The sequence below is a fragment of the Aquila chrysaetos genome, chromosome 11 (assembly GCF_900496995.4).
Source record: "Aquila chrysaetos chrysaetos chromosome 11, bAquChr1.4, whole genome shotgun sequence".
Classification (NCBI taxonomy): domain Eukaryota; kingdom Metazoa; phylum Chordata; class Aves; order Accipitriformes; family Accipitridae; genus Aquila; species Aquila chrysaetos.
Genome location: NC_044014.1, coordinates 23,539,956 through 23,612,044, shown reverse-complemented (window position 1 = coordinate 23,612,044; position 72,089 = coordinate 23,539,956). Strand labels below are relative to the sequence as shown.

General features: G+C 40.7%; 1 long non-coding RNA gene across 2 annotated transcripts; it reads left to right on the top strand.

Moving 5' to 3' along the window:
* Positions 1-19,350: 19,350 nt before the first annotated feature.
* Positions 19,351-71,194, top strand: LOC121233672. Of its 2 annotated transcripts, none has more exons than XR_005933608.1 (3): positions 19,351-19,455; positions 62,783-62,841; positions 71,184-71,194. It is a non-coding gene; the product is annotated as an uncharacterized LOC121233672 (long non-coding RNA). The 2 variants fall into 2 exon arrangements; XR_005933609.1 differs by lacking the exon at positions 71,184-71,194 and adding an exon at positions 64,566-65,058.
* Positions 71,195-72,089: the final 895 nt, after the last annotated feature.

The window sequence follows — 72,089 nt, the reverse complement described above, 5'->3', positions numbered from 1 at the left end:
AGACCAACACAATGATCTGTAACTCACCTCCCACATTAAAAGTGCTGAAGTTAGGGTTGGTCATTAAGTAACAACACCAGATACCTGCTAGTGGAAGAGTCCTTCTTACCAAGTCACTACTGGTTAGGCACTCTTTCTCTTCTTTGATCGAGTTTGTTGTTTGTGTTGAGGGTTTTTTTTAGGTACCAGTGTACCGTGTATATATTTCAAGCACACTGAGCTTGTTTGAAGCTTCTCTTTGAACATTAACACTCCACTCAGGCTCTGAACAGTCACTTTCTGAAGTCAAATACATGACCAGAAGCAGAATCTTTGCAGCAAAGAACGAGCTGGTTCTGTAGATTAGCGTAATACTGAGACAAGTCAATAAGCCAGTGAGTGGCTCCTAAAACTGTAATGTTTTATGCTTGGATACTTGCCTGCAGTACATGGCACTAAGGAAGGTGTGAAATTTCTCTCTGCCTTCCTAGAAATCTAAGGAAATCAATGAATAGGCTTGCGTTTTTTTCCTCCTCTTTCTCTGCTGATATACAAAGAAATTGCGTAATGGTTTGCTAGATCTTCAATAATACTTGAATGGTCTTTGCAAGTGCTCCCTCCTCTTGATCACTCCCAGATGCAAATGGAATGCACGGTCTCTGTCAGGACCTAAACAGGCTGGGATCCAGGCTTGCAAATTTGTCCTAGAATGATGCTTATTTGGAACATCAGATTTAGGCTCCTCAGAGAGCATGACCTTGGGAACAAACTTTTTCAGTGAACAGCTCCTGGCAAGAACAAATTTGATACAGAAGTAAAGTAGTCTGAACATGTCCATGTCTTACCCAAGCCTGTATTATTCTCTATAGTTACGTTACTAGTAAGTTAAATGGCATATTCAAAGGTTTGTGTCAGAGGGTCAGAGAAGGTAAATCTACTGGGAATGATGGAGTGTTTGTGTCAAAGACTTAGGCAGCAGACATCACCAGAAGCTCGTCTGTTTTTTCTCAACTGTATCGGTTAATTTAGGAAGAGATATTACCTTTGCCTACAAAACTTGCCCCAAAGGATTCTACTAGTAACATAACTGCTAGCTAGGATTCGGTGAGAACTACCCAAACATGGTACTAGTGAAAGATACTATCAGTTTAAGCAAGGATATGAAGTATTAAATTCTGTTGTATCAGATTGATTTCCCATGCACCTTGTTTCTTATCGATATACTAAGATACTTGGCCTTTCACCACTCTTCCAGTGAAAGTTCTTACTATTTTCAGAACGTCGCTGTTCATTATTTCTCCAAGTGGAGAAAAACCAACAAGCTTGTTAATGTAGTATAAGCTGGATACTTAAAACCAAACCAAAAATCATGTTTCATTAGAAAAAATACCAGCTTTGGTACTTATAACAAAACCAAAGGAGCAGTTTCTTTTTCATTGCTAAGACTTCATCCACTATTTAATGCAATACCTGATTTCCTGTCCCTCTGCTTTATTCCACCAAGGTTTATCTCCTTATTTGTCTGCCTTTTTCCATGCAGGTACCTTTTCTTGTAAATGGGAGGAAGTCCTCTGCCAAACTTCAGCTACCCCCTAACTGTCCTCCAAAAGCCTCTTCAAGGCCTGTCTTTGCTGCACTGCCTACAAATCACTGTCACCTGGTGGTCTTGAAGCTGGAGGCCATCTGTGACCATGGTGACTGCTCATTTATGTGAGCACACCCATCTTCATTGTTATTCATGCCACCTTCTTTCACACATTTTTCCCTTAGTCACCCAATTTCTTGTCTTGGGAACATGGAGTGCAAAAAGTCTGGGGTGGGAACTGCCTAAAATAATGAATATAAGGTGCAAAATAGATGTAGAGCTTTGTGAAAAATATGTTGAGAAATAATAATATGTTTGGAGTGCATATTTGTCAAAACAAGAGTGTATCAAATATAATTGCAGAGGAGGACATATCTACAAAAATATGTAGGCCAGAATCACTGATCCAGCCAAAGACTGGAAGGACTTTGGTCACTTAAATCACTCACAAACTTCAAAGCTAGACAAGCCTCCATCTAACTTAGGGTAACCTTGAAGCTCGTCTGAATTTTCTTGTCTTTCACAGCTCCCAGGGAGCACCAGAGCTTTGACATTTTTGGGACATATCCTCTTTCATATGGCTAAACCCCCAGCACTGGTGGCTGAGAACGGGGCACGGTGTGGCAAAGACTTTTCTGGTCGATCTCTCCCATGTGGGACTCCTCTGTCCCAGAGACTTCTCAATGGATACATTAGGAAAGCTTTACAGCTGCCATGTATCTCTGGAAAGGGGCCAAACATTTACCCTTTTATAAAACTATATTAGGGCAAGATAGGAGAATATGTAAGTGGGAAGCACATAAATCTGCATAAAGAGAACTTGTTATATGAATTAGAAAATACATTGTTTGGGAAAACCTGTGTCTAGTAAGCATAAAATTAATTTAGTGGTAGTTCAAACATTTTAGAGGAACATGCTGCATTCAACAACAGGGGCCAACTCCTGCCATCACTGAAGCAATAGTAGTGCTGACGTAGTTAGGACAGAATTCCAAAGGTGTTAAGTGAAGATTGTTTCTTTTTCATGGCCACAGATGACACATAATCTCTACATTGCCCCTATCCTGCCTTTCTACATTTTCACATGCCATAGCAGCAATCTGAGATGACTTTGGAAAAAGCTGGCTTATCTATGCAGAGAGCTGTGCTGCAGAATCAGCCTAACCTTTTTGATTTATTTTTCAAAGCTTTTCTGCATGGTTTCTGTCTTGATTTTCTTGTCAACATGATTTAGTGCAAATCTCTGGGGATTCCATGTACATTATATGAAACTGGTTTTATTGTTGTCGGAGCAGACGCAAGCAAAGAGCTTCTGTTCGTGGAACTGTTTTATGTTACACACATTAATAATGTCAAACTTCTGAAGGAAAATCTCCTGGAACAATGTAAAGCTGCCTTTGCAGAGCAATCTCCTCACTCTTCCCTGTAGTCCTAATTTTTCTCCATTTCTTGCTTCCCTTGAACTGTTTTTGGTTTGAGACTTGGCTGATTAATAGCTTTGTGTCAGTGCTCTAATTTGAGCCTGATTTGCTAGCAAGGTGCTGAGCACATTGGTGAGTCAGTGGGAGTGGCTGGTATTCAGCACTTTTGCAAACCGGGACGCTTACTTCAATGCCTCAGTATGGGTTCAGGAGCCTGATTTAGGCTTGTATTTTTATAAACCAGAGTCATGACATCCAAATGTATTAACTGATGTGTTCTTTGACTAATTACAGCTAGTATTTTTAAAGAAGATGGAGTCACTTAGCCAATTTTTAATGGGATTTGGGTGTCCAGTGTCCTGAGCATCTCTGAAAATCCTGTCCTGTCCTTTTGTTCAGCCTAACTCCAGGCCAGGAGGAATATCTTTCTTCTATGTATAACCTTTGCTGAATATGTGTTTGGTTCTTCTGCTTGCTTGAAACTGCCATGCCAGTGTAATTGGGACACGGTGAATGCCTTAAAATGTGGGGACAGTCAAGATGCATAGATTACTGTAACTCTGATTTCAGTACATGAGTGTACTGAATGTGTTCAGGGCTGTAAAGGGCGAACAAGGAGGTAACAATAAAAGTCTCCATGTTAAGCATTTTTCCAAAAGGTCCTGTGAATCTTTGGTCCTACTGAATCTTGTTGCATAAATTGACCCAATGAACATGTCAGATCCTGAAAATTAGCAAGCTTTTGCAGGTGGTGTCTGAAGTGAGCTGCAACACAAGACAGCCTTTGATAGGTGTATGAATTTGTATAAGTGTATGAGGAATTGCTCACATAAATCCCTGTGCTGCCATGGTGATTTATTACATGTGCAAACCTCAGAACATCAAAATGGAACTGTAGCTGTGCTGGCTAACAGCTGGACCTGGAATGAATTAATACTATATCATAATTCACTAAAGGAGCTCTGCTCATGCCACAGAACCAGAGAGCAGAGTATGAGTGCTTTATCACCCTAGCAGTGACCTGAGAGTATATAAACAAGTGTGTAGTATATACTGCTGTTCTATCCATTGTCCTATGCATTAAGACATTATTTCTGTGGCATCACACTCAGGTTTAACTAATAAATGCAATCAAGGTGGTAGTTGGATGAGAGATATCTGGTAGTACTAATTCATGCTTTAATGGGCTAATTCTTTCAAAAAATATGTGAGTTTTTAAAGTTACTCCTCCAGAGCTCTGCACAATGGACAAGTCAGTAAGTAAATACAACTATTTCCACTGGGCTTCAGCTTCTGACAGTGCATTTTGCCTTGTCACCCAGAGCTTCCCACTTTTTTCCTCTGTCACTCAGACCACTCCCTTGTCAAAATTGACCAAACCTGCACCATGCCCCAGAAGCCAACATGTGTCTGTTCTGCTGATAACTAGGGAGACTGATGGGTCTCAGCCTGGGAAGTTGCTTTTCTAAGAATACCCTCTCCCACAATTATATCTGGGCACTGCCCTCCTGAGCCGTTTCAGTTAGTATGAAAGCAGTGTTGTCACACAGGGAAGGAGGTAGTACTTAAACTAATGAAAATGTGACCCCCATGCAGGTCTGTTCTCCATTAGTTACAATTTCAGAGTGGTCTTTCACTAGAGTGTATTTCACTAGAGTGATTGCAGTCTATCCTGGCTGAGAGGCAATGAATAATGTCTAATTGGAAAAGGAACAGGTTTTGGCACTTACCTCAAAAACTGGTAAATGAAATAACATTGACTACCACAACTGTTTGTATATGAAGGAGCCAAAGAACTAAAACCATACTGCTAATTGCAAATGTTAGTAGAAAAAAATTAGAAAGCAGGTATTACTTCTGCTATTTCCTTTGACTGTTTTTTTATAATATCCTATCATCTTCCCTATCTGAATTGACTGATGCACATGGCCAGATGAATCAAAGTCTCTTTCTCAGCTAACCTTTAGGAAAGCTGCACAAGGTGGATGAAATAAACTCTGGAACTGAATGCCTCAAACTCTGGGACTGGAAAGCCTCATCCTTCTTATCACAGCCACTAGCAGAGACAGTGAAGTGGTGTAGGCTGTGATGTATTGAGGAGCTTACCTGTAATATATATTACTCATATATGTTGCTGTGATCTATAGAGATTTTCAGGCAGAAAAAAAGTGGGAACCCGAGTTGTGTGAAAGCTTGCTTGCTTGTTTCAGGTTAGTTGTAGTTTTGCTCTTTAAGAAGGCAGCCTGCTTCAGAAAGGTTTATGATTTCATCTCTCCTGAGACCCATTTGTGCATTGGACAAGATGAGTGACCGAATGGTGCCTTGTGCCCCCATCCCAGAGAAAACTATGAAATCAACAGGAAATTACCCAGTGTTTTGTACTTGGTCCAATCAGACGTAAAAAAGGAGAGATATTTCAAGAATATTTCCTTCTGTTTTGAGGGAGCAGAGAGACTGGTCAGCAGCACTGCTTTCCAGTTCCCATGTTTTTTCTGCATACTGAAGCGTCTGGGTGCGATAGCAGTGCCGTGGGGCTGGGCTGCACTGCACTGCTAGCAGCATGGCAAACAAACTCAGCAGATGTGAAAACTTATCTTTTCCCCAATTCATAAATACAGATAAACATAACACTTGCCAATAAATGGAAAAGGGGCACAGCAGGAGGAAAAAGACCATGGTCAAGGCAACTTGAAGGCTGCTGATCCCCAGCCTTTTGGCTTAGGCTAATATATTCTTTTTTCCTATATTTTGCTCATAAGGCTGCTGGCATCTTGAGCAACTTCAGAGCCCTCTATTCTAACCCTGGAGAAAGGGCTAGTTCTCAAGTATTAACACAAAAGTAAGCCTGGATCCTACTTATCTTGTCAGCTATGACATTCATATCACAGCACATATTTCTGTGCACAGCTCTCTGTTCTTGTCCATATATCACACATACAATTTGTAGATATTTGTAGGTGAAAGATGCAATCTGCAAAGTAACATCACACAACTCCATAGGTTAACATAAGGGATATTATTTTTCTTACTCTCCCCCTATTTCTTTCTTAACTGGTGTTTGAAGCTCTAATAGTCCAGTAGCCCTCCTGCCAATTTGAGAACTGCCAGGAAGCTGATGCTTTTATTATGATCTTTCCAGATAGGATATTCTTCCTTTTTATTGTGTTATAAATCCTGGTCATAATGCGTTTGTCTAATTTGTTTTCTCTTGCTTCTAGGAGTAGGCACTATCTTTTCATTTACTCTTACATTTAGTTGTGAATGCATTATCAAACTCGAGGAATACTTTCTTCTCCCTCATTCTGTGCCCCTTTCAAAGCTCCCCTCACGACTTGGGCAGTTCATTTACTTCTCAGCCCCCATTAATCATTACCATGTGTGCCTCATTTTGCAGCCCATACTCTGGGCCACTCATGGCTGTTGAGCAAATGTGGCAGACACACATCAGTTGCTGGTCATACTTTATGGAGTGAACAGACCACACACAGACACAACCTCCAAAGGCTGAGAAGTCAAAGGCGCCCATTAATTTAAGACAGAGCAGCTTTTTACATTCAGAGACAGAGGGGGGAACACTGACTTTTGTTTTTGCACAGAAACTGATTATGCGGTGATTTATTTTAAAGGGAGATCAGGTCAGATCTCTGTTGATAATATATCCCTAGGAATCTATTTTAATATGTGTCCAGCTTGAGGTTAACCTCATCAGTTTAATTGGAGTTTCACAAGACAGGGATTTGGTCTATTGTTCTTTAAATAAAATATGCTTCACATAGGTGATATAAATCTACCTGCACATTCCAGGAGGTGTATAAATAATGTGTAGCTGCTATGAGCTGTTCAGTTGGTTCCAACATCCAAGCTGCTTAATTGTACGGTTCTTCTAGGTTTGTAATGTGTCTGGCTGCTGCAGCAAAGATGCAACAACAACAAAACACAAAGAAATATGCTGATGTAGTAATAAAGGAAATATTTTTTCACACAGCATGTAATTACGGACTAGAACTTACTGTTGATGAATGTCATTGAGGCCAAGAGTTTAGTGAGATTCAAAGTGATACTGGATTTTTATAGGCCCCTCCTGTAATAACTCTGTCTAAGCACAATAAAGAAAAAAACCCAGAACTTATGAAAAGTTCTGGGTTTCATGATGAAGCCTGAAGTCTGTGACAGTTTTAGGATGTCAGCTAGTAAAGACATTAAAATCTGAAGTTTCTGCTAGACTTTTCCATGGTGCCAGTGGTGGCTCGCCTAAAATCTGAGTCCTAGTGTTGTCCCAGTACTGACTATTTATCCTGTTAACACATTCCAGTTACTTTTTATTTTCATGTGCTCATGTTCCTGTCTAAGGGTTCCTAAAAGCTAAAGCAATGAACTGTAGTGGATTAAGTTTGTGTAAAAATACTAGAATTAACATGTTGTGTGGCATGTCACCAATGCAATTGTTCTATATAATAATAAACTGACTTTTCTTTCTCTTTCCAAATAGTAGTAACCCAGATTGGTGTATGTGTAAGAAGACATGTTGTGTTTCAGGAGTATACACAGCTTTATAAATATTTAGAAATGCTAGAAAAAGAAATTTACAGAAGTGTGCAGCATAAAGTGAATACGGAAGCAATAAAGTCTTTCCCAATGCTTTCCCATGCTTTGCATGCCCTGTTGGGGCCCTTGGGGAAGTGCAATTCAGTGTTGCCAAACACTTACTTTTGGCCTTTCTCAGTGTGCTTTCAATCTGTCCATGTTCTGAGGGTGAAGGAAACTCAGGTGCCAGTATCATGTGCATAAACCCATCTGGGCCCTGTTCAGCACAGAGCTTGTGTAACTTTTTGGGCCAGAGCTATTGCTAGCTTGGTGCTAGAGGTTTGGAAAACCTTTTCACTCCCTCTCCCTTCCTGCTTCTACTCTGAGCCTTGAGACTTTCAGCAGCAGAAGCAGCTCAGCCTAGAATCCTGCTGCTGTGACTCAAAGGTATGACAAAACATTTTGGAGCGTCATCATTAAGTGTGTTGCTAGCATCAGGTTTCAACATGTTCACAAATAGTGCTCCATCAAAAATGCTGACATCAATGGCAGGAGTTGTACCCTGACGTTGAAAGTTGCTCTCCAGAGTAGCCATCAGATCACCATTCCTTTTGCCAAGGTGATCCTTTTACATTGCATTTTCTTCTATGAACCTTTGATGGTTAATCTCATAAAACCCAATGTAGCAGTGTGTGTGTCATTGACAATAGTCCTTTTAAAACATCTTTTCCTAGACCATTACCATCTAGTCTAGTAATTTCTATTTACGTGAAAAGTGCATTCAAATTAAGTTAACATCTGACATTTTCTGCAAACCATATACAATATGACGTCTTTCTGTTTCTACTGCAGTAGTCTATGTTGCACTGTTGTCCTCCTGCCAAAGACTGTATTTGCCTAGTCAGTGAAGGCATGGGATGATTCTGTTGATGTACCCAACTCATGAAGAGATGTGTGTCTTTTTTTTTTTTTTTGAAGCACTAGGAAACTAGTGATAAGTCTTTCTCTGCTATATGCAGTTAATTTTCCACAGCCACCAAGCACCTTTTACTGACTCAAGCTGCAATGAAATAACAGAGAAATGGATTAAATTTCCCAAGACCACATTCATTACAATCTGTTTATCATAACAGCTAACATTCAGGCAAATTAAATGCTCAGTGGAAGGCAGAGCAATTTCTTTAATCTGTGTAGCTTCAAGCATCACCAGAAGATGATGTTCACAAAGTGTAACGATTTTCACATAATGCATTGTGTGGCATGGGAACAAGAATATACATATGTACATACCTACGTACATATGTGGGTTTTCAAACAAGAACATACCTGGCAGGCTTATATTTGTCCATACCTTGGATGGTGACTGTGTCTGATTATCAAAATTGCAAGCGAGTGTGTACTTCTATCAATCACAGTAAAGTTCTTGTTGAAGAAAAAAATGGAGCACACTCCTTGTACACAGCGCAATAAAATGGCACATGGCAATGTCCTTAAAATGGTTGGCACAGCCAGTAAAGCAGGAGTGGTACTGATGCCATATCCAAATACATTTATTAAGTCAAGCTGTATGACTGATGGTTTTAATGCTTGTTACATTTGCACATATTCCCTTAGTTAATATGCAGAAGACAAAAATCTGTCCCCAAGCTTCTGGATAATAATGGCAATCAGATTGACTTTGCACAGGAGATTCATCATTGTAGTCCACCATCTAAATCAGTACCCCCAGGCTTTGCCCAGTAGTCCCAAATGTTGTCATCTTCTCATCACTTCTGGAGTATGCGGGCTAAATGATACTCAGTCTCTTTTCCTTTGTCTGTCCCATCAGGGTCAGTCAAGCAAGGTGCCAGATAAATAAGGAAGCTGCTTATTTGTTAGGAATGGTCTCAAAACAGTCTGAGCACAGAGACAATACTCCAAACACACCACTGAAATACCCCAGTAGTAGCAATCTCTGTCACTATTTAACCCAATGGGGTTTCATATTCATAATCCTTAGGGGTAAGCGCTGTATCTCCCTTCTTCAGCTGCACCATATTATGTGTTTTAAATGTTTATTGATTGATGTGTCATAGATATGGTTTCTATTGATAAACATTCTCAGACAAAGGCTTTTGTACAGATAGGTTTCCTAAAATACTTTGAAATCCCAAAGGAAAGCACTAGTCTAGCAACTAATGGAAGTGGTGGGATTGCAAAATAAAACTGTGATTATTTTAATGGCTTGGAGATAATGAAAGGAGTTTTCAGGGTAATTCATAGGAATGAAAGGACAGATTTCTATTCTGTTCTATTCTATTCAATACAAAAAATGTCTTCATTTGTGTTAAGAGAAATGATTATACCTTGCAGTCAGTGTCCCATGATGGAGCGTTTGGTGCACAGGACCTCAGACTGGGACGCAGAACAGCGGGATTTCTGTCCCAGATCCATGTCTTGGTGTTAGACTATGTGCCAGTCATTTAATTTTCTGAGTCCCAGAAATAATGAGCTTTACTTTCCATCTGAAACTGCTTTGAAAGCTACAGAGGAAAGTTGACTCCCAGCTTGGTCATTAAGGGTATCCCAAATTAAATAGCAGAAGTATTTCTACATGCTTATAAGGTGTATGTCATAAAGATGTGGCTCTTTGATCCTTTGTGTTTACAATATAAAGCACTGACAGTCCCAGAGTAGAGCGGTTTATTCAGCAAACAAATAACAGTGTGTCCTGGTTTCGTCTGGGATAGAGTTAATTTTCTTCCTAGTAGCTGGTATAGTGTTATGTTTTGGATTTAGTATGAGAAGAATGTTGATAACACACTGATGTTTTCAGTTGTTGCTAAGTAGTGTTTTATACTAAGTGAAGGATTTTTCAGCTTCTCACGCCCAGCCAGCAAGAAGGCTGGAGGGGCACGAGAAGTTGGGAGGGGACACAGCCAGGACAGCTGACCCAAACTGGCCAAAGGGATATTCCATACCATGTGATGTCATGTCCAGTATATAAACTGGGGGGAGTTGGCCCGGGGGGTGGCAGATCGCTGCTCAGGGACTAACTGGGCATTGGTCGGTGGGTGGTGAGCAATTGCATTGTGCATTGCTTGTTTTGTATATTCCAGTTCTTTTATTATTATTATTATTATTATTGTTGTTGTTGTTCTTGTTGTTGTTGTTGTAATTTTATTATTATTGTTGTTGTTGTTGTTGTTGTTTTCTTCCTTTCTGTCCTATTAAACTGTCTTTATCTCAACCCATGAGTTTTATTATTTTTTTCCCGATTCTCTACCCCATCCCACTGGGGAGGGTGAGGGATGAGCGAGCAGCTGTGTGGTGCTTAGTTGCTGGCTGGGGTTAAACCACAACACAGTGAAAGCCCAGTGACTCAGGGTATGTCTTTCAGGAATTCTCTGTAATTTGTACGTGTTTATTTCAAACAAATGCTAGCCCAATGACTTGATATTATTTAAGTATTTCAGAACATTAGGGATTCCATATACAGAACTTACTTCTCACTCATCAGTTTTAAACCTGAGACTGAGACAGACACAGACTATGTAGCAGAACACAGCAGGATGTGTGCTCTGTCCTAGGCCTTTAATACTGGTATCTTTGCCTAAGCCCCTTGGTAGATCAGCTGTTGGGAAGCAAGTCTGTGTCTCAGGTTTGTGGGCAGCACTTAATTTACCTCAGTGGGATGGTGGCTACTTAGAAGACTAGAAAGTCCTGATTTTCGGAGTGCAGATTACATTGATAGTTTTGAGAACTGAAAGAGAAAGAGGATGAGTCAACAAGGCATTATGCTTACATCTCCCATGAAGAATACAAAGGCCTACAACTAAACTGGGTACTGAAAGCAGGCTACCCATGGCAGGCTGGGACTCAGCAGGAGTTAACATTCCCAGCTTCAAGTAGATTGGTCAAAGGACAAATACCTGGAGGTACTACTTTACTCTGTCCCTGGCATTATAGACATTCCATGTTAAATGTCCACCCATTAGGATAAGAGGCTGCCTTGGCAGGAAATGGAGTACTTTGGGAGCATGGGAATGGAGAAGGATCCTGCAGCTTTAAACAAGTGCCCTAGAGGATGTTTTGAGTTGGGCTTTTGAGTGAAGCTTTCCAGGTTAGTTTAGCTTAAATTTTAAGGCAGAGAGGGGGAGAACTCACACCGTATTAATTTATTCTTTGATGAAAAAGAAATTTGAAAAAAAATCTGTGTGTGCAATAGCTGGACTGTGAAAATCAGTTCAGTGATGCTCCCAAAATGCCTTTAGAGCCTTTAACGGAAAGCAAGATTATGATGATGATGACTATTATGATTTCTTTGACTGTTAAGTTTATCACTATTTATTATGATTCTTTATGCAATATAGATCTGAAATTAGATCTAATGTTCTGTTAAGTCTCCATGATGAAGGAGAGATAAAGGAATCTGATTTCTGATTTCTCTAATGCTATTTTTTTCTCAACCTTATCTTTGCTTCTAGTTTTGTTTCTCTTTCTTTGTTTCTGTTTAATGTTGCTGTGCTCTGTTCCTTCACACTGCAAATGTTTTAGGCTTGCTGGGGATAGATAAAGATTCCTTCATGGTTGACAGAAATACAGACAGAAAGCAAATTAAATCCCAGCAGAGAATAAGTGCTTTGTTACTCTCCCAAGTTGCTTTCAAGACTTCAGTTTTACAAGTGAAAATACTGAGAAATAAACTTGGCTGCCAGTGGTGCTGAGTAAGAATCCACAGGTCAGAGATTTGGTGATGGGCCTTGGTCTAAAGTATTACAAGCTTAGGTTCTCTTGCTTTATTAATTTCCAAAGATGTTTAGATTTAGCATCTCTTTACCTATCTTTTGGTTAAAAACAAGTATAAAGAAATGCAAAGAAGGCAGAAATCCTAAAAGAAATATCAGAACTTTTCCAGATCTGTTCAGTTTAATTTGCATTTAAAATTAAAAATTAGGTTACAGAAGCTGGATTGGTATTTCATCCAAAGCAATCAGCCTTAAATAGTTCTGAATGAAGGAAAAAAAAAATCTATCATCACCTGCACTTTTGCTCTTCCATTTGTCCATGTAAACAGTTAAATCTGTCTCTAAACCTACATTATTTCAGCAATTTCACTTTTAAAATCTGCCCCCAACAACACAGCTCACCTTCTCCTACAGGTTTTTAAGTTTTTTTCATTTCTTCACTCTCCTTTCCCAGAGTGGATGGGGCAAGAATGAGCAGAAGACGCCTCTCAATTCTTCCATGAGTGGAAGGGAAGAAATTGTCCTGAGCCACAGACTATTTCTGCTCTTTTAAGGTAGGAATAATATCAAATCTTGGAAAGGGGGATCACAGGAAAGGCAGCCAATCTGAGGAAGATATTTTTACAGCTAGTCATGGACATTGCATAGTTTTATTGATTGCTTAGCATTTTCCTCACTATTTACTTTTGTGGTCTGGCACACTTTACGCATTGAGCTGGCTTAAGTTTCCAGCTAGATGAAGATATTTTGCTACCTGTAGAGATAGACGGGAAGTCTCCTTACTGATGAAGCTTGTTGTTCCCTAGGTCAGATCTGATCCCTCTTTAAGATGGGATGTCCCTATGGATTCTGATTAGAGATGAGAACATATCAGTGAAAGAAAAAATATGTTTAGAATTGCTCAAACCAAAACCTGAAATGCACTTGGACTTGTTCAGACCCCTTTAATGTTGTTGTTGTTGTTATTATTTGCTCATAAACATTCCAGTCTGTTGACAGAACTATTCTTCACAACAGAAAGTTGAAGTAGCCATTATAATGCATTTATGGAAAGCATTTCAGGTTCATAAATTATTACTATTTGTATGGAAAACCTTATTCTAAGCATTATCTATATCTTATCAGGGAATAACAACATTACCTGTTAAAATGATGAGCTGTGTTTAACTAACAAAGATGGCTTTATGTTCTCTGTGTGTATATGTGTGGGTATATATTAATAGATATGAATGACCCTGCATAGCCTGCCAAAGAAGAATCAGTTGTTGAAATGGTTTAATGATTAATTAGGCCAGGCAGACACATATGCCCATACACCCTGTCACAACTGCACAGCAAGACACTCCCTTTGAGGAAGCGTGGATTTCTTGCACATATGGTCTGCAATAGACTCAGACAAATAAAAACTTTCTTGACTTTCTGCATTAGGGACAGGGAACATGTCTGTGGACTCTGGTATGTGTGGCAGCCCCTAATTAAATTGAAGGGGCTGGAAATACGGGCAATGTGATGGAGTGGACAAGTGTTTTCTACAGGGCTGCATGCAGTAGTGGCAAAGCTGGAAACAAAGCCAGGTCTCTGAATGATTATGTCTATACATCCTCCTCCATACCACCCTGTCTACCAGATAAAGAGAAGAAATAGGCTGTGATGGTGGAAGACAGAGAACGAAAAGTAAAACTTTATCTCTGCTCAGAAGAAAACTGTCTTGGTTTGCAGAGCCTGCTTGTTCCCTTTACATAGTGCCCAGCAAGAGAAGTGTTAAACCAGCATTCAGAGCCCTCATTCCTCCTGGGATTTGGAATATAACAGATGCCAAGGTTATCTTTGTCCTATCTGTCCAGTGAGGGTCTAGAACAAGCACAAACAGAATGCTGCTTTCTTCCCTTTTTACTATGATTACCAACAAGAATCATAGTTTACAGTGGTTCCATTTATATTATAAAGAATAAAGGTAGTAGGACTCTCCAGAGACTCTAAAACAGTTTAAAAGTAACTCAGAGTCTTTTGAGGACAAATAAAGGCTGCTCATTGAACAAGTGCAAATCTTTTTTTCTAAAGGAAGACAATGCTATCTTGACCCCTCCCATATCAGCTGGGAGCCTGCAGCATTTACCACAGCCAAGGTTGAAAACCCTGACACAAAATCTCTGAGCTGTTCAAGATGACCTCATAGCTGAACCTTTCCACAGTGTAGTTTCTCTGCTTCCCTTGTTTGTCTGTGCAAAGGTGGTATTAATCACCATAATCCTGGTTTAATAATTTGTAATGATTCTGATGCAAAAACAAGGCAGTGCTGCCTAGTGGGTACATGATAAAATTAGGACTAAGAAAGCCTGAGATTTCTTCTCTGCTCTGCCACTGGTTTGTGGGGTGGCCAGGGTCATATTGCCATTCTCTGCCTCAGTTTCTCCGTTTGTAAAGTGGAGGCAATTAGTTCATTTTGCATTTTCTCACCATGGATATGAATGGTGGTCTGTGATGTAAATAAAGTGGAGTCTGGCTTTTAATTTTTTTTCTGTATTTTTGGCCCCGATCCTTGACGGCTTTGTACTTCATGCCATCATTTCCATTCTGCACTTTTCATACAAGACTAAATGGGAGAAGACTCCTTCCTTGATGGTAGCCCATGCACATTAGCCAAGATACAATGTTGGCAGAAAAAGCAGGACAGTGAAGATCCAGGCCGTTCTTCCTGACAGCAGAAACAAATGTGCCTCACTTTTGCCCTACTATTTACTCAAGCAGAAAACAAAACAACAGAGATGGGAAAAGATCTGAAAGAGCTGTCACAGAACAAGTGCACCATGCCAATAATTTGAAGGATTAAGGACCCCAAGCCGTATGTACTGACACAATAGCTGGGGCCATCCTGTTCACGGGGTTCATGGATTAGAGGGATGTTTCATATGATTCTGGTTTTCTTTTCAACTCTGGTTGAACAAACATAGCCTGTGTGCTTGCAAATCCCTTGTTAGCAATGCAAAAAGTCAATACAATTTCCCTTTCACTACACTGTATGATTTTGCCTTTGGAAAATGTTGCAGTTGCTCTGTCTGGATGCCTTCATAGAATCAGCATGACTTTGTGTCTGGTTTAAATGTGTGATGGTGAATGGTGGGAGCCCAGAAGAGGGGCCTGGAGTCAGTATACCTGCATTGAGACTGCGACGCTGAGTTGCAACACTGGATTTTCTTGTCTAAGCTGCTGTCTTATGGAGTGGGGTAGTTCACCCTTGAAGTGCACTTTTGCTCAGACTATGGCAATGGCAGGGTTTGGGATCAGTGATGTCACAGATTTTATTTTAAAAATTTATTTATTTTACAAATAAAAAGATGGTGTTGCTTTAGTGCTGTGGAAAGTTTATATGGGTTTGAGTCAAGCAGGGATTTTTCTTCCTCTCACATCACTGCCAGCATGCTGCTAGCAAGCTCTGTCCCATCCAGTTCCTGTGCCAGCTCATGCAGAGGATCCCCATTCCAGCACTAAATGGCAGCAGTGGGCCTGTTCCTGCAAAGACCTGATGTGTGCCTCCTCCAACATAATCTAGAGGCACAGTTTGGGAATTTCATGGTCAATGTGATAAACTCTCGTAATCATAAAAGATGATCACAGAAGTCCCACAAACTTCAGTAAGTTAGGAGTATTTGTGCCAATGTATTTATTACATATGAACATTTGTCATTAAGAATCTACCAAGCTACATGGTTTGTGGGTGCACAGAAGAATTTCAAGGGAGGTATCACAGCTCCTGGAACCAGCATGTGGACTGAAATGCTGTCTAGTGAAGGATCACTTTTTTTTTTTAAACTCACAGTACAAAATTTCAGTGGAGGGGTGGGGAAAGCAAATGTGTGGTGTAGCCAAAGTCTTCCTAGTAAGAAGGATTCTGATACATTTTTGAATGTTTTTTTGTCTGTGTTGCCCGGTAATCTGTTTATCTCTGTTTTCTCATACCAGTTATTTAGCCATTACATTTATCTTGTTTCAGTGAAGGTATTTAGATTAGCATTAAAATTCCAAAGCACCTGGGTAATGTCTCGGCATTTTAAGTGTGGTGCAGTCTTTGTATTTGCACACAGGACAAACCCTTTAAAGAGAGGGATGCCTGTCAATATTTTACTGTGAAGGCTGTTAGACAGTTGCTCTTACAGGCCTCTACCTGAAGTATCGGCAGTGTTAGCTTCCTCCTTGTACTTGTCCTTGAGAGACACCGTTCAAGAGAAAAATAGAGCTAATTCCTTGCTCTCTGGGGCAGTTTGCTGAAGATGCAATCCCTGTTGGGAATATTAATTCACTCAGCCTGGGCTGCGTCTGCACTGAATTCAAACCAGTAACTTTGTGATGAAATATTTGCTCCTTCTGGTAACATAGCTCCTTGCAGGAAGGGCTGAGTCCACTTCCTAATGAAATGATTGGCCCTGCTACAGACTTGTATTCATGCTCTCATGTTCATATGTCATCTTAGGCTGACTGTTATGTTACTGGCTTGGCTGGTAGTAACATAACAGTCAATTACATGCCTTTTTTAATACAGCAGGGGCACAAGCAGGAAGGCAGGCTTCCTGCTTTTGAGTGGAGCCGGAAGATGGGGCATTTCAGGAGACAAATGTTTGCTATTTACAAAACGCTTAGCAGATGGGCATCTGTAAAGTCACCCGCTGGCAGCAGTAAGGTACAAAGCCCTCTGCTGTTACAGAGGAAATGCTGGCTTCTCCAAGATAGGCTGAGCATGGTTTGATGAGTTTTTTATCTGTATGAGCTAAATGGTGCAGGCTTGGTTTTTTTGGAAGATATCTGCTCTTATTTAGGGGGATGTTCAGAAAAGCTCAACAGGTTTTGAAAATTGGGTCATGTATGTAAGTATGCTTTCACTTAAAATCTTAGTTTCTCCATGGTTTGACTTGCAGTTGCCTGCTGCTGTGGGTGGGACTAGTTTGGTGGCCATGTCAATGCTAAGCTTGTATCGTAGTAGTCCTGGCTCCTCCGTTGCAAGCAGAAAAGACCTTCATTTGTGCATTCCCTGTGATCCCATCCATTCATTTGTAGTGCTGCACAGGGTCCATAAGCAACTGTATAATCTTTCTAAGCATAGCAGGAGTGGTACTTTAACAGTGCAGATAAAAATATGGTCTAGGACTTCTTGCACTGAGAGGTGCTAATGCGGTAGAAGGGCACAGCCAGCTTTGCTTTGTGCTGCTGGTGGATCTGGCTGATAGATGAACCTATCCTGCTAAGCACCTGTCTGCCTTCCCCACGCAAGTGCCTGGAACAGAACAGCTATTCTAGATTGGTGGATTGACATTCCTGGGTCTAGGTACAAACTAGCAAATCCTCAATCTACTTAAGTTAAAGGTACTTGAGCTAGTCCTTAGAAGCACTGTTTCAAGAGCAGAGACAGGCAAACAACCCTTACAGACCCCGAACAGGTCAGGAGAGATCAAGGCTACAATGATTAACTGGCTGTCTACCTACAGCGCATCCTGGGCTCTGCCTCTTTTGCATGGAGATGTATATACACACGCACGCTCGCACACATTTTGCACTTCAGTAAGTCTCTAAATTGAAAATGAGCATTTCAGCTATTAGGTCAAGCCCAGGCCTTGCTTTGAGTTATTCTCAGACTGCTATTGTTATGATGCAGGGAGTCTTTTTTTTTTTTTTTTGGAAGTGTGGGAATATCAGTGAATAAAATCTCAACCTTTTTTTTTTCTCGTTGATGCTATTCAGTCTGGGTAATATGAGGTTTTGTGCCTAACTGGGTTCAATGGTTTTGGCAGGATGCCACAAATTTTGTCACCCTTCTCTCTGTCGGATGAGAGAGAAACAGACATTTATTTTCTGCCCAAGCTGGATTTCAGATTTGAGACTTCCCGGCTGTCCATTCTGCTCTGAGATGATGGTCACGTTCCTCTCTCCTGGGGATTGCAAGAAGCGGAGGACTGCTTGGGATCGTTGCTGCAAACTTCCGGTCCCCATCTGGAAGGCAGCTAGCCTGCCTTTTGTATGTATTCATCTCTCTGAAATGAAGGAGGTTTTTCCAGCTGCCCTTGAGAGGTTAGTGTGTTTTTAGAGGGAGCAAAGTTTGGTGCTAAACTTCCTTTGTGTCTTCTGGCAATTGGAGCCAAAATACATTTGATCTTTTCTCAAACTAATTTATAGATTGAGCTCTAATTCATTTCTTTTGGCAATTGGTTTGAATTATTTGGTGATATTTTTGATTTGTGGGTAGTATTCAAGTACAAACAAATAAACTAGATTCCTATGGCTGTCAGTATATTAAAGACAAAAAGAACTTAGAAGGTGAAAAAGAAAGAAAACAGAACTGTAACCACTGAAGATTAAAAAAGAACACGAGATGTCATGACAGCCCGAGAAGGATGAAATTCCCTCTGTGTCCACTGCGTTTCCTCCTTACACAAAGGCGGCACAGTCAGGCCTTATGTGGGTTGGTACCTTTGTGTGTTTTGTGCATATGCTCTTGAGTATGGACCGGCTTTCCCTCACTTTTGCGGAGCACCAAAGCTGATCCAGGAGTAGTGCCCTAAGCATTAACGAAACCGAAATGGTAATATTACTCCCATGCAATGCAGGATGAATGAGACAGGGATGTGTTAGGGATTTCCCCTCTCCTCTATTTGATCTTTTTTTCCAGATGAAGCGTTCAGTGATTTACCAGTCGGAGCTGTCTCTTGCCCCTTCCTTCATCTTTCTCCTTATTTTTCTGTGATTTGTATTGCATACGATCAATACAACGATGGCTGCATTGAAAATCCCTTCATCTACCGCTTGCTAAGCCTCGTACCTATCCGCCTCGACGAACGGCTTTCCATGCCCTCAATCCTCAGCAAATTTCACCACGCCGGGAGCCAACAGCGACCGACACACGCAACAGGTCAGGCGAGGGGCTGCCGCATCTCCCCGCTCCCGGGCTGCCGGCCGCTCCGCTCACCGCTTCCTCGGCTTTGGGTTTGGTTTATTTTCCCCGACTGGGAAGCGCGGGCCCCTTTTTTCTCTTTTTTTTTCCCTCTGTTGCGCTGGTGGAAAGGGCTCGCTCCGTGCCGGCGCCGAGCGGGTGGTTCCCGCGCCGCTGCCGGGCGGGGGGCGGCGCCCATCGGCGGCCGCCGCCTGCCGGGGGAGCGGCGGCTGCACGGCTCGGGCTAGCGGGGCTGCGGCGTCCCGTCTCGGCGGGCACGGAGGCGGCCGCTGCCTCTCCAAGGTAAGCTCCTCTGCGCGTTTAACTTTTCGGAGCAGCCGGGGCTTTGGCAGCTGGTCAGTCCCACCCCCCTCCACCCCCCTCCCGCGATGAAAATCGCCTTGGCTCCATTTTATTCTTGCGATTATTTATACCCATAAGGACTAGGTGTTCTTTAAAGGGCCATTATGCTGTGGGATATTAGCGCCTCTCTGTTTTTTCCTAGTATCTGGAGAGGCAGTCGGTGTTACACCACAATTTTTGCAAGCCTTTATTCACGCCTTGTTATTTGCAGGTAAAATCGATCGCAGATGCAGAGAAGTAGATTTGGGAATGAGTTTCGCGTGCTTGTAAATAGAAATGTTATTTTCCTGTCAGTGGGAAGGGGGAGCAGAATGCAACATTGCTTTTAAAATGAGAGGGAACGCACACGGGCATTTTCTGTGTGCCTTTGGACTCGGCGAACTGAGTGAATCTGGTATGGGGAGTCTGTATCTCCTTGTCCCGAGAGAGCTAAACCCAGGATGTATGCATTACGGTTGTTCATTCATCAGTGGCTGCAGATAATGCAATTACCAAGTCAGCGGCGCATGGATGCTGCCCTGCGTGTGACACGCTGAGAATACTGTACTTTAGGAAGCCGACACTTGCTGTAGTTCGGATAAAACAGAAGCTGGGAATGGCAGGGTATGAAACCATTGTGTCTTTAAGTGGAGAAGAGGCTACTGGTTAGTCTCACTGTCGTTCCTGAGGATCTGTATTTTGTGTGCTTCTATGCGGAGGTGTAAAAACCTCTTGCAATCTCTTCATAAGAAATTCAGGAGTGAAAAATAATTGGCAGCAGCTTCAGGTATCACCAGTGCCCGATGAATGGTAGATGGTTGCCTGAGAATTCACAGTAGTTTTAATTAAATACTATCACAGAAAGGGCTTAATTTAGGTTTCAGTTTTTTATTTAGAGATCAGATTCTGCAGCCCTGGTATGGCTGCCTCTCTCCTAAGGTGTCTTGGAAAGGAAGGGGAAAAAAAAAATCACCAGCGTGATTACCATGGACACAACTATCTCTTATTTATTTATTAGGCTATTAGGGTAATGAAGAAAAGACATGCCTGCCCTGCTGTGCAGATCTCATTTCAGCAAAACTGCCTGTGCTCCTGCTGCTACCCATGTTTGATTTTTAATCAGTAAGTGCCCTGTGCTCGTGTCAGTGCCATGGTTGCTACACTTCCACGCATGGGTATCCACCGTAGCTCCCAAATCAAGGGGATCAGAGTGGAGGCCAGATGATTGTTAGTGGGATTTGTTCTAAGCAGAATGTGCTCTTGACTCTTCTACCCAAAGATCAGTGTTTGCTTACATGTAATTGCTGCTTCTTTATTCTGCCTGGTACTGCTGTTACTGCTGCTGTTCTGGGGCAATATTTGGTACATTAGTATTTCATTTTTATGGATTATGCTACTGAAAGATTGTTCTCTCTTGTATTTGTTGCTACCATGTCATAATAAGAAACACTATCTGTCCCAGACAGCTTCTCTACCTAAAAGGTATGGGAAAGCAAGGGGAGGTTTAGCTTGCTCAAGGTTACTAGCACAGTTTGTATCTCCTGACTTTTAAAGGCTGGACCATGTTGGTTCTGCTGCACATATACACATCCAGAAAATACCTATGTGTCACATTAGTGTCCCTAATGACTCCCATTTCTTTTACACTCCCATTTTCTTGTTCAGTAAGTATACTTATTATCTTTAAATAGGAATAGTTATTTTTAAAGATAATCCTGTTCTATAAAGCCAATATTGATGGATAATACCATAAAAAGACATAAGTAGTGATATTCAGGCGGTCAAAACACAGCAAGTGTGCCTTTTTTGGAATACATCAGATTTTTTGTGAACATAAACAGAAACATACACACAAGCTCATGCCTAAGCTGTACAAGAAGAAAGAAACAGTGCCTAATAAATTTCACATGCCCAGAAGGCTAACCTAAAAGTCAGGAAGGTAAGAATTGTGTGCTCCATGTGAATATTATTTTCAGCTTCCTTTTTCTTTACTACGTAAGTGATTCAGAGAGTACAAATGTAAGGATTCCTCCAAAGGAAGGTCATGTGATAAACAGGTCTCTTCTTGTGTTTTCTGTTTGTAGGGGAGGGAAAATATTTGGGGGGGGGGGGGGGGAGGAGAGCTCAGAGAAACTTTGAAGCACTCTGCAAATGTTGAGTTATGAGTTTACTGTTTTTGCAAAGCTTGAATCTGGGGGAAAAACAGGAATGTTAAACCTTCGTGCAAATTACATGTCCTATTTTTAAGAATGTGTTTTGTGTGTGCGTACTTGGGCCCATGCATGTGCATGCAGACACTCGGGTCGCTAATAAGAGATGGCAGCAGATGTTGGTTACAGAATTTATTTATTCTGATGTGTTACTGTATACAGTGTGCTAATTAATTGATGAAACTACTACAGAATGCTTTGTCTTAATGGCAGCAGAGGGCTACACTGGTTAATTATCTGTTCCTCTATGTTTCTTTGGTGTTTTTTCAGTTTTCTGGTTCTTAACTTCACTAAATGCCTCTGTGGTCTGTTGTAGAACAGGGCAGGTGGGGATACCAAAGCAGTGCTGTTGATGTTTTTGTTTGGTTTGTTTTGAGCAAAGGCTATGGTATATATCTCCTAAGATGGATGAACAATCATTGTGTTTTCTCTCTTTGCTGAGTCCTATGCAATGAGCCAGAGAGGTTCTGTTGGTCTGATCCCGAAGTCTTCAATCCCTTCCATAATCCCATTAACTTCTGTGGAGCTATATATGTGAATGAGCATTACGGAATTAGGTTGTACAACGTGTGTTGTTTGTGGTGCAAGTGTTAAGACAGGGACAGCACTTTCATTGCTTAGCGTAATTTATATCAGAGCAGAGGCTACCTATAAGATTATGGAAACTGCTCGCACCTTTAAAAGTGGACAAGAAGTTTTCAGCAGAAAAGCTTTCTTTTTTGTGAGATATTTGCTTTGGATTTATTCAGCATTGGGAAATGCACTGGCAGCATGGATAATGTTCAGTGTTCTTTGAAAATTGTTTTTAATTCAGGCCTTTGAAGTTCTCAGTCATGGGTACCTTGTTTTATTCTTTGTTTTTATTGTGTAAAAGAATATGCTAGGGCTTTTACTTGCTGCTCAAGATTTCTGAAGTAGGAGCCTAACAAAAGCCTGGGTTTTCAACAATGCTCGGTACCCATATGCTTCCCTTCACTTTTTCCTTTTCCTTGGGGGATTGGCACTTAGTCTGTATATCTAAATAGGGATTTATGAATGTGACCTTCGACTTTAGTATGATTTCAGCCTCTGTTCCTGTGGAAACTGTAGTGTGACCCTTCTACATGCCACAATATAAGCAGATTTTGGACTGACTTGGTATTTGGATCAGTTAGAGGAGAGGGTTTGGGAAGTGGTGATGTCGTGTCTTCACACCCAGCTAAGACAGTGCTTATCCAAGCACGGCAGTAAAGGCAAATGTGCTACTGGAGGTGTCTTTCAAAGAAGGTGTCATACTGATGCCATGCATGCTTGGGTTCTTCAGCGCTCGGCAGTTCTTTTTGCATGAAAATTGATCCATGCCAAACTGCAGCTCAGATAGTGACGGTCAGCCACTCCGTAACAGCTCTGCTAAGTAGATATAGTTATGCCTCATTCACGTTGTTGTGTGTGGTTGCTGAGTGTTGCTAAAACAGACACTACATGCCATCCCAGAAAGAAATGCTATTTAAATACTAAAAGGAATAATACATTTTTATATATGCCTTCTCATGGTCTCACTAAGATATCATGAAGCATGATTATGTAATTTTGGATTCCTGCATCATAGATGCTGTTCATTGGAATGTGTTTAGAAAAACAAATAGTATTAGATGAGAATAATTAGGTAGAGAAACTGGTTTGTGATGTGCTTCTCAGATCAGACACTTCATATCAAAATTTGGGTGTGTGAATGCCTTTATGTCAGTCGGTCTTTTATTCTCTCTCTCTTCCTTTACTTTTACACCTGTCTAATGTGTACGATGTAAACCTGGGTGTTTGGGTTTCCTACCCATTCACAGTAAGAGGAGACGATCTGGATTGATTTTTAGGCAAGTTTGTTGCATATCCTGTGTGAACTCTCTCTAGCAGCAGAATTATAGTGTAGCATTAAATCTGTTTCTTATCTACAGGTGCCAGCATAGGCAGGCAACTCTGCCATCACTTTACAGCTGAAGGAAATGAGATGTGGAGAGTTAAAGCAATTTCTACAAGAAATTATCTTTTATATCCATAGCCAATCTTGTAACAGTTTATTGATGTTTGCCCTCTTCATAAACAATAAAAACTTTGAAGTGAGTGGCCTTATCTTAGAAAGCAAACTGTTGCTAAAATTGTTCTTTGTTAGGAAGACTTCTGAAATAATTCCACTTCCTCTTATCCTGAGAACCAAAAGAAGATTATTCAGTACTGTAATGGCTGGGGGTTTTCAATGCCTCCATCAAAAAGGGAAAACAGGAAACAGCAGCATGTATGAAAACGTAGTTTGCCTACAGGTTTGATTTATACCTATTCTGGTCTTTCAAAGAATCAATTATTTACATAATATGAATGAAATACACCCCAAGACCAGACGGCTATTCTGGTTTTGAATAAACACTGCAACACTCATTCACATAAGGAGCAGAAGTTATATTTTTCCTGGAGCAGAATGAACGCAATTAGGATGAAGATGACTGTGTGGGAAGGGAGGCTGATAACAGACTATGAGTCCATTTTTCTTTGTTTCTACGTCTGTATTGATGCTAGCATTTAAAGGTCAAAAGTAGCAGTTGTTCAGTTATTATTATGAGTTTTGTGAGTTTCAGCCCACTTTCCAGTGCTTGCAGCGTTGCCATTACAAGAGGCACCAGTGGTGCCCTGCAGGAAGGCCAAGCCTAATGGTCCTCACAGTCAAATGCCTTTTATAATCATAGGCATGGTTCTTCCGAGTCAAGCAGGCCAGTTAGTCATGTGAGGCCCTAAGAGAGAAAGGCCAGATTTAGGGAGTGCACTTGGTATTTTCCCCAGCTGTGTCAATAGCAGTAATGTCACGTAAGGTAGCATTAGCCCTCACTTAGCTCAAGCCCACGGTTTAGAAGAGCTAAGAAAAAGCAATGAGCCCTGCGTTGGAACAGAATCTTATTTGATATAATGTGGAATTATAGCTGTCATTATCTCAAAAATATTCAGATCAATTAATCTGAAAGCTTATACAGCATTTATGGTAGTTAATGATATATTTGCAAAACTGTCCCAGTCTAGGTGAATTTATAGGTACGTATCCATTTATCATTGGTGTTATTTAAGCAAGGGATAGCACTAGATTGTACTAGGTCTGTGTCCTACTCTCCATGTTCTTTGTGGTGTGCTCTGTCTGAGCTCTCTAAATACCATGGAAAACTATTTGCAAGTGGTTGTTCAAATAAGACGTGTCTTTGCAGTGGTGGTACTTGCAACTCCCCTTTACTGGCTAATTTTGTAGAATTCTATGGAATAAAGTGTTGATTTTACAAATGTTTGTTTTTCTGAAAACTTGGGTGAAATTTATTTGCACATGAAGTACCTCTAATCCTCGTGGAAAAAAACATTCTTGTGTTTTGGGAATAAGCTGGTCACAAAACGTAAGCTGTACTGAGAGAGTAAGTAGCCAGTCATGCAGCACTGAGCTCCACAAACACCTTGTGGATATTGAAGTGTGGTTGGCAGTCTTTTGCTTAATTCAGAGTTGAGATTTGTATGGTTATGATAGGAGGCAGCTGAGCCAGTGCTTGTTAGGGGGTGAAAAAGCCAGGAAGACTAATGTGATCTGTCGGTGTCTACACAGTGCCTTGGAGGATGACCCAGGTCCTAGATGCTGGGTAACACACTGGCACCTGGGGTCTGATATTGTACTGCCCTAGCAAAGAGTCTGAATTGAGTGTGAGTTCAGGCTCCCTAAAAATGCTGCAAGTCCTTGTATCAGGTAATGTGAGACCGTGGGGTATTTTCAAATGATTCCCACCTCATCTTGCCCACCTGAAATCATCACTGCAAGGGTAGATGGCGTGACTAGAGGCTGTACTGTGTAGGGTCTACTCACAGTGCTGGCTGTGTTTAAGCTTTCTCTGGGAATACCAGCAGGGTCACTGAATGCCCATCCTGAGGTTCCTTCCAGGGAGTAAGTGGATTCACTGCTCTAGACAACTTTGAGGATACAACCTCTTGTCTCCAGAAGCCTTAGAGAAGATCTTTGTGTTAATTACAATGGAGTACCCTTCATCATGTAGTGTGAGAGATACTGCTCACAGTATTCTGTATATCAGGTCAAGTCTTGTGTCCTAAAGAAAATTGCAATGAATTACTGCTTAGCACCCCGTACCAGTGTAACATGTGTCTCAAGAAGAAGTCTCAGAAACCTGTTGGGCACAAGTCTGCAAAATTGGGAAAGAACATATCACATACACAAACATGTTCGGCGACAGTTAAGAGCTATATATGCTCCAGAGTTACAGCTTCGGGAAAAAATGATTATGTATTGCAGTTTTTCCTGATGCAGTGTGACATGTGAACGGCTAGAAACAGCACTCTGATAACACATTTTAATAGGTGGCTAGATATTTAGTTTTGTTTCTTCTCTTGAAAGGTCTGGCTGTGCTGTCAGTACAGCTAGACTGAAAGCTCTTAGGCTGATTAATTATTGAAAGAACCTGCTAAATATTTTACACCTTTTTATTTTTTGTCTTTTTATCTTATCTATTGATACTTTTCTTCTCCTAAGAGTTTACAACAGCAGAGGAAAAACTAATCACAATATATGCTAAGAACTTATATAGCTTCCTATAAAAAATTAAAAAAGAACAAAGGTTGTTAAAATATTTGTTTCCTCACTCTATCTTTGCTTCAGTTTCTTCTCACTTTCTCTACAGTGCATCTCTGAATCCGTTTCGTTGGGTAAGTAACCAAATAATTTTAATTTTTTTTTTTTTTTTTTTTTTTTTTTTTTTTTAGATTTGTTGTACATTTAGGTGTCCAGGAAATTTGTGCTCCCCTTATGCAAGAAGTTACATGAATGTAGAATAAATGCAAATCCACGTGGCAGAAAGTTTGCTTTCTAGAAGGTGAGATGTGCCCAGCAAGGGTAGCATGGTGCTGTAAGACTAGGATAGGCACACATTCGTGAAGAATACATGGTTTGTGTCCTACCTCACCATATTATTAGGCACCATCTCTTAGCATATTTGTGACTTAGGAGTCTTTACAGCCAACTATACAAATGTATGAAAAATCATAGAATCTGAGACCGCAAACCTGGAAATTGTGGTTTCCTCAGACAATGGAGGCACTTGGATATGACTTTAGCACCTTGAGCACGTCAACAAAATACTTGTACAGTCTTTCCTTGCTGTTCTAACTTCTAGATGTTTCAAAGGCCTGTACAAATTGTGTTGTGGTTTTCCTAAAAGTGGTGCTTAGTTACACATATGGCAGTGCTATAATACAATGCATTATCCTTCTTGACCTTTTTTTGCAGCAGGTTCAATTTTATTGCATGGATTCAAACAGCACTGGCACCAACTAAGATCAAAGTCCTCATAACAATAGGCCTTGTGCAAATATGCCAGAGACCACATTGACCCAACACACTCTTGGTCTAAGTAAGTGAGAAGACTGGGAGTGGGAGGACTAGGAAGAGGATGGAGAGGCAATGGGGTGTAGTGCTGTTGACGTGGAACCTAGTGTGAGGAATGAGATGAGGCCTGGTGGGCTGCCACCTTTTCCTTTCCTTGGCTTTGTAGCTCGGCTTTGGTCTGTGATCTGGAATCACTGGACAGTTTGCACATTTGGTAGTGAGTCCTCTCCTGCCTCGGATAGGTATGAGACAAAGCTAGCAGTAGAAAACCCACAGACTTTCTAACCTCTCTTTCATAGCAGTCTGCATAGTTTTGTGAGACTTCCTCTGTGAAGACTTCCATAAATAACACAATGCTCATTCAATCATGAAAGACATTATCCATAGAAAAAAATGCCTGAACATACTTAAAAAGAAAAGAAACTTAACATCTTCACAGAGAGGTAGCTGCCTTACTGGCTGTAAGACTGATACTCATGATAGAACAGATCTTCAAGCCTGGGTGTACTTATTAACAGTAAGTTTTTAATAAAAGTGTTCTTAAAATATATATCATTTATTGCTTCAGTTTGCTAGGTGGTCTCTGGAACACTGTTCTAAAAATGGTATCAATATTTTAATCACAAGGCTATGCTTGTTTTCTTAAAAATTATTTATACTTAGAAAACTGAAACAAACCCCCCAAAGACTGTTTCCTATTAAAATTCTGAGGTCATTGTGCCCCATTGTATAACAAATGGGTATGAATAGGGCAAATGACTGGCCATCAGTCTTTGTGCTTATGACACTGAGTCGACTGATTATTAGACTTAAGTCATTGCTCATGTTTCATTTCTAATTAGCTGAGAAATGTGATGCATGTATCTTCATATGATAGTTGCGATCTGTAAAAATGCTAGTCTGTATCTTGGTGCTAAAATCAAACAGTAAGAACTCTAAGAAAAAGGGTTTATCAAGCAAGTAAATTAGCTGGAGATTCTTGGGTTAGAAGCCATGGAGGGACAGAAGGGAATCCTGTTATTTAGCTCTGAAGGGTGGAAAGTGGGATGGACTTAGCAGTCAGACGTTCCACATAAAATCATGCTGTTCAGTGCAGGAAATGAATGAGGCAGAGGTGTTCCTTCTCCCTGCAGCTGGCTTTTAACTAGTGGCACTCCTGCCAGTAAGTCTTTTTCCTCAATCTACATATTTTGTACGTCTGTTTCTCTTTGGGTGGAATTTTGATTAAAAAGAACCCAAGTTTCTTGTTTTGCAGTCAGATTGCTGGCAGGAGTAGAAGCACCTCAACATCTCCCCTTGTCTCCTCCATCTCCTCCCTTGGAGGGGGGGGTTATAGTATTAATGTTCTGTTGGGAGTTGGCCTCTGGGGAATCACCTGCTATGTTGTGAGGCCTCATTAAAGAGAGGACAACAACGCTTTGCCATCTCACAGCCTTCACTTTTGTTCTTTCTTGCCGTCTTGCATTGTTTTTTACTAGAACAAACAAGCTATGACCGCACTCAGATGTGCGTGTTTGTGCCCACCAGGCATGCGCTCATTGTGTTGACCCAAACGAATGTTCTGCTGCTGATACTGCACTCACCAGAGCTCAGACACAGTGTGAGCTGTGGTATTTTGTGACTCATGCTTCATCAGACTATAACTGTTAGCTGTGTTCCAGCCCTTGCCAGCGCAAGGGACCCAAGATCTGATCCGTACTTATTGGAATTGATGGATACAATCTCATTGGCTTCGGTGAACTAAATTAATCCAGAAAGGTTTTGAGCTAAGTTGTCAGGACAGGATGTTAAATAATTTATCCCATTTGGTTTTTAAATTTAAATAAGTTGGCCTGGGATTAATGGAGAGTGAGAGAGAATGTGGAAATACGGCAACGGCATTGTAGTTTGTTGTTACTTTTGAGCAACGCTTTAGACTCAATGGATGGAATAGCCCCTTACTGTGATACAGCAGTTGGCATGATTCACAGCAGATGCCTAAAACTCCTGTTGAACACCACGCTGTTTGCCCTGTGATTCTCCCCACTGCTGCAGAGATTCCCTGCTGTGAAGAGGTGAGGTTGGCAACTTCCAGAGGCCAGCCCACAGGGAAGGTCCAGCCACGAGCGGTTCAGTGTTTCCTGGTGGTCTAGGCCTTGTACAGATTCCTCAAAGAGAGTTGATAGCGGAGCTCTGGAGAGGGCTGAAGATATTACCAGCTCACAGTGCAGTAAGAGAAGACAACGTGGGCATCTCTACCTCTGCGTCCCAAAGCAGAGCTGTTGGAAATTTTCCCAATCTTAACTTGTTTACATCAACATTTTAATGTACTTTTTGGTTGTCACTGGAACTGGGTTGGGTTTTCTTTTTTTATTGAATGTGACATTTCTCCTCAAACGTTGTCCTGCTGCCTTCTTAGGTGAAGTACTGTGTTGTGATTTTTTAAAAAACCAATATAATCTAATTTACTTCATAAAGGCTTGTAGTTCAGCCCTGTGAAATCCTGTGACTAACTCATGATATGCCCTTGTTTGATTATAAAAGCTCATAAGCCCTTGGCCAAGAGATATGATGGATGTTTCTACATAGATAGTTTATTTTCTTTTACAGGAAGACTAAAATTTTATGATAAATGATTTCATGCCTGTCTGTCATAGGTTTTATCCCTCTACTAGTATTTTGCAGTACTATAGCAGCAGTAGGCTACCAGGTCTCCCACCTTTGTGATGAAGGTGGTAGAAGTCTGTGGGAATTTCAGGCTGATTACAGACTTTAGTTAAGACCCATCTGCTTTAGTGCATTCCCTGCTACATGAGCTAAAGCAAAACCACTGTTAGTGGATAGAGGCTCACTGCTCAGCAACTGGATCCCTTCCAGGTTATATACTCATATAAGTCAATTCAGTGAAGTTTTTTCAAGTGAAATCTAGCTGTTGAATTAAAAAAAAAAATCAACCATAATAATTTTATATAGACTCGTGACCTTCAAAAATACCATGCTGCTTCTCTGGCATGTCAGCTAAGACAAGAATTCAGCCACCTGGCAACATAAGTCCTTCATGAGTCCAGAGTACAAGGACACCCCAGAGCCTCTGTTTGCCTTGTAGCAATGAGTGACAAGAAATCCTCACTGCTTGAGCTGCTGGGTGTCACAGACCTCCTTATCTTAGGTGACTCCTTGATGCTGAACTAGCCTCTGGTTGACAATTAGCTTCTCAGACAAAGCTTAATCCTGTGAAAAGTCTGCTTTACTTGGCGTCTTGCCAAACCATGGTCTGTCCTTGTATTAATTCAGAATTAATTAATTAATTCTCTTTCTAATGGCTTAGTAAGCCAAGGCCAAGTCTGAGAATGCAATTGATTTTGTATTTGGGAAGACTCCTACTGAAATGAAGACCATTTTCCTTGAATAAAGAGCCTTGGGGTCACTGCCTTTCATTATTAAGGCTCTATTAGAAGCGAGGCACTATTATGTTGCCTCTTCTTGTCGTCACATAGGTGCAGACTGAACGATAAAAATTCATCTCCTGCAAGCGGGTGACTGCATACAGGGTAGATGCAGGCGAGAGCATTCACCAGCAAGCTTAACTGAGCCTGTCTCAGCACCCGTTCTTGCCTCCCTGTGATGTTATGCCCACGTTCTATTTGACATATGCTTTGGAACAGGGCTCTGTGAAGCACCTGTCATGCCTCTTGATGTGGTGTCTAATAGGGGAGGTTTCTATTTCCAGCTCTGTTACTGATACAGAGCAGGGTGACGGGTAAATTACACAATGTTCGTTTATGCTTCCACTCTCTCGTCTATGATGTGGATGGAGGATTTTTGCCAGCTAGTCAGGGTTGCCTTCTACTGTGCAGTAAGAACCTTGGTTTATTTGTGCTAGTGCTCAAGGTGATTTTTGGGCAGGAGAGGGAAGTTCTGTCCACATCTAATATTTGAATTTACATGAAAACATAAGTGATGCAGGAAGGAATCTTGATGGCTCAGTGCAAGGCAGTCCTGCTAGGTGCATGCTGATTGTGATACCATCCACGGCAAGTAGTTAGTGGACTCATAAGAGAAAGTGTGAACAAGAGGTCTGACCATCTCTGCCTGGCACTTTGCAAGTGTACGGAGACATTAACTCTGGCGATATCTCATTTTGGATATGCCCTAGAAGCACAGTTCCAAGCATCTGTTGTAACCTACCCCAGAAGTGTTTGTGTTCCCTGTAGTGAGTGCAGGAACTTTCACCATGTGTGGTTTATGGAAATGACTTTGAGTCATTATGAGTGGAAAGCACAATAGATATGTGAGATGCTATCTTTGTGGAAAAAAAAAAAAAATCATTGCTGCAATTGACTTAATCATCTTCACTACCATAAGCTTCCACTCTAAATACTGGAGCTCTCTACATTTTCTGTTTGGTCAGTGTTTTGTGCAAGTCTGCTAGTCACAAGATTTTCAGAAGCAGTGTATGTTATCTTTCAATTCTGTTTTGCTTTCCCCTCCATGAAATGTTGCGATAAACACTTTTATAACCACTGAGTGGTTGTGGACCATATGTTCCTGTAAAAGCTATAATTTCCCACTGAGGGCTTCTGTTTCCATTAAGCCATTCTGGATGTCTGCTACATGCTATAATACCGACTGACTTGAAGAGCTGCATTGTAACCCCGGCTGGGTACAGTGCTGATGCCTGATGCTGAGACCTGAATCCAAAGCATAGCTGAAGTATTTGGAGCCTGACCTGAGGCCAGATCTGAGTCTGACTGAAAAAAATTTCTTCTGTAGTTGGATGCAACAGAGAACACATGAAAAAGATGTCCTGGCATGGTCAAGGGTAGAAGACTGTTGTTTATGCTCGGAGAACAATGGTAGCACAGGGGTACTCGGAGGCAGATAACACAGTGTGATAGAGGAGCAGCTATTCAATCACTGATAATTCAGTAATCACACATAATTGAATTCACTGGATACTCTGGACATTAAAAGAACTAAAATGAGACTGTCACTTTCCCCAAGCCATTTTATAGCCCGGACACCTTACATGTCAAATAAAGTTAACACATGCCATAGATCTTCCCAAGGTCCCTAATGGTTCCTATAGAAGAACCACTGTTTCCTGAATTTCAGACTGGGTGATGCTGAGCTCACTCAGTATGCCACAGCATTCACATCCTTGGGTGTGCATTACATGCTTGAGCCCTTCTAAAGTACCCATGTAAGTTTACCCCATTTTTATTAGCATTATTAAAGATGGCCAGCCTGTGACTTAAAAGGTATTTGGTCTATCAGTTTGCATCTGGCTTTTTTTTTTTTTTTTTAACGGCCAACTCAGAATCAAGCAGGGATGTGGATGTGGCAGAATTAACTATTTTTTTTTTGTTGTTGTGGCAGCTGCTGGCATAGCATGTATCACACATGTTGAGAGAAGGGCTGTACACAAAGTTCACTGTGACTGTGAAAATAAGGTGGGCAGTCTCCCTGCTGGGAGTTGGGCTCTCGTGGCTGCGAGTCCCAGGTGTGGACCAGGAGACTCTTGTGCTCTGTGCTGTCCCAACCAGAATAAGAGGACAATCTTAAGAACAGGCCATGGACAAGGAACAGCAGAGTGATAAAATGTGTGGGTTTCTTCTTAATTTGCTGTAGCGTTCTCTGGTTACTGTGAACAATGAATAATCCCAACTCCATTTACTATAGAAGGAATCTACACGACTAGTCCTCGGTTAACTTTTGGATGACCAAATTAGGAAAGCTGGAACCACAAAAGCAAAGGAGCACGAGGAAACAGAAAACAAATACAGTTAGCCAAAGGAACAAGAGATTCAGCACACATACTCTTGTCAGCTGGACTCTTATGGAGCAATTGTTATCCTTCCTTAATCTAAAAAAACCTTTCTAGATTTTAAAGTGTTTTTTAATCCAAAGAAATTTACTTTGTTGTGCAAATCTTGTGGTAATTTCCCTTCCTGACAGTTTAATATTTCATAAGAAAATATAATTTTGAATCTAAAAATTCGATTCAATGATTGCAGAGCAGCTAACTGCCTGCTAGATGGTTGTCCTTAAGCAGAGGGCTGTTAATTTCTGTAACCCCTCCATATTTAGTGGATGAACTAAATGAATGAAATATTTAATGTCCTTCTGAGGACTTTTGCAAGCTATCATTAAGTAATCTCTAAAAGATAAAAAGTACACTTGTGATCTATTGTGTTTTTTTTTTTTTTTTCTCCTGTTATGTATAAAAAAGGCCCAAAGGGTCCCTCTGTTTTCTGCCTGTGGTTTTCTTCTGTATGAGAAAAGCATATCTTGTTTCTTTTTTTTTTTTTTTCTTTTTTAAAATAATTTCTTCCAGAGTATATGCATAATTGATGATCTGGTAGAATTATATCAGGGATATTATAAGAATGAAAGCTGACTAACTGTCCAGGGAAGAGGTATTTTTATTTTGATAGCTTAAAAGTTTAAAACAAACAAACAAAACCCCCAAGCTTTTGAACACCTGAATAAATATTTGGGAGAAAAGTTGTTGTTTGCCAGAATGTAACAGCTTGCTCAGATAGATGTCTAAAGGAGCTTCAAGTCTAGGTCTAGGACATCTAAGGAAACCATAGAATTAGACAACTGATATTTTAAATGAAAAGAACAAGTGGCAAAAAAAGTCCCAAACACCCCTCTCTCTCTTTTTAAACAGTTTTCAGGCCTTTAGGAATTAAAAAAAAAAGAAGGCACAGAACTGGTAAAGTCATCTTTTATGTGTTACTATGGAAGTCAATGTTATATAAATTAGACTGATAAGCAAGATATTATTTATGGTAGTAAATATTAACTAAATATGTTGAACACATCTTTTTGTATGAAATTAGCCAGGCTGCCGCTGTTTGCTATAAGTGAAAAATCTCTTGAGTTGCAGCTTTTTTTCCCTCACCAGCTGTACAGATAGCTTCACAATTTCTGTGCCACTGAACATGGAGGAGTTCAGAAAACATCTCTTTTTTTGTGGCTGTTCATGATTAGCAATTACTCTGGCTTCCGGGAATCATTCCATTTCTTTGTGCAGGAGAGTTTTGTTTTTCATTTTATCAGGTCCTAATCATGCCACTGTGTCTTGCTTTATAAAAGCTGACTTTGATAAAGGGTCACCGTTTATGTAAGTGTGTGACTGGGGGCAAGGGAGATGCACAGGCCTGATGTGGAAGGAAGGGCTGGGAAGGCTGCTAAGCAGAATCTGTCTGGCAGTACAGACCAGGGTTGTTCTCCCTCCCTAGGAAACAAGATAAGTCCTAAAGTCACACCCTGTCCTTCAGTTCCAGACAGAAAACAAACTCTAGACTCCTGCTTCTCTCTTACTTAACTCTATGTATCTTGTTAATACTATGTATGTATGTCTTCTGGGAAATGTTTTTCAATTGCTTGAATGTAGCTAGCCAATTTAATTGATTTGATTCCCTGAGAAGCTTAAGAGAGGTATAAAAATTAGATTTTCTTTTTCTTAAACTAAGTCATATATCTGAAAGCATTTCCCATTAGATGTTGTTTGGGATTATGAAGTATTCTACCAGTGCTTTGTGATGGGCTGTTTTTGTGCGTGATTTGTATGTCTTTATACTTTGTGCAGGATAAATGGTAACTGTTTTAACTGTGTATTGTAAGTCCTCTGCTGCCTTTGGAGTAGCTATTGGGGGGTATTGGAAAGCATTATCTCCCTGCTTTTAGGGATTTGTTCTTTTGGAGCAAGAACTTGTGCTCACTGTCTTCACTGAGGAACTGCAGATGACACGAGTACTGTGTCATCAGTAAAGCCACAGGTAACTCACATGTTGTTTCCATCGTTGAGAAGGTTGCACAGCCTTAGTGCATTAGGGTGCTCCTTCTTTGCAGAAGCTGTTGGTTTATAAATACCACGGGGAACGTATCTCCCAGTGCTTCTCTATGTGAGAGAGCACAACCATGAGAAGACATTGGGGAGAATGCAAAATGCAAGAGGAGAATCTCGAGTCTTTACAGCCTCAGCTCTTCCCCACATTGTTGCTGCTTTCTTTTAAGAAGTGGATGAGGCAGTGATACTTTTTTCTGTACTGCTTTACTTTAAATTCAGCCTTAAGCCAGGCAAGATTAGAAACAGAGTTTTGATCTGGATTTTAGCAAACTGCTGTCACTAGAGCTGCGTTTGATTACTCCGGTGCAACCTTTCAGGTCTGTGATTCTGATGGGCGCTGACACTGAATTGGGTAAGACAAGCTTGCAAAGTTAATGTAAAAGGACAACGATGTTCTGTCTGTGTGAGGTTCATAATGCCAGCATGCCTATCTGTAAAATCGCTATTGCTAAGAGCAAAGGAAAATATTTGAAAAGGGAAAGCAGTGTTCTGAAGCAAGCCCTGCGTTGTGTACCACGTTGCTGGGATGCTGTCAAGGCAGGTAACTAGAAAGACTGTCCTTGCTTATGCCATGCTGTCTTTCTAGGTGCTCCAAGATAGGCAGGAATTCCAGCTCCCTCTTGTCAAGAAGCATAGGAACAGCAGAAGAGTACTGTGGGTTTAGTTCAGTTGGTCCTTCTTGGCCTTAAGGGACATCATCATTGTGAGTTTGGAGTGATCCCTAATGTGTATTTCCCATAGAGTACAGTGGCTATCCATTTTCTCTGAGGGAAAATGCCTTCACTTATTTTTGGGTCCTGCTTCAACCTCAATATTCTACACAGAAATTAAATTCTGTTTGTTCTTTTTCTGGGCCAACTCAGGACGATGAAAGCCCTGTCCTTATACCTGGACAGAGTTCACATTCTGGTCTTTGTCACTGATTTTCTAGTGCAAGTTCAGGTGAGGCTGCATGAGGCTCCCGTGAAAGGCCTGCATAGAGTATGGAGAGGCTCAGTCACAATAATTTCATCCCGGTAGCAGTGCTGCTGTAATTGTAATTGCAAGATGTAATTAAGTTAATATGGAGCTGTATTACTCACATGTGCTGTTTTTTCATTAGAAATGTATGATTGTATTTAAATTCTCAGGTGTCGTAATCCAATGTAGACACTGATGCCTGCAACTGAGGCAAAAATGCCAATGTAATCATAAAGACCTTTACACTTGGTTCACTGAACCTGACATCATTTCACTCTAACTTGTCTTTCAATCTAATCAGTCTGCACTAGAATTTAAATTCAGCATTTTGTTTATATATTGTCATGGTTTCTGTCTGGAACATTAGACACTGCTATTTTATTTCCCCTCCTGAGCAGCATGCTGGTAAGCAGTAAAAAGCTCAGTGGCAGTAAGAGATTGTTGAATGATTGAATAAAGCATCTACAAAAATTCTGTGACTTTCAAATGTGGGTATCTCTACAGCTGATCCCCCCTGCAAACAGTATGTGAGCAATGTGGGTGCTCTCAGAATTCCTTTTTGTCTTCCTCTTCTTTCATCAATGCTTTAAGATTGTATATATGTAGTATTTTAAAACTGAGATAAAAATTGGATGGCTTAGGCTCAGATGGTCAAATTTAAATTAGTTTATTAGTTATTGATGTTTTTAAGGCATTTGAAATGATTTATTAAGTACTTCAGATGATTAAATGTGGTCTTTTTCTCCTTTCCAACCTCCCTCTTAACGTGCTTGGAAAAGGAAAAAGGAAGAATTATTTTTGTGACAGTACTGAGGTGTCCTAGTGCAGGATTATTATTTTTCTGGAAAGCAACAGAAGAAATTTTCAGAGGAAAGCATGAAAATGTGATTTCTAAAAGCTCTGAACCATTGAAGAAAAAATTAAATATAATAAAGATTCAAAAGGTATCATTTATGAGGTTATCTGAAAAAGAAAGCAAAACCTTATGATTAAAAAAAAATAATCTTGTGTTGAGAGAGCCAGCTCTCCTGATTTCTGAATGTTTATCCGTAGCCCTGGTTTCAAGGTGGTCATCTTCTAAGATAGCCAAATTCTGCAATTTGAAGCACAGAATCCCTCATGCCACAAAAATCTCAATTCAGAGCTCATTGTTGTAACTCTTGTAACTCTAATGAGCTATAGTGCAAGTCCTAACAGCAAGTAGTACTCTGAATGGCTGTTATGAGGTGCAAAACCCATCCATTAAGGTTCTCCAATAATGATAAAATGTGTGTCAGACCCAGGCTGGCCAGGAAACCGTGATTGCAGTTTCTGTCTCCAAATGTTCTGCATGAAATTTGTCCGTTAAACCATTACAGTTGTGTTTTCTCATCCACAGACTTAAAGTCAAAATCACCTGCTTCTGTAATTCTTTGCTGGTGGGAATGTTCTTGTGTGTGTTTGCTGTTGTTCTGAAATTTTATCTAAAGTAAATTTAGCAACAATTTCTTGCTGGTTTTTGGTGTTGGCCTGGGTAAACGTAGGCATTCCATTTTTCCTAATGCTTGTCTATCCTGGTTTAACACATAACCATCTGCTTATTTTTCTCTTTTGTCACTCACGTTCTGTTTTCTTTTTCAGACAGGCTTTTCAGTCTCTTAGCCATTATTCTGATACATCTGAGATGCAGGTTATTGATGAACAGATCCTGCTAACCATTGACATGCATGTGGGCTTTGGCATAAAATGTCCCCACACTTCCGATCAGACGTGTTCTGGGGTACTGTGGCATGTGTTGTACAGTGTACTGTTGTGTATTTTGTAGGCGGTAATAAAGAAAGCATGTGGTCTAATGTTTAGAGAAGGGAGCTCTGAATCAGGGTCTGGTTCTGATACCAGCTCTGTCAGAGTCTGACTGCAATGTTGGGCAAATGCCTTCATTCCGCTACCTCATGGTTCGTGAACAAGAACTGCTGTGACAGGCAGGTGATGCAGGCAGTGACAGTCACAGCGAGGCATCGCAGTTGCACACCATTGTTTTGCCTGAATAGCATCTCCCCAGCTTGCCTGGGCTGCCTGGCACCCCTCCCTCACCCATGTTCCTGTTGATGTCTGCCCACAGCTTTACACCTTCATTAATTCACGTGTGAAATGGGGAGGAATGTTATTTATCCCACCAAATCCACCCCTGCACGTGTAACTTGAGTTGAAACATGCTTTGATAAATGTTTGTGGTGTGCTGTGGAGTATTCAGCTACGGGATGCTGTGCCAGGACACCATGAGGAGAGAGATGTGTCTGGGTCCTGGAGAAGGGAGTCAGGTCTAGGGAACAGGCACTACTGAGGGCTGTGTTTCAGGTGGCTTTACTACATTTTCCATTTGTTAATGTTGGTCCTTCAGTTTCTGTGTAAATCTACGCAGTTATTCTAGCAGTTTCATTAGCCTTTATTTTCAGACATTCAGAAAAGCTTGTGAAGAACTAAAAGGCGAAAGCATTATTTACAATCTGTCATGCGCTGTGTGCTGCTGGTCAAACTTTTTCTCTTGTTTCTCCCCTCTGCTCCCAGATAAAATGAGAATTGCTGTACATAGTGCACTAAGAAGTCGTGAGGTTTAATGACTCATCCCACGGTGCTCTGAACATTACAGAGTTCTTGAAAGGGCTTTTATCTTTAAATACGGATTCTGCATTTCTCATATAAGCTGAAGGATGCAAGCAGGTATTTTGAAAAGCATCTGTTTGCATCTAAGTCATGCACTCCCGGAGCTTTATGTGATTATTGTTACAAAGTTTATTGGAAAAGCAGTGGGAGGACTTCTACCACCAGTTAAGTTACTTGAATAGTAGAAGGGGCAAAGCTTGCACTGTTTTCAAATGAGTATGCCCAAAACTCTGCCCACTTTGCTTGGGCCTGCTATTGTTTGCTGAAATCGAAAATAGATTCTGAAAGTGTTTGTAGTGAAAGATACATTTGTAGGATTTGTTGCATTTGATACTTTTCCTTTTTAAGTAAAAACAGTATAAAGACCTTAATTCAGCACAGAATAAATCTCAGTTTTGTTGCACTGATTCTATAAAACTAGGCTGCTCTGCTCTACATTTGCCTTTAAACTGTTTATATTACCTAAAATGTCATTCCAGAGGAGAGTTTGGCTTAGGACTGCGGTGAAAGCCATTTTATTCCATGTATGGACCTGGTCTCCCAAAGCTATTTTAGTGAGTAGCTAGAAAATATTTTTTAGTGAGCCATAATTTCATTTGTGTTTATGTGCATTGGCCAGTTTAACGAAGGAGCTATGCTGTTCTGCAATTTTGTTCTGCATTGTTTCAGGGAAAAGATAGGAATTTATAGGTGCAGGCTGGGGTTGTGGTTTTTTTTAAATGCTTTATTTAAAACCACATCTTGAAATCACTGTGTTCTCAGTTTAGCTACTGAGGAATGAAACCCTTCTGTGCCTAGAAGAGGCTCCGTTAAAAAAATGACATCCCCTGTTGGTGTTAATCAACATTGCCTTTAACAGAACCAAGCCATTTTTAAACCATTGCAGGTGCTGGTTCCAGCTTTCACATCTCAGCCTTCAGAAACTCATTAACTTCTCTTGTTAGAACACAGTGATAGGCAAGTGAAGAAGATCCACTGGTTCAGCAGCGGAATCAAAAGTCTTTGTTTAAGCTTTTATGCTTGGGACAACGTCGTGGCAGTTCTGCAGAAGCCTGATTTAAGGATAAGGTATAGAATCGTGCTGCTCTGGGAGCAGCAGCTGGGTATTTGCTCACAGGACAGCTTCCCTTAGGGTGGATCCCCAAAGGGTGGTAAGGAAAGTATATTTGTTTGACTGTATTTTTAATTTGGCATTATGCCATGCTAAAGAAATGATTTTGAGTCTTTTTATGTTTGAGACACCATTTGGTGCTTGCTCAGAATACTTCCTGGTAATAATTGATATGACGTGATCTTTTAACTTGGAGGAAATGTTATAAAAGTGATGTGTATATATATATAAAATAGTAGATATAATTAGAAATAGTAGTCTTTTATGCCATTGAATACTCCTTAGAAAGTGCAGAACCTGTATCTTCTCCTGCTATAAGTGGCAGTCATTCTAATATGGCTGGCCAGTTTCCTCCATATATATTCCAGAAAGTCCTTTATTCCTCTTCCAGGGGATTTATGTCTGGAATTAAAGGGCAAATTGCACCTTTGACAAGGCATGCAGCCTTTGCATTGAGACTACCAACTGCTGTCATCCATTGTTATAATCTTTATACTTTAAGTGACCTGGAGCCAGATTTTCAAAGGTATTTATTTGCTTAAGAGCCATTAGACTCTAAAAGGGATTGCAGAATTGCCTAAGTAAATTAGACTCCTAATTCACACTGTAGATCTGATTAGGAGGCTTCATGTATCTCTAGGTGCCTAAATACCTTTGTATAGCTGCCTGCTTGGATACTAGGAACTGGCCTGAAAGCATCCCTGAAGGCCATAGAACAATAGTCAGAACACAATAGTTTTTGATAGATTTTTGAAATTAGTATTCAAATTACAGGAGAAGAGGTGAAAGGCTCTGAATTTGTTACTGATCTTTGTCTTTCAAAGTGCATGAGTCACCAGCTTGAGTGAGCCTATACTGTAGGGCTGGTCTGGAGTGGGTGTGGGGCTGATAGGACACATATACAGCCTATGCCACTTGCAGCACCAGCTGGGCTACAGTCTGGGGCCATTTCACGCTTCTTCTATTGATATAAATAAAGACTTAAAAGAGATGTTAGCAACTGTCAGAGAAATCCATGGTAGATATCTCATTGGCTTGAACCTCAATGTCTCCTCAGAATATTGTCATTCCTTGGATTGCTTTCATTCAGGTTTGAGTTCTTGCAAAAGTAAGTTTGTCTTTCAGGAACTTCTGTTTGTTTCCAAAGAAATTTCTTGGAAATGTTTTAAACTTATCCTTTAAAGTTAGTACTCACCTTGATCTTTCTCCTAGCAGAGAAGTGAGAAAACATGCAAAAACTTCAGAATTTGCAGGACTGGGCCCTGTAAATCCTGAATAGGTCTTCAAAAATTCAGTTGTGCAGCAGTCTGATTTTTCGATATTTGGAGTTTATATGATCATTATTGATTTCTTATGTCTCAGAGAATTGTTACTAAGTTCTTACCAGTCAATTGAGAAAGTTCTTGCACAAGAGAGAAGTTTCTTTTCAAGCACGTGGCTAAATTCAGCTAAACTGTGAGCTGATCCAGCTCATCCGTCCTTGACTTTGGTGTTATGCCCACTTATATCAGAGTCAAAACTCACAGAGATTATGTGGGTTGAGAATCTTATGACCTACCTGGGATATCACTCTGGGCTATATTCAAAAGCCAGTGATAGGTGTGCAACATAGATGTTATGTTTACTCTCATCCATTGATGGTGTAAGGAGTCAGGCTTTTCTTGAATTTTAGGTAGTCTGAAGTCTGCAATCACAATAAAAACCTTGTTAAGTCCATTAATATACCCTTTAAGGTTTTCCACTGCAGCTTCTTGAATGCATCTGCCTCCTTTTTTGCTACAATAGGTAGGTTTGCACTGGCTTGCATACCAAGTACAGTTAGTTAATGAATATTTAATTGCCGTTAATGCAGAGACTCTTGTTACATAGGAAAATATATTGTACGAGAAAAGCTTCAGACCCATCCTCACACTAGAAATGGAAGTCTGAATACCTGTTGTAAGTCCACTTTGGAAAGTTTGCTAGCTTATTCTAGTTTAAGTTATCTTTGAAGTGGCTTGGTGTGGAACCTCCATGTTTACTGGGTTTTTATTGTGACTGTTATGGGGCAAAGTGGTGCTAGATTACTGAGCAGGCTAAATGGCCAAGGATCAAATATAATGGAAGGGGTTGTGATGTCTGATTCCTAGGCTGTAAGTCTTTGAGACAGTACATTATGTATTTGCACAGTGGTTTTAGGTGCTGTGATAATACAAACAATGCATAACTCATTCCAGCTTTCATTACTGTCTAGAGACGTGTGGAAGCAGGAGAAGAACCAAGTGTTAAAGGCTTAGAAATAAACATGAGCAGAAATTAAGATTGTGCAGTACCTGAAAGAAGTACAGGTGGATGAAGGGTAAACAAACTCAAACCATTAGAAATACAGATGTGCATCTTTGATGCCTAAATCCTCAAATGAATGTGTCCTTCAAGATGGTCTTTCTCTTCTGTATGCAACAAAAGGTTGTGCTGTGGTCTAACTAGTCTGGTTCACTGCTTAACAGGCATCAAGTTGCCTGTGGGTAGGGATCTCAAATTAGTCCAGAGTCCTCACAAATAGGATATTCAATGCTCAGACAAACACAGTATTTTGGTAAATGACATTGCAGGTTGAGAACAGAGCAACACCTGTGTGTGTCTGCTGGGTGATGTGATCTGTACAGTGTAACAATCTGTCCATTTGATAGCATGCTTCAAGTGTCCTAAATATTATGTTTGTTTGTTTGGCAGGCATTATGCTTTCCTATTGAGAGCTCGAATGGTTCATTGGCAGCAGCAATTAATCTATAATAATCTACCTTGAACAGTTGGGTTTTTTTCATTAAACATGAACTAAAATGATTTGTTGGGGAATCAGAATGAAAAGCCATTTAGATTTAAAACACTTAAAGCAAAATTGCTTTTCACACAAGTTCCTTTGCAATGTCTTTCTCTTTTCAGTGCTTTTTGTAGCACTATTCCCAGAGACATGAACGCACTAAGGAGAGACAGGGACTGTAAGATAAAGAGTCTAAAGCCTGATCAGATACCTCAGTGTGAGCTGTGGGAAATGTGCGTATCATGGAAAAAACAGCTTTTAAAAAAGAACACCACCAACAAAAAAAAGCCCTATTGTTGTGAAGATCTGTGGATATTATTCTTTGTGTAGTGCCAAGAACAAGATCCAGACTCAGGAAGTGGTATTTAACTTTATTTGTTATCTTAAAGTCCATGATCTCTTCTCTGTAGAGACAGAGTCAAAGGAAAAGAGGCTAATTTTCTTATTAGCTTACAGACTTCTCCAAGACCTGTTTTCCCCAGGTCATTTAATTTAACTGCACTTTGACTACTAAAAGCAAAATGATAAACTGTCTTTTACTGCAGCCTGGATGTCTACAAAGGGTGGTAAGGTTGAAAGGATGTTGTATCTCCTATTTCCATATACCTACATTTGATGGATATAGCACCTCATAGTTAGGAAGAAAAACTGGAGCTATGTTTTAACTATTGTACCAAACGAAGATGAAGACCCATTTGCATCACTGGCCTGTCTGTCTGTCAGCCTTTTTGCTAGGTCTGCATAATATATATGGATTTTATATGGCATGGTGAAACATTATAAGGTCAAATTCAGATCTCCTGGTAGAGCTGTTCCTGCAAGTGACCTCCAAGTTCTTGGATCTGATTCCATGGATCTGAAGAAGCAGGCAAGTTTAATTAGGCGAAGTTTTCTGTCATTGTGTCTCCTTGTAAAGAGCACTACCTAGATGCATTTCAGGTTTCCATCGTTAATTCGAGTTTCAGCCAAAGTTAACATTGCCAGAATTTCTTCTGTGGGATGTCAGGAACTGTATCTAATGAACTAGTCAGAGCATCAGTATATTGAGACATTTCTGCCCTCAGCACTCCATCATATTGGATCTCAGCAGTCTGTAGCAAGGTTGCTTCCATTGTACACTGGGCTGAGTGTGTCTATAAGGGATTCTTACTACAAATTAAGTGTAAATAAGCTAAGTGAGCACTAATAAAGACAGTGGGCTGGCATCTCAGAGCAAAATCTACCTAGTGCCGTGTTTGAGGAAGTTCCTATAAAAATACGGGTTTCTCCTTCTTCAATGTAGGTATAGATGCATCAGGCTGCTTTGTACTTTAGTTGGTCGTCTTGTATGTATTGTTCTTCCAGTTTCTCTGGAACCACTTATTCAAGTTTTGATCAGTAACTGTCAATGAGTAGTGTGTTATGTTATGACTTTAGGCAATGAATAACTTATAGTATGTAGCCTAAGAGGTTTTAGTATGTAGGCAGCTGTGACCCAATTGCAACTGAACAGGAGACTATTTTATTATTTGTATTACAGTAGTGCCAGTAGGACACAGTTAGGACTACAGCCTCCATTTCTCAGGCTCTAAACAAAAGTAAATTTAGTTCTTGCCCTAAAAAGCTTACAGTTCAACCAGATGTTGTAGTGCAAACACATTTTATCTGTGGTCAAATGAAAGTATCTTTGTTTATCTGCCTAGCTGAAGAATCGTATAATGAAGTGTAAGCTTGAGAAGAAGGGGAAAGCAATTTTCACTTAACCTAAAACAATACTGTGTAATTCTTCCTTATGACATTATTGAGCGGTTTCTTGCACTCTTAAACTGTAGTAATGGCTGCTACTGAACTTCAGTTTATCCAGTTTTGGCTCAGACCTCTTCCAGTTCATTTATTCTCACTTTATTTGACATCTGCATCCTGAATCTATCTACCTGTCAACCATCAACAACAAAGTTGTTCTTAAAGTAAAATGTTGTATCAGTTCAGCAGTACTAACTCAGCAAGGGAAGCTGGATGTATTGTGGGTTTGAAAAGAAAGAAAAAGAAGAAAATCAGACCCAAAAAACCCTCAGACAACAACTTAATTTGGAAGTCTTTCCTCGTCTTGTTATCTTGGTTCAATTTGCGGTATATTTTGAGTGTACATGTTACAGTGTGTGCAGGGCCACGAGACAGATAAAATTATGGGTTGAACTATGGTTGTGTTATTAGAATCAATTTTGCATGGCATTTTTCGGCATCTCATTATGGGAAGAACATTTAATTACAGTCATGCATCAGATCTGTTTGATTTACACATGCCACAAAATATACATAAGTAAAACAGAACGATGACTTCAGGCATCAGGGCTCTGAGAACTTTCTGAGCAAGTGTAACATTCCAGATACTTGGTGCAACAGTATACACTGAAACAAATATTGTCAGGAGATACACAGGGCAGGTATTTTTTATATATTAAGTTCACGCAGCAAACCACATTAACTTCAGTGGCTTTCTTGGCAAATCACTAAACCTCTGTGATGATTTAAATAAAGAGGAAAAATACGTTGTCAGAATGGCAGAATTGTAATGTCCTAAGGGGTCAGGAAAAGCATATAAATGCTGTTTAATATTGTGGTTTGTTGTACTGTTACAGTAGCTTCTTCATTGTCATTAAAATTTGGTTATCTCTATCTAGCGAAATGCTAAACATTTCTGTAGAGAATATATTGTCTTTCTAACATTGAAGAAGCTTGTTTGGGTTTTTTTGTGTTGATTTCTTTTTTTTTAACGGCATAGCTGAATCAGTTGTGGTTTACATCATGTGAAAGGGCTGAAGACTTTTTATTTGAAATATTGAACAGTAAATGCCTCTTTTATTCAAATCATCCCAAAGCAAAACATGGGAATATTCTAACTCTGATGGACTCCTGCCAAGAAAGAGATAAAATAGCAGTTTAAAAAACCAAAAAACCCAAATGACCCAAATTTTACTCCAGTTTGGGTAAACCCCAAATATCCCTCATCAGAGTGAACATTCTCAGCCAGTGCATGAAACCAAGAAATATTCTGATCATCAGAGCTCTTCATGTTAAACCTGTAAATACTATCTAAAACTAAGATAATGTTGATGCACTTTAAAGCACGTTACAGTTTGATTCCAATGACTACAAGGTGTTGGAAGAATTCCAGTGCAATATTTTTAGCAAGTCAAATTCTCTGAAATTGAAATGTGCTTCAGAGATAGCTCAACTTTGACAAAATGCTGACAGGATCCTAACTGCCAAACACATTTCCTGTTTGGGCGCCTGTCTGGTTCTTTGGTTGTCCGTTCGCTGGAATACCTTGTCGCGGAGTCGCTACCTTGGGGAGATGCTGAGTGAACTGCCTCTGGGCTGCAGGTTCCAGGCTCCCAGAATCCCCAGTTGCCCTGGACAAGTGCTCTGCACCCTTTTGCAAAGAATGGATGAAGATTTGATACCCTTTGATTCTAAAGAAGTGGAAAAAATAATGCAAGATGGAAAAATTCCCCACACTTAAGAATTACCTTTTTGTGCACTGTTCTAGAGCGTGCATTGTGTTGGCAAGTAGATGGACAACTTAAGGTGTTCTGTTGATTTAGATTTAAGTTGCTGTCACTTTGCAGAATCAGGTATTACATTGCTGCAAGGTAGAAGATTAATGCTAACCTTAAATTTTAGATGGGGAGTCACGGTAGGAGATTAAATGACTTGTCCAAGTTATTCAGAAAGCTTCCTTCCAGGGAAGCTGAACTCAGCTCTTCAGCCTTCACCACAGGGTCACCCGGCTTTCCTTTGTGAAACAAAACCAGTATGATCTTCGGCACTGCAACCTTCCACTCTCTTCTCTGCCAGTGGTCTCCGTGTATTTGATGGTCTCTTCAGTTGTAATGGAATTGATCATGTTGCAAAATGGAACCACCTTCTTTACACTTGAAGGCTGATTCCAGGTGCCTGTGTGGGTGTGATGATACGGTTTTGGGTGATGGTATGAACTGTAACTAAATTAGAAGCTCTGTTCCTGTGTTCTTCAGCTATAAAAATAGGGATCTTGTTATATGCTTTGGTTCAGGCACAAAATGCTCAAGAGGAGCATGTGGGTGCAGTTGGGGAAGACTCGTATTTTCTTACACTAAAAAATGGTAAGCTTAAATCACCTTTTTCTTTATTGTTGTATTTCTTATTTAGCTTTAACATAGCATGGCAAAAACAGGAAACATCTATAGAAGTTGCCGGCCTTATCTACAGTAGTGTTTCCCTTCCCTCAGCTCAGTGCTCACAGTGATGATAGCTACTGGGTTTTTAATTGGTGCCTAGTGTCCTCTCGCTGTCACCATGCCTGGATTATTCAGTAGTCCCAGCTGGTGGCTGTGGGCCACTAGGGTTAATAGGAATGCAGGCACAGCTGGTCTGGGTCAACTCCCTGCATGCTTTAGTTTGTGAACATTTCTGATGGCCTCCAGTATGTGGTAGAAAGGATATAGCAGTTAAAAGGTATCTTTCATTATCATAGACTAATTAAGGCTGTCCTAAGTTCCTGAGGGAATATGTAGTAATACCCGGTAGTTACAGAAAGTTGAAACCAGGCAGTAGTTATTAGGCTGCGGAGGAGAAAATGTACTTGTTTCTGCTCCCCTGTCCTTTAGCTCCTTCTTGTATCTTAATAAAATGTAACCTGGATGAAAAACAAAGCTGGGGGAAAAAAAAAAAAGAAAAATCATTCTCCGTTCTTTGGAACCTGTACACTTGGCCCCTAAAGGAGGCTAGAAGTGTTTTTTTTCTCGCTATGGAAGTGCAATTACGTGGCAGCCTTGCTTTTTAAAATTTAGAGATTTTTTTTCCTCCTTTTCTCCTTCCTTTTTGTTTTATTTCTCACTTGCATTGCTGAGGCTGGTGCTATTTTGCCTGCATCTCTAGAGTGAAAACAGGCTTTGCCTTCATGAGCTTCTAATCGGAAGTGATGATAAGCCCTTGAATGGAGCACCGTTGCCCTTGTCCTCATGAAATATTTTATCCTTTCTGATTATCATTGGACATGCAACTGTAATAAAGGCCAGTTTCTGCCACTGGATATGTGTAGAAGTTGATCCCTGTTGTCTTTGTTCAGGAACACCTCATAGTGACATCGGTGGCTGTGCTGAACATGATTTCCTCCATTTCATGGGAATAAGATGATTTTTGTGCATTATTAAAAGGGCCTAATAAGTTTCCTGGGGAGAGACTGTGAAGTGCAGTGTATAACAGTATTTATGTAATTAACTCCTTGGGATTTTAATGAAAAATACTGCTATTTTGCAACCATAATTTTCATCTTCTAGCAGCCTCAGAGTAACAAGGAAACTGTAAATTGCAGAGAGTCCCTAAGCTGTTGTCCCTGCTAGGAAAGGTGGACAATTTTGCTGTCTTGAAGTGATGATTAGCTGGGATCTAATTGTGATATTAGCATATAATCACAAGCGTTCTGTGTAATGTCATCAAACTGTCATTCCAAGGATGAGGTGTAGTAAGAAATTTACTTTTTTTTACTCCTGAATTTTTTATTTGAGAAGACATGAAGGAGATTCAGAAAACAAGCAGCAAGAGGTGGAACAAAGGATGTGTGTTGCCTCTGACTTCCCACTATACCCCCTCCTGTGTGGAGTTAGGTCAGATACCAGGTCAGGTACTAGGCACTCCAAATGGACTGACTTCTTGAGCTTTCACTCTACTTTTCAGCCTGGACTGCTGGCTTTGTCTGAGCTGTCTGTTGTTGTGGCTATGCTGCTATCCATACCTGAGATAGCAAAGCGAATGGTGTCCTACGCTTGACGGTTGCAGTAATGACTGAAGGTTGTATGTACTTACAACTCTCTCTTCTTTGATCTTCAGAAATGTAATCTGCAGGAATGTTGTACCTCCGTACTGTAGCTGCTCCTGAATGCCTGTCCTTTTGTGAGGGACATGATTTGTCCTTTACATAATAGGGTTGAGCTGAACGTGGTGCCCTTGACCTGACTTAGTTTAGCACTATGTAAAACAACTGAACAAAGGTCCATCTGTCCTCGAAACCCAACCCCACCAAAAGTATAAGTTTCTGCGATGCCCAGAGACTGGCAAAATCATCTTCATTCTGTAGCTTGTCTCTGGTGCGGGATCCCCAGCCCTCTCCAGGGACCTGAACACGGTGTGTCTTCCTACTGTGCTGTTCTCATGACAGCAGGGTTTATGTATGGGGAAACTAGCACAAGCTGTAACAGTTTACTTGATAGTAGGTAACAGACAGTTTGCAGTTGTCTCTTAGGAGACCTCTCGCATTTGGCTTCATTACAGAAGAGAGTAAACGAAGATGAGGGGCAGAGCTAGTTGTTGGTGAACGAGGAGGGTAGTCAGGGCTCTCTGGAAATGGGCTGTGTTGATTGCAGGCTGACAGAGCCAGAGCAGCCAGCTTAGGAGAGTTGCAGTCAGGTAGAACATAAATTGTTTCAGTGGAGGTTGGTATAAAGTCCTAAGCAGACCTGACCAGGAAATCTTTACGGGTCTTACGTTATGCCTTGTACACAGTGATTACTTTATCTCATACATTTTTCAAATGCTCTGTGCAGTTCAGTCCAGGATGTTTTTCCTTCAGACCCAAGTTTTCAGGGGGGTCACACACCATATGGTGACAATGGGTAGCCTAGGTCCTTTTGGTCCTAAGAGAATTTCTGGGAGAGTTTCTCAAGTGAATGATTTACTGTCTTTTGCCCTGTTCCTTCTCCAACAGAGCAGAAAGAATCTAGTGACCTCAAAGCTAATGCACTCCAGTGTCTCTGGATGGAGACAGTGACATTTTTGGCAGTGTAGTTTTGGAGCATTATTCTCCCTTTCATTTCCAACATTTTTGGGGATGCTTCTAGCAGAAATCATGACCTTAGAAACATCCGCTGGAAACTAGTCCCTCCAGACACACTGGAGAGATGAGTTTTCTTCTTTATGTCATGGTGCCTCCCATGAAGTTGAAGCAGTTTCCTGTGCACACATAAATGGAAAGCATGTCATCTTCTGGCTAATTGTGAACCTTTATCTGTATTGTCTTAATCAGACCACTGAAGTTCTTCTACTTATTAAGCTGTCTCATAGTCTGTGGCTACCGTTATGTGTCAGAAGGTTTAAGAACAAGTTTCACTGTGTCATTTCACATCTGAAACTTTCAAAAATTCTTCTATAGTGAAAAAAAATATTTGGCTTATTTCCTTACATTATTGCAGCCTTTTCTTCCCAAATCTCTTGCTCATACAAATGAGATACTTTCTCAGCTGAGTATCCTGGTGGTGTGAATGTAAGGACTCTGCATTATCCTGGCATATAATTAGTAAGATTTGTTGAAGTGACAAATAATTGACTCTGCACTGAGGTGGACAAAGAAGTGTGTCAGTTCTTGGCATTGGTGGATTTCCATTGCATGGGGTGAAGAGTCAAATCTGCAAGTTTAAGATCTGGATCATGTGGTCTGTACGGTACTCCTGTGGTGTGTTTGTATTGAAGATTGTTTTACCTGAAACAATTTAAAGAATTAGATGAGTTACAACACCTCAGGTATTAATGATATTGCTTCTCATTCTTAATTACACTACTGTAAGTTTAGAGTAATACTATTTAGAGGGAAGGTGTTGGATCCAGTGTAATGAAGATCAGAAGCTTTTGTAGGATCTATAGCTAAGAAAAACGCAGGTATTTGAGGGTTTGAAATTCTGGTGTTGGCAAATAAAAGCAGAAAGAGGAGAAGTAAAATTATGTGTTAGTATTGGTATTATGGTATTACACTATAAACTGGTGTAATGCCATTGACTCTAGAAGGTACTCTCACTGTACTTGTTGAGGACCTGGTCTTTTGAGCCTATACTCCAATTAATGCTTTAATATCATAATAAGTTATCTTAAATACTAAAAGTGTTCTCTTCATTTTCCAGATGGTACCCTGGATGTGATGGGAACTTGCCCAGTCAATTTTTGGCTGATAACAATCTGGTTATAAAGGTTTAAAATCCTCTCCTTCTACATTCATGTTCTGCTTTGGCCTTGTTTCTTCACAACTGTATGCCTCTGATTATTTTAGCTGTCATGTGCTCAGTATTTGATGCTTTGCATAGTAGAACTGGAATAAAGTGGCTGTGCTATAAGATGTTCAGTGTATACTTAAGACGATGACCATTTAGCTGTCTCATTTCCTTAGCAACATTTTAAAGATTAATCATGCAGAGTGGTGTAAGCCAAGGAAAAGATAGTTGAAATAGATCAGAAATTAACTGTTTTTCTTCATGGTGTTTTGCTTGGACTCAATATTTTGATAACGGTGCAGAATTCACAACCACCACAATGACTTGTTTGTGTGCCTGAAATTTGGATGAGCAGTGATAGAGCGATTCTTAAATATGCAAGGCTAAATTTGCTGAGCCCATTTCTCGGTCTTTGATGAGACTGCAGTAAGTCAAATGCTTAATACCAGTGGCAGAAGTGGATGTTTCCCTGGGGGGTTGGAGGGGTGGCTGCTCAGTTGATAAACCCCAGACAGAGGCTAACGAGCCACTGTAGTATAGACTTCCAAGCAGCTAAATCAATAGCCTCCTTCATGTCGGGGAGATTGCTGTTGGGGTCTGCATTGTGAGAAAGAGCTCCTGGTTTTTTTCAGTTTAGCAGCATGGGGGAGAGAGGGAAAGCTTTAAAACATCTAGGGGGAGTGTTTTGTTTTCAAGTACTCTTAAGTACAAATGTATTCTTAAAAATCTTTGCCATTGGAGTTTGGTTTTTAACTATTTTCATTGTCATATTACCAATTTTATGAGAATCATTTTGTAGCCTGATTTTTATATTAAAAATCAAGGAGTGGCCTCAATACCAACACATTATTGCCTGTGTAAAAAACAACAAAACAAAACCCCCAAACCCCCACCAAAACGATCCCCCCAACCTCACCAAAACCCAAGCACCCCCACTTAAAGCAACCTCCCTCGCCAACCTTACTGCTTGTATCAAAAGGAGATTATGTGGTCTCTCTTTCCTTCCTTCAGAGAAACAGGTATAGACACTGCTGTGGGATGCCTCTTAATGAGTCATGATTCACTCTTGCAGCTGATTTACTAATTCTACCATAGGCGTGAGAGTTGGGAATGGGTTCTGCTCTCTTTCTCTCTGAAATAATAGATTGGTGTATTCTGTTTTGTTTTGTTTTTCTGACAGGCAATCAATCAGTCGTAGCTGAGTAGCTCCAAGTGGATGAATCATGGGATCAACTAAACTTGAGGAGGAGGGTTTAGACTGTAGTTTATAGAGTTTATTTACTTGCTTAGTAATACAGGAAGGAAGGACTGGGGAAATTTTGACCTTACCTGGTGTGGATTTGACTGTATTTTGGGGAGAGACAGCATGTCACGTGCATGCTGGCTGCTTATAATCTGAACACTATGCATTTAAACCCTGAGTGGAAGAGATGTCTGGGAGGACTCTCTGAAGCTCAGTGAGGACTGGATCGCCCATATGCAGCTTAAGACAAATCCTTGGAAAAGATTACCTAGTCACTGCGCAGGGGAACAGGCCTTTGCCAGGCCATGTTTCTCAACAGTTATTCCTTGGCTGAGTAAATAGGCCCTTTGAACAAGTACCAGATTTGACAACTGAAATAGTGTTTTTCATGCTTTCAGGCTCAAGTGCAAACTCAAGCCCTCGAACTTGCATCTGAGAAGATATCAGCAATCAGTCGTGTTTCCTAAATGAATGGGGTTTGTGTTTCGTGCTGTTGTAGCTCTTCAACTATCCTCTATACCTCCTTGGTTCCATATACATTTTTAGTTACTTTTGGACCTCTTTTTATTGCCTGGTCCTTTATACACCAGCATGAAGAGAATATTAAATTCTGCCACTCTGATGGGGTGTCATTTTCATCTTTAATTACATAAACTCTTTCTATATGATTACTCAATTATTTGTATTGTAATAGAGTCTAGACTTGTCTCAGTCATGAGTCAAGGTCTCCTACTTCTAGGATTTTCACAAATGCAAAACAGAGAGACTGTATTGCCCATAAGAAAGACCTGAGACCTACTTTGACCTATCCTGCTTTTCATGTAGAACTAATATGAAATTACTATAAGGTACAGTTCCATCGGTTTTGAAAGCAGATTATAGTGCTAGCATCTGAGAGTCAGAAAAGGCATAAAGTGTGTCTGCTTCACCACTTAGTTATTCAAGATCGCAGCTGGAGATGGGGAGGCCATAGGCAATGTACTATCCCCGGGTGACACAAAAGATTTCATTTGTCTGGGGCTGCCTCAAGCTGTCACAGGTGTTCTTTCATTTACAATAGCTCCCTTAAAATATAAATGACTGCATTTATTACATCAGCTCTTTTTCCTTCTTTGGAGTACCCCAGCTAAAGTTACATTACACATAACAAATGTTCTTGCTCCCTTGAGAATTAGTTTAATTACTGATGTAGGTGGGTAAAGGATCTATCGTGTCTGAGATGCTAATTTTACCATGCTTTAATTAAGAGGTCAAGTGTGAAAGGCTGCAGAATACCTCCCACTTAAAGATGCTGAATAGAATGGTGGGGGATAGAAGGCACTGATACGATGATGTTTTTACTGTCTGTAGGAGTATCGACTTTCCTTCTGCATCTCATTACAATGAGGCTGGCATCTGGAAGTACATGCCAACTTTTATTCACTCATTGTGTTTTCTAACTTTAAAGGCTTTTTCTGTCCAGAGCCTTTGAAGCACCAAACCAGCATGCCTCTCCTTTTAAAGATGAGGGTCATGCCTAGGTACCGGTGATTTCCATTAGAAATGTCAGGACCGCATCCTCTTGCCCAATGTGTTTGAAGAACAGGGCTGTGACTATCCTATGCCCCTGTGCTCTGGCACAAGGGAGGATGTGGAGTGCATGTTCACCAGAGGACAACAGGAGCTACCATCTCTGAACACCCAGTTGTTTCCTCCTTATGTCTCACTGTGAGTGTGGGCAAGATTCCTTTCAGCATTTAATTTGAAAGTCTTGTTTCTAGCTAACTCAAAAAACAAGGAAATGGACTTGGAAAACATTTGGGAAGAAGATTGGGCAGGCAGAAGGAAGGAGTGTCTCATAACAAGTTTAGAGAAAAGTAGATTGTAAGAACACCTTGCAGTAGGGTGGCCAAGACATTGCCGACTGAGCTTGTTATGTTTGCCCTTGCAGCTGGAGCAGCAATGCCATATATAAAAGCAGGTGTTCACTGGCCAACATTTGAAGGTTTTCTTGAGATTGACCCATTGCGCTTTCAGAAAGACTAAGTGACCAAATAAAGCAATACTGTTGCTCTCCAAATAGCTGTAAGGAGGACAGTTCGTGATTTTTATTAACGTCTTTTTCATCGCTTACTGTCTATGTGAATTGCTGATTCATTAAGATGTTCTTGTGATGTGTGATACAGAAAGTTCCTTTTCAGAAACTTTTCTCATTTTTCTTGTATTTTCTGTTGCTGTTTCCTCTTTTCTGTGGTGATCACTTCTCTTCCTTTCAAAGGATAGTAACAGTTCAGCTATGCCACTGCCTTCCTCCACATCCCTGGAGGAACACTGGTGTAATACTGGAAAAACACAGAGTTAAATATTAACACGTACTACTGAATGTTCCCACTGAAAAAACAGGAACATTTCCAGGCAGTGAAAGCAGACTTTCCTTTCCTGTAGTTAAGTTTTGCTGCTTAACTTTTAAAACTACAGCTTGCTTGGTCATTTTAACATGGTTAAAAATTAGAAATTGGGAGTCCTCTGTTTCTTAAGTGCTCTCGCCCAGGCTGCTTCTCCTTTCCAGGCAGTAAACTTAGGGGAAGAATCTCAGGAGGTGAATTAGTGCTGAAACATATAATAAGTTTTTTCAAGGTAAGAGGTTGATTTCCTGCCACCCCCCCCCACCCCCCCCCTTTGGCTTGGAAATGGAAGTTTCATTGCTTGCTCCTTTAGTCAAAAAGGCAATGTTAATAAATGTTGTGATTTGATATTGATGCTATGGTAACTTCTTAAGGCATACTCAGAATTGGGGTTCCTCTTGGGTTATGAAGACACATAGTTGCCCCCATTTTTATTAGCTAAGGACCTTATCAGCTAAGGCTGCAAATGTGGCGTTTTCTTCTGCTGACTTGAAATGTCACCACCAGTCTCTGCTGAGATAAAAAGGAGCACAAAGGAAATGGTTTTGATGAAGAGGAGTCTTTCACTCTAAACAGTTTGATGTATTCAGAACACGTATTTCTTCTGTCTTGCTGGTTGTCTCAGGTGTCGAGACTTCTGCCTCAGTGCACCGGGAATCCCTGCTGAAGGTGTTAAAGCTCTAATCTTTGCAGAGCAGCTCAGATATCAGTTGTGGTGAAGCAGGAGCAGTAAAGCCTATGACCCTGAACTGAAAGGGCTAGATGGGTTGATGTAATGTTTGTGGGGTGGTATTGCTGAAGCTTCTATCTGTATGTAAAAACTATGCATGATGATATGGACTTAATCTTTCAGAAATAAAATTATGGTTTTTGTTTTAATTCCAATTGCTTGCATTTGTGCAATAGCATCCTAAAGCGAGAGAGGTCTTGGCATTTGCATGAGGCACGTGCTTCTGCCCACAAACAGCCAGTAAGATAAGTCAATAAAAACAAGCCATGCAAGGCATGAATTGCTTAGAGGTGGAAGAGACCTATTAGGCTATCTAGCCCTCCCGCATGCCAGTGAAGAATTGCTTCAACTGGATTTGCTTTAGAGGACAGATGAATAGCTGAGTAAAACACAGGATCACATTTTCTGTATGATATGGTGGAAGGCTGCCTGTGCTTCAATTTTTACACGTGTGTCTAGCTTTGAACCTCGTAAGCAGCAATATCCCAGAGAAATTTTTTCCAGGCTGTTTTATTTAAAGTATAACAACGGTCTGAACAGAAACCATTCTGATTGCACAGATGCGCAGTTTTGCTTTGTGGGGTGATTTTTATCTCATCAAAGGAGAACAAGAAGAAAAGGCAAAAATCTGTGAGTATGGCTATCTATGAGAGCGTGTGTGTTGTGTGTGTGACAGAGCAAGAGGTCTGTCCATGTTATATCAATCTCACAATCATGTTGTGAGAATAAAATGGCTACTCTGCCTGACTGTAGGGAGGGAATTTTACAAAGGCAACACGTTGCAAAGAGAACAAAGGCCTCACTGCGTTATGGCTGTGTGTGACACACTGTTTAACGCTAAAGCAAGCTACCATTTCCTATTAAAGTAGTGTCTCGTGTGTTCATGAAACAGAGGCTGTAATGCAAAGTGATTTAGCTCACTGGCAGTTGATGCATCTAGTTCTGGCATGGACATAGGAGGTCTCTGTGGTCAAAAAGACAGAAAAACATGTTGGTGCTGGTGTTTTAAGCAGCTTCATCTGGTGACTGGACGGGGAATTGCAGGCACATTTGTTTCATTGCATTAATTTCTTGCATTATTCCCCTTTTGTCTGTTATTGTTTCCTTACCAGTATTTGTATTTGAATAGAAAAAGAGCTCTGTGATAAATTATGTGCATGTCCCACTTCTTTCCAGGCCTGGCATGTTTATATACACAAAGAATTATGGAGGAACTAAAGAGAGGACCAAAGAAGCTCAGAAATTCTTTGGAAAAGCTTGTCAGAGTTTTAATTAATGGGCATATAGCAGAGGGAGTGAAATCTGTTGCTCAATACCATAATAGGCAGTGCAGTGCTTCAGCCTCTCTCTGTCATCCTTAACAGACGGATTTATTTTTGGTAATGAGACATTTATCTCCTTTGCATCTATTAAAAGCCAGTTCTAGTGTCAAAAATCAGTTGGAAATAACATGAAGAAGTTTAATGGCGAAATGTGTTTCTTTTGGATGCTTGTCACAGCTCCATCAAATCCTGGGGATCCTTTTTCACTTTATTTTGGTGTATTTTTGCCTTGCTGCAACTTGCTTTTCTGGATGATTTAGGTGTTTTTCTGATAGCACCAAATAATGGTGTGAATATTTAGATGTGTAAACAGGCTTACTGAAATTATTTTCAGGGCAATAATTAATATACTGTTGGTATAAATAATTGTTTTTCAACACTTTTCTGTGTGTGGACCCTTTAGGACTTTTTGTTAGCTGCAGATCCCTGCCTACCTGCCTTAAGCTGATTGAAAGCAGACTTGCTTTTCTTCATGGGCATCCTTGAAGCAGTCCACAGAAAACCGTGCGTGAGAGTGGCAGCCTGGTTGAACTGACTTGGTGGCATAGAGAAGGAGTTCACACAGAAGTAGTTGTGGTAAAAGAATGCCATTAGTAAAAAAGTGGGCTCTGCATGTATTTCTGGTCCTGATGCAATTCAGTTAGGAAAGTATTTTCACACTAGTGGACTGAGTAATGAATGTCATACTTAAGCAGGTCAACAAGCAGACCACTTTCCTTAATCTGTCCATAGAGAAGCTTGTGTGGGCTCTAGATTAATGCAATGGGGTTTTTGTAGGCATTTGTTTTAAATCCTGTGGGATTTATTAGATGCCTTTTAATAGGTTTTCAAACTGTTCTATAGCATTCTGCAGGTGGGATGTAATTTTCCTAGCGAGATCTGAAGTGCTTGACAACCGGTGAAAAAACAACTGCCTTCTTTTAGGTTTGTAAATAAGATTTCTTTAAAGAAGCTGTCTGGTGCCTCTGTGCACCTCCATTTTGTTAGCTATAAAAGAGGGGAAATGGCCAGGATATCAGAAAGGCTTACTGATCTGAAGTGACCTAGAAGCTTATTCCGGGAAGTTTATTTTCAGAAAGCGTTGAGTATTCATACTTTGAGAACCTTTTAAAGTATTTATGATTCACACCAGACACTCCTTTCAGTCTTAGTTGAAACCCATCTCATAAAGGTGACATAAGACTAAATAGATTGATGCAAGGAATGTTTTGACTTTTTAGCTGATAAAGTGCTAATTATAAGAACTGCAACCCGTCTAGTAACAGAACCACAGCTAACAAACATTGAAAGGTTACTATTCCAGAAGAGTTACATCATCCAGCTCCATGGATGAAACATCTTTTCCATGGAAGAAATTGCATCCTACGTGGAAGGGATTCTCTTCTGTACTGTACCAATCCTACAATTGTCCTTACCTACCCATTTCCTTTCACTCTTCGTTCTTGCACAGAAGGTATTCTCCTCATTTGGCTCCTGCTGCAGTCCCTATGTCTATGTACTATAACAATGCTACCCTTTCTTCCCCGTGTTCTCCTACACATGCTTTTGAACAACTCCGGTTGCTAGGATTACAGTCCTCATAAGGCTACAGGGGAGGAAAAAAGTGTCCCTTCATCATCAGCTTCCTTTTGCGATCTTTCTTTGCATTACTTAAGTCATTTTTTCCAAAAGCATGTTTGTTTTAAGACCTCTTCACAGCAACGCTGCTGCCACTGCTGTGCTCCTTGATGCTCTTCCTGGCTTTTTGTTTAAAAAGGCATGGAAAGTCAGTGACTAAGTTGGGGAAAATTATTTCATTTCATTGTATACTGTGAGTTAAACCTTCAGTACCTTGCACAGGGACTACTTTCAATCATGATGAAAAGGGACAAGTGCTCCAAAATGGCAGAGGCAGTGACACTTTGTTCTGTTCCCTCTCCTTCCTCCCTTCTCCCCTGCACTCAGGTTTTACAGATGTGGATGCTGACTCTGTGATGCATCATATACACTGCAGAACTGGGCATGTTTCTCCTTCACAGGAGGTGTGTGGAAAATGACAGCCTTCACATTCTTTCAAGTGGCACAGCAGCCATCCTTTGATGTGCCACACTAATTTTTGAAGGCAATAATTGACACTTAGTTAGACTCTTGTGGGCAGAAGGATGGATATACGTGCTCTTTGTTTTATAATAAACATGTGCGTCTGTATAGTGTGAGCACTGATTATTTTTATTATTTTTTTTTTTTTTTTACACATGGATCCTGTTTGTCAGCATGCTTGAGCTACAGAGTTCAGCTTATTCTAGGGATCTTACCATGGCATTTGCCTGAAAGGGTTTAAAAAGTGCAGTCATTCCAGAGTCTATGTAAAACCTTAAGTTTGAAATGCCTTCACAGTGCTCAAAATAGTACAACATAGTACCAAGTTCTCTGGAGCCCACTGGACCTGTTTCATGAGGCAGGAGCTTATTTTGGAAGAATCTGTGTTCCCATGTTGTGTTAACACTTTGCCTGAGATATTCAGGAGTGAGCTGTTTAATAATAATGCTACAGTTGAATGATCCCTCTCGATCAAAAGACCTGGCATGCAGCTACAATGAAGAGTGAAGTTTTGAACAGCCTGGCACTGATCTTTGCATCCCAGCAGCCTGGCTGATTCCCGCATTGCCTTCAGCACCCTGTGAGAGTGGGCACTGCTGAAGTCCTGCCTCTGTCTCTGAGCCATGTGCTCTGGGGAAGGAAAGGGCAAGGGGCAGGAAGACACATCGTCCACCTGAAGATATGATGTCGTTAGAGAGGGACAGGCATTCAGCAGTTGACACTCAATGCAGTAAATTCAGGACAATATTCACTCCATCAAAATCAAAGAAGAACAGGGAAATGTTCTTACCCTTTGTCACAGAATAGCTCATATTAGGGTACAAACCATCTCTGTTTAAGCATCCTCTTGGGTTTTGCATACAGGAGACTGTCCAGATTTGTCGGATATGTTCTCTCTGCCAGGTCTTCTAACTTGTTTCTGCTTAAATGGTTAACAGGTGTGGCAGAAGTATCAGCTGGGAGGTTGAACAGAGCGCGAGTGAAAAGCGAAAAGCTCGTGGTGAACAGCAATTAAGAAGTACTGCAAAGGGTGGTTTGGGAGGAGGCAATGGAGTGGAATAGTTACGAATGAGATTTCTGCATGAGATGCAGGGAAGGTTGCCCAGAATATCTCCTCCTACCTCCAGCAACTTCCAGTATCGCAGAACCTTTATTGATGGAATCTAGGATATGTACTTTTGCTGTTCCTACCTGGATATCCAAACATTTCACACTTGTAAGTAATTTAGAAAATTTACTTGAGCCCTAAAATAGTGCCTCAGTCAGAACATATGTTCTGTACATTTTGCATACTACTTAATTTGAAAGTTAATAATTCAGATACTGTACTCTCATCTTGCTCAAGCTGTTTGGGAGCTGCATGGCTGCCACCTAACCAAAAATTAGACCATTGTGCTTGCCAGAAAGGAAATCTGTGCATTTTTCACCCTCACCAGACCATTTTGCAGGGAGCGGTTGGCATCCTGGATACTGTTTCTTCAAGCTGTAAATCAGCAGTTTAAAAGCAGAATATCATTTCGCTTTTACTGCCTTTCTGTCTGTTAGGAATGTAGTTGCAATGTGTGCCTGATCCTCAGGGATATCCATAGGAAGCATGTGTTAGTGATTGCCCTTAACTGGACTCTTAAAGAATTTCTCTTCCATTGCAAATCAATGGAAACAACAGTCCTTTGGTACTCTGAAGTAACATCAGATAAGAATGGTTCATGTCAGAGTTACTTATCTAATGGCAACATATACTATTACTGCTATTCATAATAGTGTTTGCTCCAGTATACTTAGGCATTTTGCTGTCTTGTGGTGTATGGAAAGTCCATGATTTTCCTTGAGCAACGTTGCTGGAATCAGGGTATATGTATCTCACTTACTGTTCTCAGCCTTTGACTCTACATTCTAGCAAAAAACATCCAGGACTTTTTTTGGAAAGAGATCTGACTTTTTGTTTTGTTTAGTTTCTGTTTTCAGAGGCATTTATTTGTGTAGTGTGGCTAAGGGTAGGGCATGATTTGAGTCAAAAAGTTTTTGTGCAGGTAAACAATCCAAGTTTGACACATTACAGGAAAGCTGTAGTCAGCATTTGCCCCTCATAAATGAATACAGGGGAAGAAAAAGTGTTAACCTCTGTGTTTTCCATAACAGCACCAGCATTAGAGCATGAGATATGCATTGGATAGGGGATTTGATCCGGAGTAAGTATAGGATAGAAAGGGAAGATACAGCTGTGCCATTGCTAGTGTGCCTCTTTTTTCTTTATTAGAGTCCGTCTATAGGTATGTCAGCACATCATAGCACACAAATCGGGTAGAACAGTGTTACTCTTCCTGCTTTACAGACCGTGAGTGAGAAATTAAGAGCTGAATGCCACAGGAAGACAGACAGCTGGGTTAGGCACGCAGGCAAAATGTCTCAGCTAGTGAAAGGGGCTTTAGGGTGTCAATGGTACCACATGATATCCAATCGGTATACCGAACAGTGTTATGGCATGTTTATGGGTTGCACTAGCCAGTGTGTGGGCTTGATCTATTGACTCTTGAGATCAATGAGGCTCAAAACCTGAGGAGATGGGCTGAAGAGGGATGAGGTATTCTAGAGCCCTAGTCCTTACTTCTGGGTTCAAGTAGCTGGTAAGGCGGCTTGCTTTCTGAGAGGGAGGAAGAGGGAGGAAAGTTGATGGCAATTTTACTTACTCCCCGGAGCAACATTGTGGGAAGGGAAAAATTCCTCACTGACTGAAGTACCCACAGGAACATATCAACACGTGCATAAATCTTGTGACTGAGAAAGGAACAATAGGATAGAAAAGCCCTGGTGTGCTGTGCATGTAGAGTAGAGCAGCTCCCCAGAAGGGCTTCTACTGCATAGAACGATGGACTAATATTTGATGTGAGGAGTTACCTGCCACTGTAGGCAGCAGCCCTTCCCGGTCACAGAAGGTGTGTTGGAGAGGTGTTGGATTTTTCCCTCCTGCTTCAGGACTACAGCTGTCCTGACTCACACATAAAACTTCCAGGATGAGAAAGGGAAGTTTGGACATGATGTATCCAGCTGAATGAATACTTCTCATCCTATAGAGCCCTTCCCAGTGGGGAGAAGCTGGTTTCCCCATCCAGAGGTACCTGCTGATCTACCATTTGAGAAGCAAAGAAAGAAGCACCTCCTTCTGTATTGAGAATAGACAGCTTTTCACTGAGAGTATACAGAAGGTGTAAATGTTCCCTTATCAGGATCCAAATACAATGATGATGCAAAACTGTGAGCTCTACCTGTCATGAAGCTCTGTAGCATGGGGTGAAAGACAGCTTGGAGCATGGGCCTGCTTGTGTCATTCACACTGGACTGGGAGAGTATGACTTGAATTCTGCCACTTGCTGGTGTTTCTAATCACTTGTCCTTGGTGACAGCAGCAGAGAATTAGTTTCCCAGCTGCTATTGCCTGCTCTTGAAAACATGTAGAGAAGTGCCTGTTGCAGGTGGGGAGATTGGCAGGTGAGTTCCCATTATATGGCCTTAATGAGGTGAGAAAAACCTAGATTTAACCTTCAGAGATCCTGAAACTGCATCTTCTAGAGGGCTTAGGTCTCATTGAAATGCTCTAAATAGCTTTTGCAGAGCTGTCTTTCTGTGCAGCTCTGCTCCCAGTTGATTCTTAGGGAGACCTGGAAGAAGAGATAGGCAAAGACCAACCTTTTCAGGCAGGAGGAGGCATTTCCCTGAGAGACTGCAAAATGGAGAAGCAGCAGCAGCGTAATGTCCGCAGGCAGGAGCTGGCTCTGTGGCACACCCACTGTACCCCTATATATAGGTATCCACAGGCCGTGTCCTTGGCAAGTAGGAAGACACATGACTAAATAGTGATGGCCAAAGTTGTAAAGCAAACTTCTCTGTACACGAGAACTTTTGTCCTAGTCCTGACTCATGTAACTTTGTATTAAACACAACATAGTAAGAGTAGTGTTAGAACATTTGTATACATCAATCAAGCTATCATTTATGTGACAAGCTAGGAGAATTTAACTATTTACCAACTTCCATGGTATTTTTAGAATGTTTAGAACACTTGAAAAAATTCAAAGATGATGAGTAGAAGTTACTCTGTATGAGTTGCATACAGTGTTTTCATATTTGGCTGTATTTTAACCTGTTACAGAATCTAGTACTTTCTTGTCATCAAGGGAGCCTGTGTCTGATGTATTAGATCCAAACATATTCCTGTCTCCAAATGCTAACAGCAGCACATTTAGTTCTCTGGATTTCAGCAGCTAAAGTGGGTGTTGCAGGAAGTTTGGCACTGTTTCTCTTTACAGAATAATAAACACAGCTGATGTTGCCTTGGGTTTCATACAGACATGGAGACTTTTGCCTCATAAAAGCTGATTCATAGACAAATAGTGACTCTTAGCTTTAAAAGATAACAATGCTAGTTGAAGTAGTGGGCTAGAAATAATTGTCAAATTTTCTAACAGACCCCAGGATGGTGGTTTCTTTTATTTTAGTCTGAGAGAACATTTTATAGTTCATTTTTCTAACAGCTGCATTAGATTATTGTATACTATAACACTTCCTGATTTTTTATTTTCCAGGAGGAGTCCAGAACATACCTGTAGAGCTGTGGCTTCTCTTTCTCCAAGCTCTGCCAAAGGTATGTACTTTGCGCACTGTTACTCTCCCCAGTATTCATCTCAAATGCAGTATGGAAACTTTCAGAAAAGTGAGTTTCAAAGCTATTGGCAGAAGACTACTTCCTTGATTTTTGAATGCAGTATTTTAAACACAATACAAAGGTCTTCCCCAGAAAGTTGCACTGAATCAGAACTAAGCTTGAGAATTCAGGTTAATGTGTACAACAGTGGCCATCCTGCTTGTACTGACTGTTGCAAGTGATGTTCAAGATGGGGCTGCCTGGTAATGGATAAACACTTGGTTTCAGAGGCTCCAGAACAAGAACAGAGCTATTTAATAGCATGTCTATACTGACTTCAAAATCATGGTCAGTGTCTGTTAATTAATACGATTCCCCAAGGTTATACCCTAACTCATTTGTCACTCCTAGGCAAATAACGTGGCATAATGGAAGCACTGTGTCCTTCCCTTGCTGAGTCTGTGAGTCTTCCTAGCCCTCTGTAAGGTCTTGTTTTCTAATTAAGCGCTGAATCAAGGTTGTACTGCTCCTCCTCAGCAGCTTGGTACCTGAAGCAGTTCTACCAGGCTAATTGCTTGATGTAGAGGAAGTGCTTTCAGCAGATGTGTAAGATTTTGCCCTAAAAATAGGATAACATAGTAAATAAGAACCTGATGTTCAAAGGTTCAAAGCTGTCCTTGCTGTCTAGTTTGCTGTATAACTTGGAAGAACTGAAATAGCTTTTGTGGCGATAATTGTTAACATATGATTGCAGAGTTAAGAATAAAGAATAGTGTTTTTCTATAAATATTAGTGTAGAAGCCCATAATATAGCATGATATTTCTATGTTTTTTTCTGAACTGATGCAAAGAACTATGTAGCCTAGTGATTAATTTATATATATATATAAAATAATGCAAAGTTCCCGAGTAAAATTCTAATTTCTAGTGAACTCTACATGTCAGCTTGACAGTGTCTGCCTGGTAGCAGAGAAAGCAGTGTATGATAAGGAACAGTGGGATTCATTTTTTTGTTTGTTTTTTTGTTCCTTTTGAGCAGAGGGTGGGAAGTGGTTCCTTTGAATTATCACACCACATAAGCTTTGACTGCTGCAATTTGTACTCCCTGCCGTACCTTCTAAACGTACCACCACCCCCTTGTAACCGGAAGCTGATGGTGCCCCAGGTTCTCAATGAGCCACGGGTAGGGAAGGTGCTGGTTCTCTCTCAGTGTCCCAAGAACCATGAACATTTTCTAGCTCTGCATTTAGAAAGCCAGATATTCCCTGACCCTGTGTGAACTCACCAATGCTTTTCTCCCTCCATAGACCCCTCTTTTCAGTGTGGAGGAAAGAACTGAGAATGATTTAGAATTAATTTACACAAAGTTTTCCCAAGTAATTCTCAGCCACCCATGGGTTTTCCTGGAAGAGTGGTATACAATAGGCCTTTGTCTCCAAATGGATTTATTTATTATTTTTGAATCTAAATGCCTAGCTTGACCCCAATCTTAAAGGGCTTTTTAGTCCCCGAGGCTTAGCAGTTCATCCTTGAAACCTTTTGAAGATGTGACTCTTCTGTGAATATACAAGGTATCATAAATCTGTTCAGTACTAGAATGAATGCAAATTATTCTAATTATATCTGAGTCAGGGCTTGTTACATTTTAAAGGAACTAGAGACAAAGAAAAATGGCTATGAAGGAAGTTTTATGGTTTCTACAGAAATATATTTTTGTGAATTAGGTCTGGATTCCTTGACAAAACCAAGGCATGTGTTTGGGGCATACTCTCAGCAACGGGTTTGGAGTTCCTACAAGCTGTGATCTCTGAATTGATCGTGTAAGATTAGTTGCTCAGTTAATTATTCTTTTGATTATTTATTTAAGTACTTGAATCTATGTTCTTTAGAGGCAAAATAAAACAATGAACAGATCTCTACCTTCTCCTCTTTGCTTCAAATTAGTTTGCATTAAGCTCAAAGGCATTGTACCACTTGTCAAGCTGGCGATACAACAGTTATTTTAATTTGAAAATAATGTTGTGCAAACAATGAGGACTTCACCAAGAGGTTTACATTTTTCTGCTTAAAAGTGGTTTGGGTTTTTTTTTTTTGCTGGTCTCTGATCAAGTAGAAAAAGAGTGTGGTTTTAACTTAGCCTGTTTAAAGGTCCCCTCTCCATTTTAGTTTGATTCTGCTAAGTAGTTTGGCCTTGTGGAGCACAGCTTTCATGTGAAAATTCTCTCACATGTAGGCTCTGATATTTGATGAGCTGAAAAGTTACAAAAATTATCATATCTTCACGGGAAATGTTCCTGATGCCAGTTACAATACGTAGAGAGCTGTGGCCAGGTTTTGGTGTTGGTTTTTTTTTCAAGAGCTGAGCACTTGCAAGTGAGTGGGAATTTCTGTAAAGGGTTCAGCTTCCAGTCGTATGGGGGCAGATTTTCTAAAGTGTTTCTGTTCTGATCTTTCTGAAAGTCTTTGTCCCTAACTCGTTTGTACTAAGTAGCCTTGCTCCTCCCTGCCCCTCCTTCGGAACTGTAATACTTCTCACTTGATAAATGGTGCACATCCTTCCTCCCAGAGAGATATTAATTTACACCAAATCTGAACTCTGAAAATTGTGTTGGTTGCAGGTAAATAAATTTTGACTAGTACTGAAATCTTGTCATGCACGATCCTGAAAAGGAGAGAAAAGAGAGTTATTAGCTCATCTGTTTTACTGCCATGCTGATATAGCTGTGTTCCCTACAATATATTTTGTACTGCTTGGTCCAATCTACGTTTAAATGACTGAAGTGGTGGAGTATTTCTCATGCCACTGAAGAAACTGTATAAAGTCCAATAGATTTCACTGTTACAGGAATTTTCCTAATAGAGTTGTCTTTTGCTTAATTTTAGACTTGCTTCCATCAGATATAGCTCCTTTTCTTTCCTAATGCACACTGACAATTGTGAAAAGCTCAATTCATCACTTAGTCAAATCTCTTTCAAGGATAAAATATCCAGAGTGTTGTTAGTGAAACTGTATTAAAATTAATAGGAAAGAGATCCTGACCCTGGGATGCAGTGTTGGAGGTAGATGGCTGCATGGGCACCATCCAGTACTCCTTGTTTCAGAGCCCCTGTGAACATGCCTCAACAGTGATTCTTTATATCCCTGGATTTCATGTCAATGGTGCACAAATTGTTGAGATTATGAGATAAGACTTGTCATCACCAGCTTCACCATTAGGAGCAATCTGATATAGAGAGAACAAACCCCAAAGATTTCTGTTTGTACAGGTTGTGGAAATTTCTGATGTGGTTTGTTTGTCTCCCTGAGCATTAACCTGAGGCTAGATGACATGGAGGCCTGACACTCCTGCTGCCCTGTTGGATTTTCTTCATTAGCATCACCATATTTTATTCATTAGCCCTGAGGCCAAGACGTCATACATTCCCTGTTTGCTTGAGCATTCACTGTTTGTGTGGTGTCAGTGATGAATCACTCAGCTCCTATTTGGTCCTTGAAATAAAAACTATGCATCCCATCTGCCACTGGGGTTTCTATTTCACAATTAATTCTACACAGGACGTGATACACTCAAACCCAGAGAAAAATCATGCCAAGAGTGGTGTGAAAAATGGACACGACCGTTCTAGACTCTTCAGCCGACATTAAAGAGAAAGCTGAGATTTGAAATATTTGTTTAAAATTTTGTTAACATGGGGGTCTGGAGGAAGATAACATAAAGGAGATAAGGCACAGTGGTTGTAGCTGAGCGCAGCCCCACACCCATAGTGCTGACGTCCCAAACTCTATCCTGATTCAAACATGGAAAGAGTAGATAGGGCCATTTCCAGTGCCATGATGTTTCGTTAGACCACTTCAACTGTTGCATCCTTTAGCTTTGAAACTGCAGTGTCACCAAACCACATTTTTTTTAAATTCTAGAAGCTTCTGACAGTCAGCAAGGATTTTATCCAGACAGTCTCACTGAGTATTAGCACACAGCTTGTTCCAGCAAAGGCATTAGTACCTATTAAACATTTATACAGCAGCATAAAGTTAGACAAGGATTCACAAACATAAGTAAGACCTGTTCTTTGCTCTATAGAGCCTCCAGTCTAAATCATGCCTAGATGATGACATACAGCACAGCTGCTTGTAGGAGGAAGGGTGAGAAATGTTTGAAGGAAAAGTGATTTCTGAGAAGATGGTGACTGGAGAACGGGATTTGCAGGTCTAGAAACTAACAAATCAGAAGGTGTAAAAAGAGTGAAAATAGGAATTGAAGCAATATAACAAGTTTAGGAGGTAGTAAAGAATGGAAAAGAAATTGTTAGCTATGAGATAAGCTTGAATATGAAATGGCCGGGAATGGATAGAATTCTCTCTTGCCACTTTTTAACATTCAAGCAGAGATGGCTTCAGTATCCAGATCTGATTGAAAGCATCTTGCAGATTTTGAGGATGAGACACTTTGGGTGTCTTTCTACTAACATTTTCTGCATACCAGCAGAATAAAGTCTGCAGAAGTCTCTGTCTCGAAAAGCAGTAAGTATGGTTTCTTTGGTCTGCCCTGATTAAAATGCAAATGTTCCTTCATTACCTATTGGGCTTCAGAGCTCTGTGCTTGCCCCCTCTGTGCTCCACCTGGGAAGCTTCTTTTATTGATTTGATGCTTCCAGAACTAAATTTCTTTTCTCTAGGTTAATACTGAATTCTTGAGGCTTCTCGCAGATTTCCCTTTCCTTTTTTTTACAGCAGTGTCAAGGAATTTAAAAACAGAGGGTGGTACAGATGTTTTTATCTGTTGCCTGGAATGTGTCCTATATGGGAACTACAGGAAACTACAGGAAACACTGCATAATGACCTTCCAGCCAAATGGAATCTCAGTAAATCTATAAGTCTCGTGGACTGTATAGGAAGAGAGAACTAGTGATATTATTATCTGGGACTGACTCTGACCAAAGCTATCTAGGGCACTAGATAGCCCTAAAAAAAAAAAAAAAAGTGAGGTCCTCTCTGGTCTGGAAAACCAAAACTGTTGAAGAGAAAGAGTACATGAAACAGTGAGATAGTTGGTGTTGTGCAAGAAGTGGCATCAGTTGCTACTTTTGCTTCTTTCTGTCTGTTGGCAGCATTGGGAGCAGCAGGGATCCACAGCAATTTTGACACAGCCAGATTCATCACTCAAGTACATTCAGTCTTGCCCATACTGCTGGGAAGCTTTTCGCCTATTAAAACTAATGAGTGCAAGTTCTTAGTAGTTCATAAAAATAATTTCATGGCAGTGCTACAAAATTATGCAGGTTTCTGCCAATTTTGTTTTGTGGTGCCTTGAGGTTTCATCTGAGATCTGGGCATAGTGCAAGTATAGTGAATGACTCTGAGTATACAACCTTGACATATGTAGCATTAATGTAAACTTTTGCCTGTTTATGAAACACCAGAAGATGAAGTGACTCAGCTCAAGTCCTGGAGAGAGACTCTGGGTAAGGCTGGAAATGAAATTAAGGTCTTTGCTTAGGGCTTTTTAGTGCCTATGTGCCCATTTTGTCCTTGCAACAAATCTGCATGTGGGATTTGGAAAGCCAAATTTTTCTTTTCCCAGCACTGCACTTAATGTTCTCAGACCATTACACTTCTCTTTGCTTTCCCTCATCCCCACAGTCATTTTTAATGTACAGATAGCAGAGACATTACTAAACATTTGGCTGAATGCAGCAATTTTTATCGGAGCACTCACGGAATGTGGGAAATCACACGCTGGAGAGCTACTTGCACAGAGACAGCAAATTCAGGAGTAATGCTGTCAGAAAAAGGACGTCCTGTCACTAGCTTTTGTTCTCTGACACAGTTGCCAGCGAAGTGAGGGGGCCAGTGACGCTGTCTGTCCTGCCTGTCGACTCTGCCAGCTTAAGTCCATTTGTGAGCAGTTCTGCAGTGTGACAAGTACCATGGCTGCAGGACACAGAGCAACAGCACAGCTACTGGGTACTCCCTGCTCAGGACTGAGACCAGAATCAGGATTTTAAAGAATGAAATCCCTGTTGACAAGTACTTTGTGGACTGTTTCTGTGTAAGCCTCCATCCAGAGGGCTTTGACCCTGATTTGGGCAAAATCTGCATGACTTCAGTTTCTAGTTTCAGGTTTCTGGGTGCTTGGGTTCTTCTGCTGATCTGATCTATTGGCTGCTGCTAGCACTTCATAGTCTGATGCTTACCCGCTCCTTGGGGTAGGGCTGGCCGACCAGCCTGCGGCGTGTGGTTACGTGCTCCTTTTGTAGACTGATGACAGTGTTCAGGGCTTGGCCTAAAGAGAGTAGGCCTGCTCAAAGAAACATAATATTGCACAGGAGGGGATGGAAGCGCTGCACCCGTCCCTCTCCCCACAAACCTTATCTCTACATATGAGCAAGCAGAAGTTGTAGTACCCTAAAATTGGGGTTACAGTACGAGTCCAGCTGGAATGTGTTCCTTTTAGGTTTGATCTACAGATAACATAAGCTTGTGAAACTGGCTTGAATTGGCCTGATATTGAAACCAATTTTGGAAACATGAAGCAGAGCAAAGGTAATTTGTATAAAAGCCTACTGCCACTGCAGGCACTGGTGCCAAGGAAAGACAGCTGCAGAGAGAAATGTCACAGAGAAGGGGGAGGGGACCTGTGAAGTATCTATAAACTTAAGATTTATATCTGTAAATAAGACTTCAGTGGCAGCTAGAAAACAGGGGGATGAGGCAGAAGTGAAAGTGGCAAATTATGCAGATATTAATCCTGCTTAACAAAATATTTCCAAGAAATAAAAGTTCATCCCTGGAGGAAAACTAAAAAATACCAAAGCCAAAGCTGATAGTCTGAAGGTGAAATGGAAACCAAAGGCTGTGCCAAGGTTAAACCTTCTTGTTTTCTCCTCCCCATGTATTATCATAGGGGAAAACCCAGAGACTGCTGTTTTTTGCCTGCCCCAGAACCAAGCTGGGCAGGTTGATTAAGGGATGCTTGCACTATTTTAGGATTGGATCTGAAAGATCAAGGAGATAAATTGTTACTTGCATTGGAACAAGTGGGGGTGGGGAAGAAGATAGAGAGTGAAACACATGGGAAACATCTGCTCCAAGGATGCATTTTAGAAATAAGCTTCAGCAAGAGAGAGGGAGAAGCAGCTGTGCTGCATGCAGGGGACCACCAGGACTGCACTGAGAAACAGTAGGGAAGAGGAGGCAGAGCTAGTGATAAGGCTTCAGCCAAATCCAAGAGACACAGGGAGGACCCAGACTTGCAACTCTGTGGCTGAGACACCTCTCTAGACTGAAAGTGAAAATTTGGAGTGTCTCTGGGTAAGTACACTACCTTTAACCTGGACCCAGCTCAGGGAAAGGAACAGGGTGCTTTGGACTTGTGCTGAAAGCAGCATAGGTGGTCAACATACAGAATAATTTATCAGAAATGGTGTGCCCTTCATGGAGGGGGAGATACCACCCTATAATCAGGAGGGAAATGAGCTGTCTGGAGAACATTAAGCCAGCCAAAGAGGGAAGGTGCTATGTTAGGGCTTCCAGACTCTGCTTTTTCCTGTGCCACAGGTTCTTTAGGTGACCTCAAGCAGAGCACTTAAGAGTAAATTCAGACGTTTGGTTGTAGGTCTTCAGAAGTGACAGGTGCATTGCTCTGGAAATACAGACAATCATACTTGTTCCCAAATACCTGGTTTACCTGAACCTGATTTGTTCTTTTAGCTTTTACTTCGTTGCACTAAACTGTAAAAGAACTTTAAGTTCTTCTATGGAGCTGTGGTTTCATGACTGTTGTAAATTGATCCAAGTCCTGGCTGTTGCTGAAAGAGTACGCCCCTCTCTACCCCTACCCCAACTTCACCCTTACCTTGTGTTAGCTCTTGTGTTGATGGGACATGATCAGGTAAACTGAGAACGAATCTGGCTAAAAACTTACCCAGCAAAGACAAAATGGTGCCTCACTGACCTGGGGAAGCTGCTTTGTGTCTTCTCAAACAGGAGGGATGCCCAGCTGCAGCTTTCCCAGAATTGCTGATTGGTTTCTTGTTTGTGACCCTGAGGCTTCTGGTACTGATAAAGGCTTTTGGATTATGTAAATCAGCAATCTGATCAACTGTGGCATCTCCCAGGTCCTTTTTTCTGGAAAGTAATTTTTTTTCCCCTACATCGCTGAAATTACACTGTCCTTGTTTCTCTGGTTGTCTGACTTCATATCCTTTTCATGTTGCTCACAGGAGACTGATCCAAAGCCCATTGAAAGCAATAACAGGATTCATGTTATTGATAGCAGACTTTGGGTCAGAAATAAATTCATTTTTTATTCCTTGGGGTTATACTGTTTATACTCCACAGCTCAGTTTCTGTATCCCATGGTATACCATTAAAGACAAGCTGGAATAAGATTCATCCTATGTATCCAACTGTCTCTATTACCCTTTGAATTTATGGGAAGTCCTTTCTATGCTTAGAGACAACAATTGCCCTAGAATTTATCTAATCCCTGTTTTCATAAAACCTTTTTTGGGATGAAAGGATCTCAAAGTGCTCTACAATAACTATGCTCAAACCATTACAGTACAGCTCTTTCTGTGGTTGTGCTACACCACCATTCCCATAATGAGCCACAAGAAATTGCAATTGTGGGATTGCTTCCTTGCAAGTTGAAAAGAACTGTCCACAGATGGACGGAGTTATTATACTGGGTTTTGGTTGGGACTAATATTTTTTTCCAGACTAGGTGGGCTGGAGAAAGAAAACCAACAAAACTTTCCATGAACCACATTAAAAGTAAGTTTCGCTTCCCCAGTGAGAAAAGCCACTCCCAAAGTGGAGTGTTTTCAGGGTGGGTGGAGAAGGTAGCTGCAAGGGAGAGGCTTCACAATCCAAAGAACAGATTGAGACTGTTGAGATTCTGCTCAGCATCTCTGATGCTTGATCATGTTGCTTCAGCCTGTCAGATTTCTGAGTTAGGTCAATCTCAGTTTGGTTCCATAAAGCGTGTGCATTTTTTTAATGGATCCTGAGAAATTTAAGCCTTCAGTGCTCAGGGTGGGTATTAAAATATCCTATGGGACTTCAGTGTAAGCATGGCAGTTTGTCATGACCTGTCAAAATGACCCTTATCTTCCATGGTCATGAAGAATGCTGTGCATGGGCAACTTGCTGGTCTCTGTTGAGAAACTGCTTATTTTTTTAAAAGATAGCGTTGCTGAGGTATTTATTAGTACGTGTTAGGCTAAAAGTGGGAATTGAGAGCTT